This window comes from Melospiza georgiana, unplaced genomic scaffold (assembly GCF_028018845.1).
Source record: "Melospiza georgiana isolate bMelGeo1 unplaced genomic scaffold, bMelGeo1.pri scaffold_29, whole genome shotgun sequence".
Classification (NCBI taxonomy): Eukaryota; Metazoa; Chordata; class Aves; order Passeriformes; family Passerellidae; genus Melospiza; species Melospiza georgiana.
In genome coordinates, this window is record NW_026652215.1 from 3,639,053 (window position 1) to 3,711,141 (window position 72,089).

A 72,089-nucleotide genomic window follows, 5' to 3' on the forward strand; every position below is an offset into this window, starting at 1 on the left:
CAAACATCTCAGAATCTCATGCCCAAGAGTGAAGTTACCCAGTCAGCCTCCACAGATGATGTTTTACCACTCAGACCAAAGTGGCTGAAGTGAAAAAATTGTTCCCCCTCAGAGAAGTTCCCATGGGTGGGGTGGCCAGTGAGATTGGATTTGTAAACGCTCCTTTGACTGCGTCCGAAGTTGGAAACTTTAAGAAAGAATTGGGAAATTTAGTGGAAGACCCAGTAGGAATAGCAAATCAAATTGATCCATTTTTAGCCCCTAATATTTAGACAAGAGGAGAATTGTACATCTTAAACATCCTATTTTCCCCAGAAGAGACTCGAATAATAAGAAATACAGGAATAAAAATTTGTGAGCGAGAAAACCAACCCGGGCCCCAAGGTAACAAAAAATGCCTTCAGTGGAGCCTGACTGGGACCCTAATCAAGAAGAGGCGAGAAGGAATATGAGAGATCACAGGTCCCTGATGACCAGAGGGATAAAAGAATCAGTCCCTAGAGGGAGTAATACCAGGTTAGCGTCTGACAGCACCCAGGAAAAAGACAAGACCCCAGCACCATGGCTTAATAGGCTAAAGCAAAACTTCCAGATTTACTCTGGTGTTGACCCAGACAGCCCAGAAGGTCAAGTCCTTCTCAAGGTACAATTTATAAGTAAATCCTGGCATGCTATCACATGAAAGTTAGAAAGAATAGAGGACTGGCAGGAAAAAAGTATAATGAACTGCTGAGAGAAGCCATAAGAGTATATCTGAGAAGAGAAGAAAAAAAGAAAAAAACAAAAGCTAAAATTATGGTAGCCATAGTCAGAGAAAGTGGAGGAGCCAACAAGGATGGGCCAGTAGAACCACTTAGAAGAGACAAAGGTTTCATTGGACCAAAAGGGACTAGGGCTCTACCCAGTGACAAATATTGTTATTACTGTGGAGAGAAAGGACACCTAAAGAGAAATTGTAAGAAATGCCAATTAGATGAAGCCATAGCCTGGGAGCAAGAAGCTCTAGAGAACATCTTAAGAAGAGACGAGAAGTATGCAGAATAGGGGTGTCAAGGGTTCTATGCCCTGGGGAATTTAATGAACCATCCAGAAAAGCCCTTTGTAAATTTCGAGATTGGTCCCCAGAATGATGAATTTGAAGTTTTAGTTGATACCGGAGCAGATAAGTCATGTGTGACTAAAATATCAACAGGAATCACAGTTGGTAAAAAGGTCTGCAAAGTACAAGGGGCCAAAGGAGAACCATTGGAGGCCCAGATTATAGAGGATGTAGAAATTAGAGGAAATTCAAGAGAGTGTTGAGCTAATTTCATTTACATCCCCAAGTTAGGTTGTTATTTATTAGGACATGATTTACAAATCAAATTGAGAACTGGAGTAATGCCAAAAGAAGGAAAAATGGTAGTACAAGTAATGGTCTTAACAAAGGGAGACATAGATGAAATCAACCCAAATGTGTGGGCAGAGGAGGGAAAATTGGTTGTTTGAATAGTTCACCAGTAGAAGTGGAGCTGCAGAAAGACATCTCCCCCATTCGGGTAAGGCAGTATCCAATTTCCCCAGAGGGAAAGCAAGGACCAGCCCCAGTAACTGACCAGCTATTAAAGGAAGGATTCTAGCACCATGCATGTCTCCACATAATACTCCCATACTAGCATTGAGAAAAGCTGATGGAAGGTATCAATTACTACAAGATTCAAGAGAAGTTAATAAAAGAATGGTTGCGAGGCACCCGGTAGTACAAAACCCGTATACATCGTTTGAAGCCAAGTACCTGAGGAGCATCCATGGGTCTCTGTCATGGATTTAAAGGATGACTTCTGGGCATGTCCCCTGGCTGAAGAGTGCCAGAACTGGTTTGCCTTTGAATGGGAGGACATTTAAAAGAAAAGAAAACAGCAACGAAGGTGGACACATTTTCCCTAGGGGTTTAAAGAACCCCCCACCTCTTTGGCAAGCTTTAGAAGAAGTCCTAGAACACTTTAAACCTGAGAATGGGGTGCCTATTTTACAATATATTGATTATTTACTTGTATCTAGGTGAGAACAAGACAAAGTTAGAAGTTCTAACATACTAGAATCTAAATTTCTTAGGGCAAAAAAGGCCTAAAAGTATCACAAAATAAACTGCAATTTGTGGAACAAGAAGTAACATATCTAGGACATATAATGGGCCAAGGGTATAAAAGGTCAAGCCCTAAGAGAATTTTGGGAATTCCGTCCATCCCTGCCCCAAAGACCAAAAGAGACGTTAGAAAATTACTAGGTTTGTTTGGGTATTGCAGATTATGGCTTGATCAATATAGTAAAAGTGTTAAATTTCCATATGACAAATTGAATGAATCAGAGCCTGCAACCTGGACCTCAAATGACGAGGAACAGCTTCGGAATCTGAAAACTAAATTGTCTTCTACCCCTGTACTGAGCCTACCAGACCTTATAAAGAACTTTGACCTATTGGTAAACAGGGAAGAGGGTACAGCTTGTGGAGTCCTTACACAGGACTGGGGAGGATTCAGGAAGCGGTCGCATCTCTCTCCAAGTTACCAGATCCAGTAGCCAGAGGGTGGCCAGCCTGTGTGCAAGTGATAGAGGCAACAGCCACCCCAACAGAAGACACACAGAAACTAACCTGAAAGGGGAAGATCCGGGTTCATACCCCACACAATGTGAAAGATGTTTTAAGTCACAAGGCCCCTCAGTGGCTAACCGATGCCCAAATACTAAACCATGAAGTCATCCTAATAAGTACCAAGGGCCTCGAATTAGTCACTTCAAAATGTTTAAATCCAGCCCAGTTCCTCATGGGAGAGCTGTAAACAGACCTGGATCATGATTGTTTAGAAATTATTGAAATGCAGACTAAAGTGAGAGAAGATTTAGAAGATGAGCCCTTCCCATATGGGAGAATTTTATTTACAGGTGGATCATCACAAATGGTAGCCAGTAAACAGGTCTCAGGGTGTTCAATCATAAATGGGCAGAACATGCAAGTTGAGGAAATGGGAAAGCTACCCTCAAATTGGTGTGCCCGGTGCTGTGAAATCTGTGCCCTGAAGAGAGGGCTAGATTTACTAGAAAAAGATAAAGGAACAATCTATACCGATTCCCAGTACGCATTCAGCATTGTCCATACATTTGGAAAAATATGGGAAGAATGGGAGTACATAAATTCTAAAGGCAAAAATTTAATACATTAAGAGATAAGAAAATTAGTACTAGAGTTCCTAAGGAAACCAATAGAGATAGCCAAAGGTCACATAGAAGGACATCAAAAAGGGGACACCCTTGAAATAAAGGGAAATCATTTAGCTGATCAAGTAGCAAAAGAAGTAGCCTTGGACCAAGGTAGACCAATTAAAATTCTTAAGATAGAGGGAACACCTAGTAGAGAAAGAAAAGAGGAAAGACCCATCTTTGACGAGAACGAATTAAGAGAGTTAGAAAAGATGAGAGGACAGCAAAAAGAAAATGGAGAATGGTGGACCCCTGATGGACGGCAAATTTTAAATAAAGTTCTAGCCGGAAAGGTGATGACGGAGTTACACGAGTTGACCCATTGGGGAATACAAGGATTATGTGACCCCTTTCCAAGGGATCAAATGTGCATGGGAGTACGTAACATAGCAAAGGCAGTTACCAAGGGATGTTTAACTTCCCAACAAATTAATCAGAAATTAATGAGAAGAGTACTGTCTGATCTGGGGGAAGAGAGTTGTCCTTGCGGCCGTTCCAAAGCGTGCAGGTAGACTTCACAGAAATGTCCCCTGTCCAGGGACACAGAAACTTATTAGTGACTGTGGATCACCTCACCCATTGGGTAGAGGCGTTCCTGACCAAAGCAGAGACAGCCAAAGCAGCCACAAAAGCAATCCTAGAAAACATCATTCCCCAATATGGGTTGATAAATAATGTCGATTCTGACCGAGGTCCACAATTTGCTGCCCAAGTCTTACAACAAGTTTTTGAAGCCCTGGGAATGAAATAGAGGTTGCACAGCCCATTGGCATCCCCGGAGCTCCAGAGGAGCAGAAAGAATGAATAAAACCATCAAAAACGTGTTAACTTATTTAGTTACAGAAACCCAGATGAATTGGCTTAAATGTCTACCCTTAGCACTGTTACAATTTAGAACAAGGCCTCAAACAGGCATAAGAGTCTCACCTTATGAAATGATGTTAGGACTCCCCTTCTTGACAACCCCGTATAGCACGGGAATTTATCCAGAAGGAGAGACAGCCTCCCAAAAATAGGTAAAGGCCATAGGAAGGAGTTCAAAGATCTGAGGAAAAAGGGTTTTCTCCCTCAAACCTCTCCCTTCGACACTAAGGGACATAACATCAATCCAGGGGACTGGGTGTTAGTTAAATCATGGAACTCTGCACCTTTAACCTCTAAGTTTGAAAGCCCTTTTCAGGTCCTACTCACCACCAATACAGCCATACAGACCCAAGAGAGGGGGTGGACACATATAACCCAGACTAAAGGACCTGTACCACCTCCCACTGAAGAGTCAAAACCAGCCACATCCCCTACTAAGTCTTCTAATCAAAGGATTTGACTAATCACTCAGACAATCTAAAGCTAACCCTCCAGAGGAGACCTAAAGACTATTAGAGTGTTTATAGTCAAAAACTTGTTAAGAACTGTTTAAATAATCAAAACTTGTTAAGAACTGTTAAAAATTGCAGTTAATGTTATTTATACTTTAGAGTTTGAAAAGTAGATACTTTCCTGTTGCATTTATTATTAGTTAGTGTTTATTAATGAATGTACAGTTTTTAGTTTGTGTTGGAGCCTTTGTTTGTTTTGGTGTCTATTGTGATTTTGTAGGATTAGAGATAAGAGTAAATACCTCGTTATTTGTTTGGAGTATTTATTCTATAATTTTGGATACCGATAATTCTTAAAGTCATCTGACCATTGAGTTCAAGGTTTTTAGATGAATGTTTTTGTGTTAAAAAGTTTAAATACCCCAGTTAACTCCAATCTTAGTGTACAAAGTAATCTCCTATAGAACATCCCTCAGGGCAAAAATAAATTAGTAAAGAAAAGTCAAATGTGTTGACACTGAGAGAATAAAAACTCTGTGCTAAAACCAACGAGCTCTTCTGTAGGAGAAAAGCATAACCAGGAGGCAAGGCTGGGTGAGTCTACAGTCCGCCTAAAAACAGCCACTCCAATCACTGGGTGCAGCTCAGTAGTTGTAGAGTTTAGGGGAATGCCTCATACCAGACTCCTGGGAATGCTCTTACTGATCTTACTGGTTAACATCACGCTGGGAAGTCAGAAGAGCCCATGTGCTAAATGTTACTACCTCCTTTACAGAGGGGAAGAAACCGGATCTTTAATACAAGTACATACAAATTTAAATTGAAACTGTGCCAACCTCTTTCTGTTAGGAACCTGTCTAGGGGAAGGGAAGACTTACTGGATTTCACAAAATATAGCCACTTAGCAGCAAGGACTGCCTGGGGAGTGTCCTATAGGAGATGCTTGGCTTTGCTTGGAACATAAGTCCAGTCAAAGAGGCACAGCAGACTTAATAAAAGAGAAAGAAGTAACAACATCAGTAAATGAGAAAGAAGACCTAGAAACATCTCGTGGGAAAAACTTGTTCATAGATTTAGTGGAAAAGATCAGGGAAGAGTTACATTTAACTAATTGCTGGATCTGTGGAAATACACAAATGGCCAAAGTCTGGCCTTGGGAAAGGAATCAGCTTAAGACCAATAGAAATCTTAAAATGGACAAAAACAAGACAAAAAGTACCACCTATTGGACAAAGAGGAAAAGAATGCTGGGAATTAAAGTCTAAAATAATTGGAGAAGAGCAGTGTATATCAAGGAAAGGGAAAATGTATAAATTTATAAAACCCCAGTAGGAGAAATGTCATGTAAGAGATATTTAAAAATAAAACATCCAGTAGCGGGGAAGGTTCCTAGAGAACCCAATAAACACTGGAAGTATTATTAATTATTTATATACTGGAAGTATTATTTATTATTTATATACTGGAAGTAGTATTTACTAAATTAGAAATAATGAAATTATTTGTTTATTAGAATATTATTTATTAAATAATAATAAGTAATATTACCTTATTAAAACAATGACTATTTTAATTGTAAAAAATAATATTATATATTACACATATATATTAATAAAATATATTATCAATAATTAATATAATATATTATATAATTTATATAATATCTATTAATTAATATTATATTAACGTATATTATAATATTATTATAATATCTATTATTATAATATTGAAATAATAATTAATAGTATAAAATTAAAATATATAATTATTAATAATGAATGTAATATATATTATATGCTATATAATATTTTATAGTGTAATATAATACAACAAATAATAAATAATATAAAATATAAAATATAAAACATAAAATATATATTATATATTATATATTATATATTATATATTATATATTATATATTATATATTATATACTATATATTATATATTATATATTATATATTATATATTATATATTATATATTATATATTATATATTACATATTACATATTACATATTATGTATTATATATTATGTTATATATTATTTATTATAAATTATTTATCATGGTAATATAATATATTATATATAATATAATATTTAGAAATATAGTATATATGATATTGTAATTTATTTTCTATATTATGTTATTATTTTATATATTATTATTATTATTATTATTATTATTATTATTATTATTATTATTATTATTATTATTATTATTATTATTATTATTATTATTTTAAAAAGAATAGATACTGAAAATCCATTGGGAAGAAAGAAACGGTGTGTCCCTACCAAGAAGGAAAAGGAATAAATCAAGGAATAAATCAAGGAACAAATCAAGGAATAAATCAAGGAATAAACCCATTCTGGGAAGTGAGAGAAATATCCAAATACTGGGAATTTCCAATGACTCTCAGTGATGCTTCCTGGAAAGCTCCAGAAAACCTGGTTTGGATATGTGGGAATGTGGCTTACACTGAATTACCCAGGGAGTGGAGCAGCACTTGCACTATCAGAATTATTAAACTGTCATTTTTCTTACTCCCAAAAGAGTCTGGATTGAACCAAGGGGTCCCAGTATGTGATGATTTGAACAAATCTAGCTGAGCAAAAAGAAACTTAATTGAAATTGGAGGAACACAGACACGGAAAAACACAGTATGGAACACCCAGGAAATAATTTGCACTCATGGATCGGTGACCTGGGCTCAAGATGGGTCCTGGGGACACCGGACCCCAATTTATACAGGGTTAAATCGGATTCTGAGATTACAGGCAGTACTTGAGATGGTATCGAACTGAGCCTCTCTAGCTTTAGACCACATAAATGACCAACTCTCCCAGACTAGAACTGTGGTGTATCAAATCAGACTAGCAGTAGATTATTTATTAGTTATGGAAAATTTAACTCCCCCAGTGCTGCTTAGAAATGGATGACTGCAGTGAAGTCATTAGAAATATCTCAAAGGAACTCTGGAAGTTAGCTTATGTTGGAACTCAAGAGTGGACCCCTACATTCGATACCAGCAGGTGGGACAATTTCTGGTCATTAAAAGGAAACTGGTGGGAAAAACCAGCCTTTTTCATCTTATGTGAAATTGCTAGTTTGATCCTCCTACCTTGCATGCTCCCCTGTATAATCCGAGTTGTAGCATCTGCTGTACAAGCAAGTTTAATGATACCAAAAGAGCTTAATAAAAAAGAAGTAAAAGTAATCATGAAGATGAATGATCAAGAACGTGAAGATGCCAAGCAAATTTACAACCAATATTAAAAATTGTACTTTCAAGAAGAAGTAATTGCTAAATGATGCAGGCTTGAGCCCAATCGAACAATTAGAGGGGGAAATGGTAGAGAATCAATTGTTAAAGGAGTTGATATAAAGTTCATTGTTAAAGGAGTTAATATAAAGTTCCAATGTTATTTATAGATTGTTTGTTGAATGTTTAATAGTTATGTCAAGTTCCAATGCTAGTTAAAGGATTTATAATTATGTAAATCTCCTCACTGTCAGGTGTTCCCCCCACTGCTTCTGTTAGCATTCAGAAGCACATAATCACGACAATGATTCTATGCAGGTGCTTTTATTGAAGAGCTCTGGGTGTCAGGGGTACAAACACAAATCTGTCTCCGACATGTGTTCAGGATGAACATGTTTTTATATTCAATCGTTATATAACTTTCATGTTAATTATTAAACTTATATTGTTCTATTGTATACATAGATTTCATCCAAGCATGGGCTCCTCGTGGCTCCCCTTTAAATTTCTGAAATAGTTTCTCATGATTCTTTGTATGATTATACAATAATTATATTTAATTACTAAACAATCATCACATCTATCAATTACATCATTTATCATATACTGCTTACGCAGGTGCAATTTCACATGATCTGGCAAACACAAATTCTAACATTTTCAGAGTCTATTTTAAACATTTTCCAGGGCCGCACTAAGTCTAGTTTCTTTCTAATTCCCCAAATTTCATGATTTTAAAACCTTGTACTGTCACTCCCACTCATCTAAGATGGCGAACCACCCGACACCATAAAGAAGAGGATTATGTCATAATAACCAAATATGAAAATGCCATAAGACCTAGCAGAAAAGAATGACCTAATGAAAACCCCTAGAACAATAAGCCACCATGCAAATGAAGAATTAAAATAACACCTCTAACCAAAGAAAACATAACCACGGTCAGAGCTTTTTGCCTTCATCACCTGAGGTAGATAGGGTCAGGCGCTCGGAAAATCTCGCGATGTCACGGAAAGCAGCAGGATTCCTCTCCCCCTAACGCCTAGTGATAAGGGATCACCCAAGAATGTAGTCCCCCTAAATTTAGTAACTTTCTGCTCCTTACTAACCAATTACAGTAAGGTAAGACCCCCTGACGTAGAGAAAAACTTTCCCGAGTATAAAACCCAACGAGAAAGGACAATAAACGCCTTTGGACCGTCCACCATACTGGTTCCTGCGTGTGTTCTTGGCCCGAGTGACCCTGGAGAGTTTGGGTCGCCGTGCCGTTTCCTCAGAACCAGGTCGCCTTGCCTTGCATCAGAAGGCAACAGTCACCCTAACCAGAACAGGCCAAGAGCAGTACAGGGACCATGGACCTGAAACCAGCAGTGCCTACCCAGAGACTCTTGAAAGGAGAGAAAACCCAGCCAAGCCAGGCCTTGCTCAGCATTGCAGTTCCCTGCTCAGAGCCTTGGGCTCCCTGCAATCCTGCCCTCAAGGATCTGCTCTCACCAGGCCCTGGGCAGCCCTTGGCACTCCCTGCCCTCCCTGGGGCCCAGCCATGCTCCAAGGCACTTGGAGTTTTGCTGCTGACTCCTTGAGCAGCTTCTCCATCCTTCTCTGCGTGCCTGAGGCTCCTGGACCCAGCCCCAAATCCAGCGTGGGGCTGATTAAAATACAGAAAGCCCTCAGGAGCTCTTTGTCTCCCTTCCATTGTCATCCAGTCTCCAGGGCTTGTGCAGGGATTGGAGTCGGTTTGGAGTTCTCTTCAGGAGGGAGATTCCAAAGTGCACATCAGGATTTTTGGTTTTAGTCAAGGAAATATTTTTTTATTTTTATTTCAGAGAAGAGGGGACAGAAGCATTCCTCAGGTGATCTTGATGCTGAATGTCTCCTTAGGAGGTCTGGGCAGGGAGAAGAATGAGCCCCTTGCGGGCTGAGCCTGTTTGGACAAGATGTTCCTCACCCCAAACCTCACCATATCTCACATCACAAAACATGAAAAAAATTTAAGCATTTTTCCTTCTAAATAAAATATAAATTATTAACAAAATCATATTTATATTATTCTAATTGTGATAGTATTAATCAATATTTTACTACCTAATTTTTATATTTATATTTAAAAATCAATACTATTTTAGCAACCAAAAAAATTATTTCCCATTAGTTCAAAGTAAACACAATACGGTTCTTTAATTAATTAAGTTTTATTGGCTATTTATTTCTTCCTCTTTATGGTAACTAATAATATTTGTAGTCCTTTTGGCACCATTTTTATAAACTTTTTCTCTAAAAGGGTCAAGGGGCGGCACTTTGGGGTCCATGGAGACATTTCTGGGGCACATTTGGGGCAGTTTTGGGTCTGGGGAGGGAATTCAGACAGAACTTGAGGGTCTGGAGGACACTTGGGGAAGCCTAGTGGGCACTTGGAGGGGCATTCAGGGATTCTGAAGGACAGTTCAGGGTCCGGGGCAGCACTGGGGGTCCAGGGGGCCCTTGGAGGTCAGGGAGGGTAATTTGGGGCCCTTCGGTGTCCAGGCGGGCCCTTGAGGGCCTGTGACGGGGCTCTCTGGGGCGCGGGGGGTAATGGGAGTTGTATGCGCAGGTATCATACAATTTATTGAGGCTGCGGGGCATGATGGGAGATGAAGTCCCGGCTGGAAGAGCACCAGAGTTGCGCCGCGGAGCATGATGGGAGCTGTAGTCCCGGAAGTGGCTTCATCACGATGTTTGTGGGTCCGGGACGGCTGTTGGGGGCCACTTTTGCGTCCGAGCCGCGACTTGAAACACTCACGGGAACTTAAAAAATTCAGGAGTCCTTGCGGGGAGCTCGGAGAGCTCTAACCGTGGTCTTTAGGGCGCGAGTCACGGCAGGAGTTTTAGGCGCGGGACTGTTCTGAGGGGATCTGGGGCCGCAGGGAATAAGAGGAGATGAATTTCCACAAGTGGCTGTACCGAGCATCTGAAGGGTTGGGAGCACTCAGGGAGTCCGGGGCGCTTTCGGGGGATCCCGAATGTGCGATGAGGGGGCACTGAGGGATCGTGGAGGGTCTGGGAAACGCTGAAGGGGGGTGGGGCGGGGTGGGGTACTGTGGAGCGCGGGGCATGACGGGCGTTGTAGTCCCGGCTCCATTGGGGCTTAATGGGGCTGCGGGGTGTGATGGGAGTTGTATGCAAAGAGAAAATATGGCGCCTTTTTGGGCACCGCCCCTAGGCCCGAATTCCTAGTGATGATTGGCTGCGAACGGTGATGGGTGGGAGCCTCGGCAAATGGCATGTGGCGGAGGCGGGAACAGCCAAATCACCCTCCTACAGTCCTTCCAGGGACAGTCCTGTCCATTCCCAGTACAGACCAGTTCAACCCCACTAAAGCCCATTTAATTCCAAGTAGAACCCAGTTCAACCCCAGTGGCCCTCCAGTCCCTCCCAGTGCAGCCCTGTCCGTCCCAATACACCTGAGTTCATTCCCAGTCCTTCCCAGTTCCTCCCAATGTGATCCACATGATGCTCCAGTGTCCCCAGTTTTCTCTGCAATGCCCCCAGTGTCCTCAGGTTGTCCCAGTCCTCCCCAGTGACACTCCCAGTATGTCTCAGTGTCTCCCACAGCGTTCCCAGTGTTCCCAGTATGTCCCAGTCATTCCCCAGTGTTTCCAAGGACAGTTTCATTTCTCTCGGTGGCCGTGGCAGCCAATCCCAGCAGTGGAGTCAGTGCAGTGCCCATGGCCACAGCCCCTTGCAGGGGCCCAGTGCAGCTTGGGCTGATGATCCACCCTCACAGCTGGCCCAGGGCAGCTCTGCAGTGCCTTTGGTGGCACCTGGGGCTGGGACACACCTGAGCAGTGTGTCTGTTTGCAGTGGGAAACTCAGCAGTTTGAGATTGCTTTAAAAAAACTCCAAAAAGTGAAAACCCCTCTTAGGCTGAGTGCAGCCAGCTCTGCAAGCACAGCAGGGCCCAGGGCAGTGAGGACAGACAGGATGGGGCTGGGCAATGTGGAGCAAGGTTGTCCACACTGGGTCAGAGCTCCAGGCACAGCTTCTGTGAGCAGGCCAAAGCTGCTGAGGAGAGAGACCCTGGGTCAATATCAATCACAGAATGCTGCAATCACCTCTGCTCTAAAGAGTAATTTAATAAAAGACACCCTTTAAAATAGGAATGTATATTTTATTACTGCTCTTTGAAATCTTTCTCCATGATTGGACTAGGAAAACTTTAATGACCCTCTCAGGGCTTTGTTGTTGTTTACATCAGACTCAGTCTTTGAGAGTCAATAACACAAAGTTAAACTCCAAATTTTCTTGAAGTTTTAATGTGTCCCACAGAGGGACACCACTGGGAAAGTGTCCCCAGGTTCCAGTTAGAGCAGAACACTGGAGGCAGTGATGACAGCTGGGGACAAACAAGGCAAATGTGTCTCTGGTGCTGAGCAAGGCTGGATGTGTTTGAGGAATGCAAAGGGCCAAGGCCTGAGCCCCAGCCCCTGGCCAGGCAGATCCTGTCCCTCCCTCCTTGCTCAGGGCTCTTCCCGGGATGGGCACTGGCATGTGGGGATGTGCAATGGCAAGGGCAGGAGCATGGGGCGGCCCCTGCCAGGCTGCTGAGCAGGGACAAGGAGGCAATGAGGCCCCAGGCCTGCAAGGGTCACTTGTCTCCTGCTCCTGCCTCAGGCCCAGGGCCAGCAGCCATGGCCAAAGTGCTGCCCAAGTTGGCTCTGGCAGGGCTGTCTTGCAGCTGCTGCCCATCCCTGTGCCCTGTGCAGCCCAGGCTGTCCCACGGTGTCCCTGCCCTGCGCCTCTGTCCCTGCAGGTTGTGGGCATCCCCCGGCTGCCCCACCTGGCTGGGCCCTTCCTTTGCTGACAGCTCTGCCTCCTGCCTGCCTCTGCCTGCCCACACAAAGCCTTTGGCCTACCCAGGCTCCTTCTGGGGGATGTGCTGTGCCACAGCCCTGCCCTGGGAAGGAAATTCCTTTCCATAGCAAGGCCTGGTGGAACCATGGGTCCATTGTGACACTGCAGAACAACACGGAACCAAGGGGATCGTGTTCTACTGCGGAACCTCATGGAACCAAGCGTCCATGGTGACACTGCAGAACCAAGGAGACTGCTGCTGGCAGTGTGAGAGCTCATGGAACCAGAAGTCCATTGTGACACAGCAAGGCCTGATGGAACCAAGGGTCCCTTGTTAAACTTTGTGGCCTCATGGAACCATGAGCCATTGTGACCCAGCAGGGCCTCATGGAACCACGGAGGCCATTTTTACACTTGGAGGCCTTGAGAAACCAAAAGGCCATTGTAGCACTTCAGAACCTTGTGGAGCCAAGGGGACCACAGTGACACTGTGGGGCTCCATGTAACCAATGGTCTGTTGTGACACTGCAAGCCTTATGGGATCATGCAGACCATTGTGACACTAGAAGGCCTCATGGAAGCTAGGAACCATTGTGACATTGTGTGGGCTTGGCAGGCCAAGGGGCAGTTGTCACACTGTGTGGCACCATGGAACCAAAGAGGCCATTGTGACACTCCAGGGCCCCATGGAACTAAGGATCCATGGAACAGTGGAGGACCCCATGGAACCAAAGGTCCATTGGGACATTGCGGGGCCTCATGGAATCCTGGAGGCCATGATGACACTTGGAGGCCTCGTTGAATCAAGGGGCTCTGCAGGGCCTCATGGAACCAGGGAGACCCTTCTGACATTGTGAGTCCCTATGGAACCAAGGGTTCATTGTGACACTGCAGCACCAAGGAGACCCCTGTGACACTGCCAGGCCTCATGGAAGCAAGGGACCATTGTGACACTGTGAAGACCCATGAAAACAAGAGGCCAGTGGGTCACATCTGGGCCTGATGGAACCAAGGATCCAATATGACACCACCACTGTGACACGCAGGGCCCCATGGAAACAAGGGAACAGGGAACAGGTCTGGTTGGCTTGGCCTGACTGGTCCAACTGCCCTTGGCATGTCGAGGGTCTCTTCTCATGTACCCCTGAAACCCTGGGGCTCTGGGCTTTCCTTCAAATGGAAAAGAACTGCCTTTCTCATTCAAGCATCAATGGCCAAAATGGGATTCCCCCTCCAAAATTCCCAACATCCAGGGATTGCTTCCAGACAAAAGCTGCCATTACAGACAGGTCTGGCTGCCCTTGTCTTCTTTAGAGCTGACTCTCCCCTGCCTTCAAACACTGGGGCTCAGTGCTTTCCTTCCTATGGAAAAGAACCGTCTCTCCTGCCCAGGTGGCCATATCTGAATTTTGTATTTTTCCTCCAAAATTCCTATGTTCAAGGGGTTTTCCTCCCAGACAAAAGCTCCCAGGACAGACAGCTCTGGCTGGCCTTGGCCTCTGGTGGTTGCCTGAATTCTGCCCTGAAACACTGGGGCTCTGCCCTTTCCATCCTAAGGGAAAAGATGGCACCTTCTTCTCCAGGTGCCCATGGCTGAAACTGGGATTCCACCTTCAAAAGTCCGATATCCAATTATTGCTCCTACACAAAAGCTGACATTACAGACAGGTCTGGCTGGCCTTGGTCTCTGATGCCTGCAGTTCATCAGCCCCTGAAGCACTGGGGTTCTGTGCTTTCCTTCCTATGGAAAAGAATCTTCTTATTCCTCAATGGCCAAAATTGCTACTCCTCCTAAAATATTAACTACATGAAAGGTTTCTCCCAGACAAAACCTGCCAGCTCTCCCTGGTGTAATGGGCTCTGATGGCCACCTGTCATCTACCCCTGAAACACTGGGGCTCTCTGCCTTCCTTCCCATGGAAATAGAACAGTCTCCTCGTCCAGGGGCCGTGGCCAAATTTGAGATCTGGCCCCTAAATTTCATATATCCAAGGAGAGCTCCCAAGCAAAAGCTGCCAGGAGAGACGAGTCTGGCTGGCTTGGCCTCCCAGGGGCTGCTTCTCATCTACCATCAAACCGTGGGGCTCTCTGCTTTCCTTCAGATGCAAAAGAAAGGGCCTTTTCATCAAGGGACCAGTGGCCAAAACTTGTATTCTACCTCCCAAATTCTGTGTATCCAAGGATTTCTCTCAGGTACAAGCTGCAATTCCAGCAAGGTCTGGCTCACCTTGGCCCTTGGTGGCTGCTGCTCATCTGCCTCTGAAACACTGGGCCTCTGCTTTCCTTCCAATGGAAAAGAATCGTTGTTCACATCAAAGTGCCCATGGGCAAAACTGAAATTCGGCCTAAAAAATTCCATCTATACAAGGATTGCTCCAAGGAAAAAGTAGCCAGGACACAAAGGTCTGACTGGTCTTGTCCTGAGGTGATTTTCTTAGACTATGAGCAGAATGTTTTCATTTGCCAATATCTTGGAGAGGGCTGAGAGATCTCCCAAGGTGGGGTTTGGAGGCCTCAAGCACATGAGCACAATATAGGGACAAAGCATCACTGTGCTCAGTGGGGTGGAGACTGAGGACAGCAGAGGAGAGCCCTGGGAGGGACTGGACAGTGGTTTCAGAGATGGTGGCTCCTTTTGACATAGTAGAGAACAGACAAAGAAAGAATTAATGCAAAGGGCAGATAGGGAGGGCCAGACAGGACCCAAAGAGAAAGGAATTTCCCTCCCAGAGCAGGGCTGTGGTGCAGCACATCCCCCAGAAGGAGCCTGGGTCAGCCCCAGGCTCTGTGTGGGCAGGCAGAGGCAGGCAGGAGGCAGAGCTGTCAGCACAGGAAGGGCCCAGCCAGGTGGGGCAGCCGGGGGATGCCGACAGCCTGCAGGGACAGAGGCACAGGGCAGGGACACCGTGGGACAGCCTGGGCTGCACAGGGCACAGGGATGGGCAGCAGCTGCAAGACAGCCCTGCCAGAGCCAACTTGGGCAGCACTTTGGCCATGGCTGCTGGGCCTGGGCCTGAGGCAGGAGCAGGAGACAAGTGACCCTTGCAGGGCTGGGGCCTCATTGCCTCCTTGTCCCTGCTCAGCAGCCTGGCAGGGGCCGCCCCATGCTCCTGCCCTTGCCATTGCACATCCCCACATGCCAGTGCCCATCCCGGGAAGAGCCCTGAGCAAGGAGGGAGGGACAGGATCTGCCTGGCCAGGGGCTGGGGCTCAGGCCTGGGCTCTTTGCATTCCTCAAACACATCCAGGTGTGCTCAGCACCACAGACACCTTTGCCTTGCTTGTCCCCAGCTGCCATCACTGCCTCCAGTGTTCTGCTCTAACTGGAACCTGGGGACACTTTGTGAGTTGTGTTCCTCAGTGGGACCCATAACAACTTCAAGAAACTTTGGAGTTTAAATTAAACTTTGATTTATTGAGAAGTTTTCTGAACACTCTCTCAGGGACTGAGTCTGATGTAAACAACAGCAAAGCCCCGAGAGGGTCATTAAAATCCTTGTTCTGTGTCTGTGCTGCTGAGCTGGGCTGGGCTTCTGGCCCAGATGCAGCTCCTTGAAAACCAAGAAGAGCTTCAAAAAGACATTTCTGCTGAGGAGCAGCTCCTCTCCTAACCCAGCAGGGCTGGGGCACTGCCTGCAGCCACCCAGGGCACAGCACAGAGGCACAGAGAGCTTCAATCAGGCAGGGCTGGGAAGGGGCTGAGAAGTGTCTGGGGCAGAATCACTGCCAGCCATTGGCACAGGAACCTCTGGCTGAAGGACAATGCAGCTGCAGCTCCTCCAGTGATCTCCTAAAGCTGGAACATCCTAATGCCTACAGACTCTGTGAGTAAAACTCTGAATATTCCTGGTGCAGGGGAGGTGAAATGCCCATGAAGCTTTGACATGCTGAGGAATGCTGGTCATCATAAAATATTTCCAATACAAAGATTTCATTAAAAATTAGGACATTTCCAAAGACTTTGTATTCAGTTTCCTAATATTGGAGAACAGCAGGGACCAGGGGGATTAATAATAAAGATTGATTATGAATTATTAATTACGAAATTTTAAAAGTTCACAAGACATTGGACCTGTTATTTTTGTGTTCTGTAGATTCACAGGAGATCCCTAATGTACTTTCAGCCATTCTGCCCATGGGCAGCACCAGCATCCCCTCTGCTGGACGCATCAGGCTCAGTCTGAGCTGTCCTTTGTCCCACGTGCAAACAGAACCTGCCCCAGCCAGTGCCCTGCAAACAGGCAGGATTCTGTCAGGCCAAGGAGAGTGCACAGAGATTTGGGGTCTGTGAGTGCTGGCAGGGAGAGATCAGGCACAGGGAAACACCTGCAGGAGGGAAATCTCCAGGAAGCAGAGAGAAGATTGGGCAAGGAGAGAAAACAATACCCAGAGATGCTGTGGCAGGGAGAGTTTAGAGATGCCCACAGGATCCCCTGCAGTGCAGCCCCTCCCTCTGAACAAGCCCCCTCCCTCCTGTGCCCCAGCCAAGCCTCTGCCCTCAGGGCCGGGGCTCCAAGGCGTGCAGCCCCTCCTGTGCAGGCAGAGCTGCAGCAGAGCCGTGGGGCAGCTCTGCAGCCCCGGGCCCAGTTCCCTCTGCAGAGCACAGGGCTGGGAGCAGCTGCCCGGCACTGGGGGCTTTGGCAGGGGGCACAGCTGGCTCAGGGTGACGCTGTCCCCAGTGCCCGGCTCTGGGCAATGCTGTCAGTGCAGCCAGGGAAGGACCTGCATCTTCCTCCATCCAATGCCAGCATAAGGACACTTGGAAGTGTCCCTGAGATTTCAGTCCAGGCTGGGAGCTCCAATCCAGGGCTCAAACCTGTCCTAAAACATCTCTTAGTTGTAAGATTGGTGGGGAAAGACAGAGGTGTTGTGACACTGAAAATGCTGCTGGGTTTGTGAAATGAGCAAAGAGAGCCCTTGGCCACAAATGTGGAGCTGGGCTGTGGGGGATCCATCTGCTCTCAGCAGTACTTAAGGCATTTTTGGGAAAAAACATGGGAAGTTGATCACCCTCCACTTGCTAAAGTTTAAACCCCTGAGAAAATCTGAACAGATCAGAATGACAGACCACCTCCCCTTAGTCTCCATTAATCACTTTGTCTCAGAGAAATCACTGTATTTTCCCTGGGGGCAGCAAAAATGCTGAGGGTTTATGATATCCAAGAATACCAGGACAGAATGGAGGGAGCATAAAAAGAAAAGTGCAGAACTCTTGAACACAAAAGGAGGCCTGTGTCTGTTACAGGGGACAGTGTACTGGAAATTGCTTTGATTATGCTTACAGGTGTCTCCTCTATCTCTACAATGTCTTTTTCTCCATGAATAGGTCCTTATGCCAAGGATCAGCAAATGTCCAACAGCAGCTCCATCAGCCACTTCCTCCTGCTGGCATTGGCAGACACGCGGCAGCTGCAGCTCCTGCACTTCTGCCTCTTGCTGGGCATCTCCCTGGCTGCCCTCCTGGGCAACGGCCTCATCATCAGTGCCATAGCCTGCGGCCACCACCTGCACATGCCCATGTTCTTCTTCCTGCTCAACCTGGCCCTCACGGACCTGGGCATGATCTGCACCATTGTCCCCAAAGCCATGCACAATTCCCTCTGGGACACCACGACCATCTCCTACACTGGATGTGCTGCTCAGGTCTTCTTCTTTGCCTTTTTCATGTCAGCAGAGCTTTCCCTCCTGACCATCATGTGCTACGACCGCTATGTATCCATCTGCAAACCCCTGCACTACGGGACCCTCCTGGGCAGCAGAGCTTGTGCCCACATGGCAGCAGCTGCCTGGGCCACTGGCTTTCTCTATTCACTGATGCACACAGCCAATACATTTTCCCTGCCCCTGTGCCATGGCAATGCCCTCGGCCAGTTCTTCTGTGAAATCCCACAGATCCTCAAGCTCTCCTGCTCCAAATCCTACCTCAGGGAATTTGGGCTCATTGTGTTTTCCATTTCTTTACTATTTGGTTGTTTTCTGTTCATTGTTGTTACCTATGTGCAGATCTTCAGGGCTGTGCTGAGGATCCCCTCTGAGCAGGGACGGCACAAAGCCTTTTCCACCTGCCTCCCTCACCTGGCTGTGCTCTCCCTGTTTCTCAGCACTGGTTTTTTTGCCTACCTGAAGCCCCCCTCCATGACCTCCCCATCCCTGGATCTGACCCTGTCAGTTCTGTACTCGGTGGTGCCTCCAGCCCTGAACCCCCTCATCTACAGCCTAAGGAACCAGGAGCTCAAGGCTGCAGTGAGGAGACTGATGACTGGATGGTTTTGGAAATATTAAGGGCTGGCCTATTTCTGCCAATCATTTGTAATAAAAGTAATTTTTGATAGTTCTTGTTCATTTGGTTGTGGGTTTTTTCTTTTATTTACTTTTTTAATGTTGTCCACAAAGAAAAGTCACTTTTTATGCCATTTCCCATTTTGTTTCTCTCTACCATTCCTATGGTCACAGACTGTGTCAATGAGGGGCTATGCCCTTGCTGCCTTTAAATGAACTAAAGGATGTCCCAGCAAAGTTTTCTGCAGAGATGCCCTTTTGTTGCCTTCTCTGGAGCTGCAGCAGCAATATCTGTGTGCAGAGCTGGGGGCAGATCAGTGCTGGCACAGCAGCTGTGTGCAGCCACAGCAGCACTTGGTGTTGCCCGTGCTGCTGCCGTGGCCCTGCCCCGCTGCCCTGGTGGCCCTGGTGTTGCTGCAGGGCCTGAGTGCTCTCGGGGCTGGGCACAGTACTGGGAGTGGCAGTGCCGGGGCTGCAGCAGGGACAGGCCATGGGCACTGCTGGGGCAGCACTGACGCCTCAGCCCAGGGCCTGGGGGCTCCAGGCTCCTTGCCCAGGCTCTCTCAAGAACACACCCAGGCCAATGCTCAGCACAGAAAAGCCCTGTGAGCAGCCCCAGGCTGGCCGTGGGCAGGCTGGGGGCAAACAGCATGGCTGGGGCTCTGCAAGGGCCCTGGGGGAGACGGGAAGGAGCAGCAGAGCAGGGGCTGATCCATCCCCGGTGCGCTGCACAGCCCAGGGCAGCTTCCCAGAGCGCCCTGATGGAGCTGCCAACAACATCCCCCCCTCTGCAGCCCTGGCCTCTCCCCCAGCTCACACAGGTGCCCATCCTTGCAGGCACAGACACGGCAGCACTGGCTCAGCAGCCCCTGTTTGCATTGCACACAGCAGGGGGAGCATGCCCATGCTGTTGCTGTGGGGACATGAACCTGAGGGAGCACAAATGCCATCAGCCCCTGGGGCCAGCAAGGGCTGGGGGACCCCAGGGAAACCACTCAGCTTTGTCCTGGCCTCTGCACTCAGCCAGAAAGTTTGTTCCCATCATCCGGGAGTTTCCTGTGCCACTGCAGATGCTGTTGTTCAGAGCCAGGGCTGCCTGGCAGCCACCCCCAAAGTGCCCTGAGCATTTCCTTTGCTTCACCTTTGCTTTCTGTACTCTTTGCTTGTACAAATTTCTTCCTCTTGCCCATTCCTGTCCCCTGCCTGGCAAACAGCCAATCCCTGTTTGCCCTTTCCTCTCTGGCCCCACTCCCCATTGCAGTTCCTGACTTGGCACCATGGGAACGTCCCTTGGGGAGCAGGATCATCCTACAAGTGCTGCAGGAATTGTCTGCAGGCTCCTGCAGTGCCTGGTGCTGCTCCCTTGCCAGAGGCACCCCAGGCCAGGGGGGCACATCTGGGCTGCTGTGTCTGGCTCTGGGGCTCCCTGTTCTGGGCAGTGAGGAGGAGCTGCAGAGGCTCTGCAGGACTGACAGGATGGGCTTTGGGGCTGGCAGGAGAAGCTGAGGGACCTGGGCTGCTGGAGCTTCTGAAGAGGAGGCTCAGGACTCATCATGCAACTGCTCCAAGGGTGGTTTCAGAGAATCCCAGAATCATCAAAGTTGGATAAGGCCTTGGAGATTCTCAAGTCCACGCTGTGCCCTGACACTGCCTTGTGTCCTCTGATCCTCCTCTTCTCCAGGATAAACAACCCCAGCTGCTCCCTCAGCCACTCCTCACAGGAGTTGTGTTCCAGACCCCTCCCCAGCCCTGTTGTCCTTCTCTGGACACACTCCAGCCCCTCCATGGCCTTCCTAAATTGGGGGCCCCAGAACTGCAAAGAGCACTTGAGGTGCTGCCCAAGCAGTGCTGAGTGCAGGGGAAGAATCCCTGCCCTGCTCCTGCTGGCCACACCATTCCTGATCCAGGCCAGGAGCCATTGGCATTCTTGCCCACCTGGGCACTCTGCTGGCTCATGTCCAGCCTGCTGTCCATCAGTCCCTGCAGGTCCCTTTCTGCCTGGCTGCTGTCCAGCCACTCTGTCCCCAGCCTGTAGCGCTGCAGGGGTTGCTGTGGCCAAAGTGCACGACCTGGCACTTGGAGTTATTAAACCTCACCTTGTTGGGTTTGGCCCCTGCCTCTATCCTGTCCAGGAGCCCTTCTCCCAGCATGAGCCCAGTTGCTGCCCCTGTGTCCTTCCAGTTTCCTTGTCACTCCCAGGATGATCCTGGTCACTTCCCCTCACTCCTGGCAGGGTCCCTCCTCTTCCCAGTATGAGCCCAGGCACTCACAGTCGTTCCCCTTTATGCAACTTGTCCCCAACATGGTCCCAGTTGCTCCCAGTTGCTCCCACTTTCATCCAGTGTGTTCCCAGTTCCACCAGTTGCCCATAGTATAGTACCTCCCAGTATGATGCCAGTCTCTCCCAGCAGGGCCCCAGTCACTCACACTTGCCCCCAGTTGCCCCCAGCATGGTCCCAGTTCCCCCAGCACATTCCCAGTGGCTCCCAGTGTGGTCCCAGTCACCACCTGCATGGTCTCAGCCACTCCCAGTACATCCCAGTTGCCTGAACATTCTCATAGTCATTGCCAGGCACTCCCAGTTACCTCAGTGTGGTTCAGCTGGCCTCAGTTTTATCCCAGTCACTGCCAGGAAATCCCAGTTGTCACCAGCATGCATCCTGTCATTCCCAGTTGTTCCCAGTTCCTCCCAGTGTGTGCACAGGCAGCTCCCAACATGGGCCTGGTAGCTCCCAGTAACCCCAGTCAGGGTCTATTGACACCCACTATAGTCCCAGTAGGATCCCAGTCACTCCCAGTATGATGCCAGTGGCCCCCAGTGGGATCCCAGTTGCTCCCTGTCAATGCCAGCAGGACCCCAGTAGTGTCCAGTATGATCCTCATGCCTCCCAGTCTCTCCCAGTATATCCCAGTTGCCCCCAGCATGCTCCCAGTCACTCCCACTTCCTCCCAGTTCCTTTCAGCATGATTCCAGTTGCTCACAGCCCCTCCCAGTCAATCCCAGTATGATTCCAGTCACCCACAGTGTGATCCCAGTCTCAGCCAGCATGGACCCAGCTGCTCCCACTGTGATCCCAGTATGATCCCAGCTGCTGCCAGAATAGTCCCAGTTCTTCCCAGTTCCTCCCAGTATGATCCCAGTTGTCCCTCGAATAGTCCCAGTCCCTCTCAGCATGGTCCCACTCACTCCCAGTTGCTGCTGGCATGGTCCCAGCTGTTTGCAGTGTGATTCCAGTGCCCCCAGTATGGTCACAGACACTCCCAGTATATCCCAGTGTGCCCAGTAATGTTATGGTTAGCTCAGAATGATCCCAGTCTTTCCCAGTTCCTCCCAGTTGCCTCCAGCATGATTTCAGTTTCTGGCAGTTGCCTGAAGTAATGTCTTAGTTGCTCCCAATATAATCCCAGTTATAGTCTCAGTCCCCTCAGCATGGTTCCAGTACCTTCCAGTTGATCCCAGTTGCTCCCAATGTGTCCACATTTTCCTCCCAGCATGGGCCCAGTAGCTCCCAGTAACCCCCAGTCAGGATCCATTCTCATCTGCTGTAATCCCAGTGGCTCCCAGGATGATCCCAGTTGCACCCAGTCCACACCAGTATGGTTACAACCACCCCCGGTATGATCCCAGTCACTCCCAGATCCTCCCAGTATGATTCCAGTCATGCTCAGAGTGACTCCCTGTCACTCCCAGTGTGGGCCCAGTTGCTCCCAGTCACCTCCAGCATAGTTCCAGTCAGAGCCAGCACCTTTCCAGTCACTCCCAGTCTGGTTCCAGTAGGATCCCAGTCACTCTCAGATACTCCTAATACTTTTCCAGTCACTCCCAGTATGATGCCTGTCAGTATGACCCCAGCATGGGCCCAGCTGCTCCCATTATCATCCAGTGGGGTTCCAGTTGCTCCCATTTACCCCCACTGTGGTTTCAATCAGTCCCAGCATATTCCAATTACTCCCAGCATGTTCCCAGTTAGTCCCAGTTGTCCTCAGTTGCTTCCAGCCTGATCCCAGTTGCTCACAGCCACTCCCAGTCACCCTCAGTGCAGTCCCAGTTGCTCCAAGTATGACCCAGTATGATCCCAGTTGCCCCCAGCATGGTTCCAGTTGCTCCCTGTTCCTCCCAGTGTGATCCCAGTTGAACCCTGTAACCCTTCTATAGTCCCAGTCACTCCCCATGTGATCCCAGTCCCTGCCAGCATGATCCCAGTCATGCCCAGTTGCCCCCAGTGTAGACCCACTCACTCCCACTCACTCCCAGTTGCCCCTACCATGGTCCCAGTTCTCCCTAGCATGGTCCCTCTTGTTCCCAGTCATTCCCAGTAGGATTACAAACACTCCCAGTACATCCCAGTTTCCCTCAGCATGTCCATGGTTCTTCCCAGACACTCACAGTGATCCCAGTAAGGTGCTTGTTATCCCAGTATGTTCTCAGTCATGCCCAGCATATCCCAGTTGCCTCCAGCCTGCATCCAGTAATTCCCAGTTCCTCCAGTTTGCTTGCAGCATGATGCCAGTTTCTCTCAGTTGCTCCCAGTGGCCCAAAGTGTGATCCCAGTTGCTCCCTTTCAATACCAATAGGAGCCTAGGAAGCTCCAGTATGATCCTTGTCACATGCCAGCACTCCCAGTATGGTCCCAGTATAATCCCAGTAACTTCCAATCACTCCCAGTATGGTCCCAGTTGCCTCCAGCTAGATCAATCCAGTCAGTCCCAGTATGATGCCATTTGCTCCCAGTTGCTCCCAGTTGCTCCCAGTATGGGGGATGATGTGCATGGTGTGTTCCCAGTCACTCTCAGACACTCCCAGTATTAGTCCAGTCCCTCCCAGTATGACCCAAAGATGAGCCCAGTGTGCTCCCAGTCCCTGCCAGTATGAACCAGTTGTGCCCCACATGGTTCCAGTTGTTCCCTTTCACCCTCACTTTTGTTCCAGTCCCTTCCAGTCTCTCCCAGTGTACCCCAGTTCCTTCCAGCACATTCCCAGTCACTCCCAGTTCCTTCCAGCATGATCCTATTTGCTCACAACCACTCCCAATCAGCCTCAGTGTAGTGGCACTCACTGCCAGTATGATCCCAGTCACCTCCAGCATGACCCCAGTTCATCCCAGTATAAACCCAGTGGCTTCCAATCACCCCAGCACGCACCCAGTCACTACCAGTTCCTCCCAGTTGCTCCTTGCATGATCCCAGTTGCTCGGAGCTTCTCCTGGTCACCCTCAGAATGATCCCAGTCACTCCCAGTATATCCCATCTGTCCCCAATATGGTCTCAATTGCACCCTGCAGGCTCCTACTCCATCCCAGTGTGATCCCAGTATACCAGTCTCCCTCAGTGTGATCGCAGTCTGCCCCAGCATGGGCCCAGCTGCTCCCAGTATGATCCCCGTAGTATCCCAGTACAATCCCAGTCATTGGAGATGTTGATCTTTGACATCCCTGAATGATCCCTTTTGGTCCTGAAAGAGACTTGCAGAATCCTGAAACAAAGAACTGCTAAAGAAAAATCGCTAATAACTATTTTAAAAAATCCATTGATAATTATCAAACAATATTGAGAAAATTTCTGGAATGCTCTAGCCACTATCCTTAATTGAATCACTTGGGCTGAGTCTGACTTGTGGCTTTCCAGTACTTTGAGCTGGTAGCTCTGGCCACCATTTTTTTTTTTTTTTTTACCTGCACCACTGGGTGGGACAGAGTCCCTGGCCCCAGTCCGAGTGGGCGGACCAAGGACCCCAGACCAGGCCCACAGAACAGAGCCCCAGGCCTGAGTAGGGGGATCAAAGCCCACAAACCTGGTGGTGGGCAGGCCAAACAGCCCAGACCTGGCCTGCAGGGCAGGGTCTTTGTTCTCACAGCCCACCCCCACCGTGCTGCCAGTGCCTCGGCAGCAGGAGTGACCGAACGCTTTTTCCCTCTCCCCCCAGAACCACCAGTGCACACTGGCAGCTGGGAAGGAGAAGCTTTCCCAGGGATCTCCATCCCAGATCTGCAGGTCTTCTTTCCCCAGAAAAAGTGAGCGATGCTCGCTATCCACCCCCCCACCGAACCCCACGATTCACATTCCAGTGTTCCTGTTTTCTGCTCCTCAACATCATCCCCATCCCCTCCGGGCTTGTGGCCAGAGGCAGCGCCTCTGGGAGACACATCCCCCACGCCGCTGGTGCATGTGAGGGGAGTCAGGCACCCCAAATCCCAGCGAGAAGCCGCTGACCAAATGTGAATCAGCCTGTGAAAAATGTTGTGTCCCAGAAAAACACTGAGTTTGAAAGTTTTCAGCTGGGAGGCACGGGCAGTTAGCAAATGAGCCCTGCCTCCCCTGAGGGACAAGCCAGCGTCCCCTTCTTCTCTCCCAGCTTCCACCACAGGGGTGTTATGAGAAGCTTGACTAGGCCAATATTCAAGCAGCAATTAATTAATTAATTTATTAATATGGTAAAGTAAGAGCAATACAGCGCTGGGTACAGTGGGGGATGTTTTCCCTCCAACTGCACACTGGTAGTTGATGCTTACAGGTATTTATAGGGGTACTCAGCTTTCTCAGCAGTTTCTATTCCCAATTTTTATGTCACAATTCTATACCTATTGTGATGTATTTTTTCTCAGGATGTATCCCAGAAAGGAATATCACCAGATGGTGATGGTCCAGTTTCCGAAAGAAGGAACAAATCTCCCAGATGGTGAGGTCCAGCTCTCCAGATGTGGGCCCACCTTTTAATTGCAGAGACTATAAATCTCATAACAGTGATGTCCAGCTTCCCTTGGTTGAAACTATTATTCCTTGAGTTGATGTTCATCATCCTTTCTCAAGCTGCTTTTCTCTGTTTTGTTAAGATGTGAGATAAGCATGTTTCCTTTCATATATTCTAAAGCTATAGTTTCAAAGACTCTTAGTAAAAGCAATATTCTAAAATTATACTTCAGAAGGTTATTATTGCAAAACTCTTTAAGGCTTAACTACAAGCAGAAAGTTCCTGTCAAAAAGCAACATTCTTAAAGCTTTGATTCAAATGCTCCTAAATCAACTTAAGACTTATAAAGGTTAATTACGAACAAAAGATAGGCTCAAAGGCCTTCTTCCATGCTTTACTTTCCTCAGTAATTATTAGAATTCATCTTTATAACTGTCCCATGGTCGGTTTCCACCCATATTACAATCACAAATACCATGTTGCCTGTATGTACCTGACACGAAACACAGCTTTCTATTTCACAGGAGGCACAGGGACGGCTCCTGTGAGAAGCTGCTGGAAGCTTCCACCGTGTCTGGCACAGCCAATTCCTGGTGGCTTCAAAGATGGACCTGCTGCTGGCAAAAGCTGGGCCAGTTACAAATTGTGGCAATGCCTCTGTGATAACAGATTTAAAAAGAAATCAAAATAGAGATTGTGGCGCAGTTTTAACTCCAGCCAGAGGAGAGCAGAGGGAGAACATGTGAGAAGAACAACTCTGAAGGCATCCAGGTCAGTGCAGAAGGAGGGGCAGGAGGTGCTCCAGGCCCTGGAGACCCCTGCAGGAGAGCCATGGAGAGAGGGGCCCTGCTCCCAGGCTGGAGCAGCCTGTCCCTGGAGGAATGCACCCCCTGGAAGAGTGACCCATGCTGCAGCAGTTTGGGAAGGACTGTTGTCCCTGGCATGGACTCACACTGCAGCAGTTTGCAGAGGGCTGTTCCCCTGAAATGGACTCACATGGGAGAAGCTCCTGCAGAACTGTCTCCCATGGGAGGGACCCACGGTGCATCAGGGGAACCACTCCTCTCCCTGAGCAGGGGCAGAAGCCATGGGTGATGAACTGACCATAACCCCCCTTCCTTGTCTCCCTGCACTGCTGGGGTGGGAGGCAGAGCTGGGAAGGAGGGAAGTGAGGAGCTTATTGTATTTCCCCTTTTGCTGCTCTGACTTTGTTAGTAATAAATGAATTTCATATCTGTAAGCTAAGCTCATTTTTCCAGGACAGTATTTGATGAGTGATCTCGCCCAGTCCTTATCTCAACCCACAAACCCTTTACTAAATTTTCTTTGTCCAGCTGCAGAGGGGAGTGAGTGAGCAGCCCACATGGATGCCTGGCATTTGGCCTGGGTCAACTTACGACACCTTGGTACCACAGGGTCACAATGGACCCTTGGTTCTATGGGATCTCATTGGTTCCATCAGGCCCTGCAGGGCCACTTCATTCAACAAGGCCCCAAAGTTTCACAGTGGTCTCCAGGATTCCATGAGGCCCTGCAATGTCAAAATGGACCTTTAGATCCATGGGGGCACAGTGTCACAATGGGCTCTTTTGGTTCCACAGCTTCACAATGGCCCCTCGGTTCCATGTGTCCTGCACTGTTCCATGAATCCTTAGGTCCACGGGGTCCTGTAGGGTCACAATGGTCTCCTTGGTTTCATGGTGACACAGTTGCCATAATTTCCATGATATCACAACTGCCCATGGATCCCAAGAGGCCCCAGAGTGTGACAATGGCCCCTTTCTTCCATGTCACCCTGTAGTGTCACAATGGTGTCCATGATTCCATCAGGCCCTGCAGTGTCACCATGGGCAGTTGGTTCAATGACACTCCACAATGTCACCACGGCCCCATGGTTCCACAGAGCCCCACTGTGTCACTGTGGTCCCTTTGCCTCCAAGGCTCAGGAGTGCCAGAGTGACCCTTTGGTTCCACCAAGCCTTGAAGTTTCAAAATGGTCTCCATGGTTTCATGAGTACCCCCTGTGTCACAAGAGACCTTTGGTTCCCTGAAGTTCTTCAGTGTCACAATGTGCCCTTGGTTGCATGAGGTTTGGTAGAATCCCAATTGACTCCTTGGTTCCATGAATCCCTGCTGTGTCCATGTCCATGGTTCCATGAGTGCCCATGGTGTCACCACGGTCTCCTTGGATCCCCAGTATCACCATGGTCTCCTTGGCACCATCCAGGCCTTGTAACAAGAGACAGTGAGCCATTTTGTGCCTTAGATGAAAGGCTGCAGAACCCATGGTAGTGAGGCTGTGTCACTGATACGAAACAAAAACCACCTGAATCTGAACGCCAAATATCGTCTCAAGTACCTTGAATCCCATCCTCGACAGAGGTAGAAAATTCAAACAGAGATCCCACAGTAAATCAAAAACAGGGACCATATTTGGAATGCAGGCAAAATGCATTCAAGTGCATTCGAATGGACTCACTATGATGGGGAGGTGATCATCCCCTATTCCAAGAGTGAACTTAGGAAGGGCTGACTATTGAAGGAACTGCAGGGAACCACAATATATGAAAATTTCGCAGGTGGCATAGGTGATTCTGGGATAGGGACACCAGAAAGCAAGAGCAGATGAACCAGCGCATTCGCCACCAAGAAGATCACATTCACATGCTGTGGGCTGCAACCCCATCAGGCCGTGCCACCATCCCCTGGTACAAGGGGGGTCACGATGGTTCGTTTCACTGATCTCAGGGTGCAAAGACACACAGCAGGGGACTTTCAGTATTAACCAAAACAAATGCACTTTTTATTGAGTGCCCACAGCAGATGCAACACAAGGATTAGAAAGGAGATAAGGATAGAGAGATGGAGAAAAGGAGGGGGGGAATAGCTGCCAACAGAGAGATGAAATCCTCATGGTCTGGCCAATAGATCTGTCTGGTCATGTCGGGGAGAGTCTCAAAGCCTTTTGTTAACTCAGGGCTCTTTTATAATCTACCGCCGGGAGGGGAACAGGACGGCACATGGACGGAACAGTGGAGAATAAATCCATTGGGAACAGTGTGGTAGATAGGGACAGGCGATCGGAAGATCACGTGATGTGACAGACAGCGGCAAGATTCCTTTTCCCCTAATCCCCTGAGATAAGAGATCACCCTGGGAATGTAACTAGGAATGTAGCCCCCCTAATGACAGTAATGCTGGTAACTTTCCACTCCTTACTAACCATAGATAGTACTGCAGACCCCCTCTGACGTAGAGAAGCCCCTTAGACTATAAAACCCCGCGAGATGAGACTAAAAAGGCCTTTGAACGTCTACCACATTGGTATCTGCATGCTCTTTGGCCTGAGCGACCCTGGTGAGTTTGGGTCGCCGTGCTGCTCCTTGAAACCAGGTCGCTTTGCTTTATATCAGAAGGCAACAACTGGTGCCGGACCCAGGAGGCAGCTCGGGTAACGGGATTCGCCTGGACGAGAGACAGCGGCTGCAGTGCCGGAACCATCTGCAGTGGGGGGGATGCCCCTGGACCCGTGTGGACCTTGGAAGCCATAGCGAAGGTCGTAAGTCAGATGCATGCGCAATGGGGTATTGAGTGTCAGCTTAAAGATCTATGTCTTGCATTACCGAGCCTGATTAAGCTTGGGGCCATAGAAAGCCCAATAGACATCCTCCATCCAGAGGCTTGGGATAATTGTACAAAGGCTCTGGCCGAGGAAACCATGTCCTCAGGCTCAGAGAAAGCCCTAAAATCGTGGGGCAGAGTTATCCAGGCTCTGCAAAAAGCTCGACAAGAGCAAGAAACCTGGAAAGCTGCGCAAACTTGTTTATTAGCCACGCCGCAGCTGGGGGTAGGCGTGGCAACGCAGACCGTGGAGGATTTTGATCAGATCGGCGGCGCGGAACTGTGAACGCCGGATTCCCCCGAGCAGACCGACTTACCATCAGAGGGGGGGGAACACGCGTGGGCATTTTGGCAGGGGCTTGTGGAGGAGGCACGAGAAGCGTCCGGACTGTCGGACCCTGTAAGGATCGATAAAAAAGCCCCCCCACCCTATGCGTTTGAAAATGGCACCAAACCACGCGTTCAGGGCGGAAAGGAAGATGCGGAGGGCGGAAATGCAGTCAGCCTGCTTAACAACGCATGCGTGGGCGAGCAGGGAGAAGGGGCGGCCCTCGCAGAGGAGCGTAAGACCAATCAGAGTGCTCAGTTCACATTAGGTCCTTATAAGGCAAGGACCTCCCCCAGCAGGAGGTGGTGGGACCCCAGGGGGAGGGAACGGCCAGACCCCCGCAAGAAGGGGCGGGGTCGGAGCCCAAGAAAACGGCAGAGCAGCCCGGAAATGTCCGGCCAGTCGACTTCCGGCTCGGACTCAGACTCGAGCTCCGAGCTTGAGAGGGGATCGGGGGGTTCTGACTCGGATTCTAGTTTTAACAGAAAGAGAGCAGAGGCATATAAGGTCACTAGCCACAGCGCTCCTACATGGGTGAAGGGGTTATCAGAGAAAGACCGAACCCCGCTTACAGACTGGTGGAAAATAAAAATAGCGTGTGCAGAATGGGCTCCGTCGGCGACGCTGGTGTTTCCGGTCTGGGTGGGGGGAGCAGGCGGAAACCAAAGGACCTATTCCCCGGTAAACCCGAAAGACGTACAGGCAATTATTAAAGCGATTGCAGACACGGGAATTAATTCTGCCATGGTTTCCACACTCATTGACAGCGTTTTTTGGAGGGGATGACATGCTACCTTTTGATATTAAGCAGACTTGCAGGATGATTTTCGATGGGGCAGGGATGATTGTTTTTAAACAGGAATGGGAGGACAACTGTATAAAGCAGCTAGCCTTGGTAATGGGAGCAGACTTGCACCGCAGCAGCAGTATGGCAGTCAGGAGAACAGTGGCAATGTGTCAAGGCAACCGACCCCATGCTTTCAGTCCAACAGCTTGAAGCAGCAGCCATAGTGCTAGCGTGCAGACTGTTCCCAGAAGAACACCCTAACATTGTGACTGACTCCATATTTGTGGCCAAGCTCTGCCTAGCCATGTCTGGACCAGGTGTGTCAGTGTCTACAGTGGCAACGATGCTGGAGGAAGCAGTCTATTCACGGAAAGGCACCATATCAGTCATCCATGTCAACAGCCATGACCTAATCAAAGGATTCTACCAAATAGGCAATGACAAGGCTGCCACCACCGCAAAGGGTGTATGGACACTGAAAGAAGCTTTTCAGTTGCACGAATCCCTTCACATCGGAGCTAAAGCACTTGAGAAAAGGTATGGGATTTCTACCACGGACGCAAAGCACGTCGTCGCCAAGTGCCCCCACTGCCAGAAGTCGCCACTGTGGTCGAGTGGCATCAACCCCAGAGGCCTCAAAGCCTCAGAAATATGGCAAACAGACTTTACACAATGCCAGCTGTTGAAACCCCGAGCGTGGCTTGCAGTTACCGTAGATACGTACAGCGGCATGATCGTGGCCACACAGCATCTCAAGACCAATTCCAAAGCGACCATCCAACATTGGCTAACAGCCATGGCATGCCTTGGAGTTCCAAAACAAATTAAAACAGACAATGGCACAAACTTCATCTCAAAGATGGTCCAAGCATTTGTCTCAAAATGGAACATTGCCTTGGTACATGGCATCCCATACAACAGCACCGGACAAGCCATCGTCGAAAGAGCAAACCAGACTCTGAAAACTAAGCTGGAAGTACTAGCAAAGACAGAAGGCTTGCTTCACCAATGCCATTCCCCCAAGTGACCAGGTGCGCACACTAGCAACCGCGCTGCTAGCGTTAAATCAATTCCCTAGGGGGGATGAAACAAACAGTCCAGCCCAGAGACACTGGGCCACTCGAGCACTAGAGGAAGGCCCACGGGCTGTGATCAAGAACGAACTAGGGGAGTGGGAACAGGGCTGGAGACTAGTGCTCACAGGGCGGGGGTATGCGGCCGTTAAAAAGGATGTGGACGTTAAATGGTGTCCGCTCAAATCTAATAAACCAAACCTTCAAAGAGAAACTCATGAGAATTGTGAGACTTTGTTTGCAGGACTGGATCTTTGGACGCCCCCGCAACCCATATGCCCCGCCCCACTACTGGGAAAGAGAGAGGCCATCGAGCGACCAGACATCCCCTGAGAAGCACGCACCATCAAAATCAAAGCAGTAACGGTATCTCTGTGTGATCTTGTTTCTAGGGTTAGTAGGCGGAGGACAGGCAGACACAAAATATTACCCTCACCGGCCTTTCAGGTGGGTCCTACGCCATCTTTCAGGTGAGGGGACCATCAAAGAAACTGTTACAGCCGACCGGGAACCCCAGATTTCAGGTCAATCAATCCACACCAATGCAGATGGGACACCCCCCAGAGAGGCATTACCCTAAGTCAGGTTACGGGCCAGGGCAGATGCTTTGGCAATGCAACCCTAGCTAGGTGGAAAGGCAACATCTTCACCAAAGTTGTCAAGCCTGACAGGAAAAACAATAAGTGGGTAGTCCCATCCGCATCTGGGATGTGGGTTTGCCAGCAATCTGGAGTGAGTCCCTGTGTGTTCCTTGCCAAATTCAATGACTCTAACGACTTTTGTGTCCAAGTTCTCATTGTTCCTAGGGTCCTGTACCACTCAGACGAAGAAGTGTACCAACTTTTTGAGGAACCCAGCCAGCTCCACCAAAAAGAAATAATAACAGGTATAACTATCGCAATGCTACTCGGCCTAGGAGCAGCCGGAACGGCCACGGGTGTCTCAGCCCTAGCGACCCAACACCAAGGACTGTCCCAGCTGCAAATGACCATCGATGAGGACCTGCAAAGGATCAAGAAATTCATTTCCTTTCTAGAGAAGTCAGTCTCCTCACTCTCAGATGTGGTCTTGCAGAACCAGCGAGGACTGGACCTCCTGTTCGTGCAGCAAGGGGGCCTGTGTGCTGCCTTGAAAGAGGAATGCTGCTTTTATGTGGACCACACGGAAGTCGTTGAAGACTCCATGGCCGAACTGAGAAATCGGCTAAACCTAAGAAAAGTGGATAGAGAAGCTCAACAGGGCCGGTTCGAGTCGTGGTTCAACCGGTCCCCATGGCTCACCACCCTGATTTCTACCTAATAGGCCCACTCACTATAATCTTCGGGTCTTGCATATAAAACAAACTGGTGCTATTCGTTAAAAGGCATGTAGAAACGGCTAACATTTTGTTTCTCGAGCGCCGACAATTACTTTAAGGTGTGCCAGTTACTAACACATGTCGGCGGAAGGGAACCAGGACATCAGTTTGATCATCACAGGCTCAATTTTATTGATCAGTACGGCGGGTTAAATACAGTTAATAATGAGCTTCATACATATTGCAAAAGTTGAGCTCAGGATTGGTCAGCTTACATATCAGCACCTACGCCTACTTCTACATTCCTATGGTTCTACTTTTGATACTTTCTACATATTCTTAGGATATATTCAGGACTAATCTCAACTCCCTATCCTCATGTTGCAGCAAGGTCACTGCTGACTCTTCCTTTCAGCTTGCTGACTGCTGACTTTTCTCCTTCAGCTTAACCAGTGGCATTATATCAGCGTGGCCTTTCTCAGCTAACCAATTATTAATAATGCTCTCCACATTTTCCCCATTTTCTTCTTGTGCAAGGAGATTAGTTTGCCATGTTTTTGCTATTGTACGGCTGACCATGTTTTGGATACAGTTAAAGATACAAGGCAAAATAAGCAAAAACAGTAAAATTACACCCAGCAGTCCTATAGCATAGATCACAAGGTTCCTCAGCCACGGTCCGAGTCCCAGGCCTTTAAGCCATTCATCAATTCCTAAACCGTCTTCTTCCTTAAGTTTGTGAAGTCCCTGTTGTAATTCTTTTATCTTAGTGTGAATGGACACCGAATGATCAGACAGATTCATGCAACACATTCCCTCGAACTCTTCACATCCATGTCCTTGTGCTAAGAGCAAAAAATCTACAGCAGCTCTATTTTGCAAAACAGCATGGTTAACACTTTGCACATCTGCAGTTAACATGTCTAGAATTTGTGATGTCTTGTTCAGCTCATCCCTTGCCCAGCATCCTAATTGTTTTGCTAAATTCATGGCTTTATTGGCAGATCCTCCTGGTAAGATAGTTGAAACCACCACCTGTTTGAATGTGCCCCAAAACCGTGGATCTCCTATCTTGCTGCAGTCTAAGTCATGTATGCTACGTTTTCTCCTGTTTGAATTTTGACTCAGCTGCATTAGCAAGGACACATTAGGATGAAACAATGACAATTTTCCCAAAAAACAGGGTCCACCCTGTGGTTTAGCTGGTATACCATTCCATGCCCTGTCTCCACAAATCAAAAATATTCCTGTGGGTAATTTCATTGGTGCTGTGATATTTGTGCCGTTACATTGACTGTAATGCTGTGGAGAGAATTCACTCACATTCAGGGATGAATCTAGGATGGCCCATGTTTCTTTAGGTTGGTTTAAATTCTGAGCACCCGAAAGTTTTAAGCTAAACCATCCACCAGCTGTAGTGTTAGATATGCTGGCATTTGTACTTCCAAAAAGATCCAATTCTTCAGGAGGAGAATGCAAAGAGGTGTTAAGTGATAGGATTAGTAAGCATTGACGATAGCCATCACTCTGACCTGCAGTATACCCTTGTTGCACCGGCAATGTGATGTTTGACATGTTAGACATACATAAGGTTTGATTGTTTATCAAACTGCAAAATTCTCCAGGAGACCACACCGGAAGTCCCACCAGGCATGTTCGAAATGGGTTAGTGACTCCTCCAAGACTAAGACAAAGTGATGATTGGTTAGTTTGATTAGCAAGTGTTACCCATAAATTTTCCCTTGGTTGACTAAAGTGTGTTCCTCCTACTGCTTCACTTGCTACAGCATTGAGCAGTATTACAAAAACAAACCTCATTTTTCTTTCTGCTTGCTTTGCTTCTCCTTTTCTTCCTTCTGCTTACGTTGTTTTTCCTTTCTTCGCTGTCTTTTCCCTGGTTTGCTAGATTGTCTATTGTAAGGCTGAGTCAATTCTTGAATATACTGATCTAATTCTAAATCAGCATCCTTGCTCACAAGTATAGCACGAGGTAAGTTTGAAGGCAAATCAGCTTTGCAGCGAGCTGCTATGATGCGTGAGGCTCTAGTAATTTCAAATATTCTAAGGTTTTCCTGTAACTTCCACCTAAGATATGCTATAACCACTTGTTCTGCACTCTCAAAGAGCTGTAATCCTGTCCGTCCTGGCAGGCCAGTACTTTGTTCAAGAGCTCTAACCCAGATATGATTTCGAATCCACTTTCCAAAACAAGATGTACACCATAAATATCCCAATGACTTCTGTGAATACCAATAAACCTGATTACAATCTGCACAATGCAAAGCTACCCATGCGTAGCATTTATCTTTATCCTTTTTGCAAACATAACAAGGAAGCGAATGTAAGTAAGGACCAGTATAAAATTGTGTTTCTTCAACCCAATGCAACCAATTCAATGGTGGTGATCGCAAAGCCTCTTCAGCCTCTTTACTATATGAGGCTAACAGCTCAAGGTCTTTCTTTAACACAAGGTGTATCTTATTTCGTAATCGTAGTTCTTGTTCGTTATCCTCCTCAACAACTATATCCTCCCGAGGGTCCCACAACAGTAAAATTGTTCTAATCATAGAAAATTAATTAGCAATCACTGATACCCCTGTTCAAATGAGACCGTTCCCTTTTTTGCCTTCTTTTTCTTATCAGTCTTCAATCTTGCTGCTCCTAATTTCACTGGTCCTGCCACTTTCAAACTTAATTTTTTCAACTTATCAATGCAGCAATCTAATGCTCTATCAGGATCCCCTTGGAAGGGTCCTACAACTGAATGCTGTGTTAAAGGCACTAATTTCCTACACCTTATAGAAACTATACGTGATTTACTTTGAACCTTAATTCTATTTACAATACATTGTATTTCCCATCGATAATAAGCAAGAACCTTCTGTTCAGGAGACTCATAAAGATTTAAAGCTATATATGCGTTTTGCCCCGTTTGTCTCCTTAATTCATCTTGTCAGCTTTTTCCCCACGTATGCTCGTGTTCACAAGTATGACACCACAAATCCCGTAATAATGATTGTTCTATCCAAAAGTTCTTTGACAACCCCCACAACGTAGAGCTATCCAGGCAGCACAATGTGGATTGTGACAGTCAAGGCAATGTAGTTTCGCTGGATCTGTTAAATGAAAAGTTGATAATGAGTCAATGAAACCAATCAACTCCTGGGCCGTCCGGTAGTGACGTGTCAGTGCTCTGTCCACCACTTCCGAGTACCCCTTCAATTGAAACAGTAGTGGTTGTAGGACTAGAAGCAGTTTCTTCCCCAGTCGCTCCTTGTCCTCCTCCGTAAGGCGATCCACCAGAGGCTGCATCAAAAACAGGTTTAGTCCACTTAGCAGGCACCCACAAAGGCCCTGTAGGTGAGGAAACACAAAGATACCCCCGACCCCAATATAATACTTTTGCAGGTTTTTCCCATAATCCTGTACTTGGGTTCTTATACTTAACCCAGACCTCTGTTTCCTTAGTATTTTCCTGACCTGACCTGGGATGATGTTTCATTGCAGGAGGGGTATCATCTTCCCCAAAAATGCATAAATGATTAATCACATACAAAACCTTAGCCAAACATGCTTGTGGATCTGTCAAATCTTGATGTTTTTCAATATACTGCTTAAGGGGACCGTTTGCTCTTTCCACTATTGCCTGTCCAGTAGAAGAGTATGGAATACCTGTCACATGCTTAACAGACCACTGATTCAAAAATTTCCGGACCCTAGCACTTACATAACCTCGACCATTATCCGTTTTGATACTCTTTGGAACTCCCATAACAGCGAAACAACAGATGTCTGATAACCTGTATAGCTTTCTGTCCTGCCTGAGCCGTAGCCCATATGTAATGACTATATGTACCTATGGTGATGTGCACATGCTTGACTTTACCGAATCTAGCTATGTGTGTAACATCCATTTGCCATATCTCATTTATTTTTAAACCTCGAGGATTAACTCCAATGCCTAGACCTATCCCACCATTATGATAACTACATGTTGGACATGCTCTGACAATGGCCTTGGCTTCTGACAAACTCAGCTCAAAGTGTTTTGCCAAACCTCTTGCATTTTGATGATATCTACTATGTGCTTCTCTGGCCAATGTGTGCTTGTCAATAGGACAAGAATTATCAATGGGTAGGGTAACCAATTTATCTGCACGTTCATTCCCTTCTCCTAAACCTTCAGACCATTTATGGCTCCTAATATGAATCACAGAATATGCTGCCTTTCTTTCTCGTAAAGCCTTCCTTAACTGTATCAGTAACTCATACAATCGTTTATTATTCACTTCCTTAATTGCTGCTTCCTCTATTCGTTTGACTACTCCTGCAACATACATAGAGTCTGTGACCACATTTAAAGGCTCCTGTAAGTTGGACACCGCCCATACTACTGCTAACAATTCCAAAGTTTGTAAGCTATCTGCAGGGTCTGCTGTGAGGAGTTGATGCTTCCATTGTCCTTTTTCTTGCCAGGTAACAGCAGCACGCCTTGATTTCTTTCCTGCATCTGTAAAAACTGTAATAGCTCCTTCTATGGGGTTTTCTTCTCTCAAAGGTCGAGTAATCCAGTTCCATTCTGTCATCCATTGCAAAACTCTAGGTACTAATTTACTAGTCTCTACTTTAGCAGGTGAAATCAATAATGCTTCTTGTAAATTCTTTGAATTTATCAAGTACCAGTCCAAGGTTTCTTTTTCCATAGGCAATCTAATAGTAGCAGGTTCTCTACCATCCACTTCAAGAATTCTGAGACGCCCCCTTTTGATTAATGCAGCCAATTGTTCAATTTTTGAAGATATTGTTTTCTTATGCTGTAGTGGTGGTGATAACCATTCCAACACCCGTATCTCCCCCGTTTTCTTTTGCAACTGAGAGAGAGCACCAAGCAAGTGGCAAGGGCTATTCCAAATAGTAAGGTCAATGGGGTGGTCGAGTTGTCGACGAGACACATACCCTTGCTGTACACAGTTACTAATTTGCTGCAAGGCAAGATGATGCTCCTTTGTCAGGTGTACAGGAGTAGTAGGGTCCACACCTTTTAACAAAGGCTGTAGGGCTTCTAATAAGTGATTTGGTATTCCCACACTAGGCTTCAGCCACTGTAAGTCTCCCAGCAACTTCTGTGCATCATGTAGAGTTTTAATGTCCAATTGTAATTCCAATTTTTGTGGTATCACTATTTGATCCATCAAAGTCCATCCCAAATATTTCCAGGGCTTTGTAGTCTGAATTTTCTCTGCAGCAATAACAAGTGAATATGCAGCAAGAGTATTTATAATGGTGTTAATCTGTAAAGAGGAGAACGGCTGTTGCTGTGCAAACAAAATATCGTCCATGTAATGATATATTATAGTTGCTGGCCATTTACGACGTAGTGGCTGTAATGCAGCATCAACATAAAGCTGACATAAAGTGGGAGAGTTGCGCATGCCCTGCGGAAGAGATGTCCATGCAAATCTTTTATCTGGTTCCCCACGATTTATTGCTGGTAAAGTAAAAGCAAATCTCTTCATGTCATCAGGATGCAGGCCAATAGTGAAAAAACAATCCTTTAGGTCAATAATTAAAAGTGGCCAGTGTTCTGGAATCATAGCTGGATTTGGAAGACCAGGCTGTAAGGCCCCCATTGGTTCCATTTGGTCATTTACAGCCCTCAAATCATGTATCAAACGATATTTCCCTGATTTCTTTTTGATTACAAAAATAGGTGTATTCCAAGGGCTTGTGGACAGTCTTAGGTGCCCTTTTGCATATTGTTCCTGTACCAATTCATGGGCATGCATAAGACTCTCCCCTTTTAATGGCCATTGCTTAACCATCACCGGTGTATCCGTTTTCCAGGTGAGTGGAATGGGGAAAGTCCAAGCAATGGCAATTACCCCAAAAGGGTGTTGATTAGTTAACACCACTCCCAATTGTGTTAAAATGTCCCTTCCAATTAAGCAGGAAACTGTAGGAGGCAGTTGAACAATTGAAAACACAGCAGATATTTGTTGATTCTTAAAGCACACAGACAAAGATGGCGACCTGCTTGCCAATGTAAATCCTCCCACTCCTGTGAGCATGTTTGATGAGGGAAATAGAGGCCAATGTTGTGGCCATGCTTCTGGAGAAATGATGCTAGTATCTGCTCCTGTATCCAATAATCCATAAAGGGTTATGCTTTGATGCCCATAGGTAATTTCAACCTTTTGTTTTTGTCTATTTTGTAAATCCACAGTTAAAAGTGTAACACCAGTAGAGCCAAAACCTTTTTCATCCCGTGCTTGCCCAGTAAATGATTGTATTCCTGATGTCATTTGTGACAGTGGTACCAATTGTGCAATGCGTTGTCCTTTTGTAATTTTAATCGGAGGATAAAGGGTGTAAGCCATAATTTGTATTTCCCCTGTAAAGTCCGCATCGATAACACCAGGCAAAACAAATAATCCCAACATAGTTATAGAGGAACGTCCCAGCAATAATGCCCCACATGTTTGTCCATTTAGTATAAGAGGACCCTTTATTCCAGTGGGTATCCTCTCAGGCTGGTTTGTCATTAGTGTGACGTCTACTGCTGCTGATAAGTCCAAGCCGAGGCTCCCGGTTGTTGCGGGTTGCAGACAGGAGGTGGCAGCGATGTCACGGCAGCTGCTGGTGTCTCCGATGTCACGGCGGCAACTTGTGTCTGGGCGCGGCCCCCGAGATGCGCGCTCTGCGGATGGTTTCCCGACCGGCGCCTACAAGCCGTAGTGTTGTGGGAGCTGGATCGGCAGTGTTGACACCATACGCCAGTTGCTCGGCACGTTCGGCGTGTATGTCCTTCTTTGCTGCATCAGTAACACTTGAGGAATGGCTTCGAACCTCCTTGAGTGAATGCCAGAGAGCCGTTTCGGAGAGGAGCAAGAGCAGCTAGCACCTGATTTTGAGTGGACTCTGCTTGCTTTTGCAACCCCAATCCTAATTCCTTTAAGGCTTCTGCTATAAATGCCTGTGAAGCTGTTGGCATTAATGCCATTCGCTCTAATGCTTCCTCAATAGTCCAATTTGCCCCTAAAGTAGCTAACACTCTCTGGGTTGCTGGATTGCTATTTTGCAAGGCACACTGCTTCAATAGCGCCCCCTTCATGTAATCTGCCACACCAGCCCGATCTATAGCAGTAGCTGCTCTATCAATAAAATTTCCAAATGATTCTTCCCTTCCTTGCTTAATACCCATATAAGCCGGTAACCCTCCTGGCTCTTTAACCATATCTATTGCAGCACGCACTAACCTCATAGACTCTCTAAGTTCATCAGCTCCCGATATCAACTGTGCCTCTGTACGCAAATATGCCCCTAAGCCCATCAGCTCCTCTACTGTCACCCCATGTAATGGGTCTCCCTGGGCTCGTTGTACAGCAACCGATTCATTTACCAACGCGTGCCAATGGGCATTAAATAATAACTGCTGATGCTGAGTGAATATCAACCGAACTATTCCTCTTAAATCATTAGGACATAAAACCTGAGTATTAAAAAGATAATCTAACATTTGCTTAACAGGTTCACTTTTTACTCCAAACTGACTAACTGTAGAACGTAGCTGAGTTAACAGCTTCCAATCTAAGGGAGTATATTCTGCTATATTATGCGTAAGGTTCCCCTGTGCATCATACTGTGGTGTGTATGTGACCGGACATGCAAGACTAGAAGCTATTTCCACCGCCTCACCATCCCCCATTTGCATTACTTCTTTCGCCAAAGCAGCCCAAGCTTCCCTCCTCTGTTTAGCCATCTCCCCCCATGGATCAAGGTGCGCCCCTGGGATAGGATCTGGCTCTTTAAGGGTGCTATGCTGCTGGCGCTTCGGTGCAGACACCGAGGTTTCGCGCGGCGGGGGGCAGTGAAGCAGAGGCTGGCTCGTGCGGGGGAAGTGGGGGCCCCCCCCTCCCCCGCTGGAGCTGACAGTGAAACCGGAGCCGACTCACGCGGAGCCGGCCTGCAGGGGGCAATCCGCCCCCCCGCTGGAGCCGGCTCTGGCGGAGAAATGGGCCCTTCCCCCACCAAAGCTGTAACCTGAGCCGGCTCACTGAGGGGTAGCGGCGGAGGCAAGGCTGGCGGCGGAGGCGAAGCTGGCTTGCTCCCACCCCCACCATCCGACCCGCCTGAAGCTGGTAGCGGAGGCAAAGCTGGCTTGCTCTTACCCCCACCATCCGACTCGCCCTCCCCCTCTGACAGGAAAGGTGCAGACGGTTCCACTGCGCCTATAGAGAAATCCTCCACACCACTTTGCTGGGGACTCTTAGGCATATGTACCTTAGTTACAGAAGGTGCCAGGGGATCATCTTCACGACCATACCCTATATTCCTCTTATGAGCTTCTGTCGCCCTTTCTGCTGCCTTTCTATCAGAGACCTGCTAAAGTAACGTGTTATACACCACCCGCCATAACTTCCCGAATTTCTTTGCTGACTTATCATCGTCTAACACTGTATCCCACAATATTTCCCCAAACTTTCTCCACTCTGATAACTCATGAACTTTATGAGGATTAGAAAAGATACCCTTAGCATGGCCATAAGCTAATAACCCTGGTAACTCCTTTTTTAAATCTATCCCTTTTATCCCACGCCGCTCTAAATAGGCGGTAAATAAATCATATGCCGCTTGCCTATCCATACCTATTAATCAGCGCGCGCTGTTGCAGCTCTCCAGGCTCCGGTGGACACGTATTGGCTTAAGTCACCGTTGTGAACCTTAAGGGTGCTTCAAATTCCGGCACCATCCCAGCTGCAAGGATCCAAACCCAACTTCCTCGACCGTGGCGTAATCCCTTTTTCTTTTAATCCGAGAAAAAGGGCAGAGATTCGGTTATGCCCGCATTCTCCACCATTTCTCGGCGGAAGGGAACCAGGACATCAGTTTGATCATCACAGGCTCAATTTTATTGATCAGTACGGCGGGTTAAATACAGTTAATAATGAGCTTCATACATATTGCAAAAGTTGAGCTCAGGATTGGTCAGCTTACATATCAGCACCTACGCCTACTTCCACATACCTATGGTTCTACTTTTGATACTTTCTACATATTCTTAGGATATATTCAGGACTAATCTCAACTCCCTATCCTCATGTTGCAGCAAGGTCACTGCTGACTCTTCCTTTCAGCTTGCTGACTGCTGACTTTTCTCCTTCAGCTTAACCAGTGGCATTATATCAGTGTGGCCTTTCTCAGCTAACCAATTATTAATAATTCTCTCCACAAACACACTTGCAATTTTACACTAATTCTACTAACACATGAAATTTTGTAGCCTCTACATTTAATAACTTTATACGATTTTTACTAATCATAGGGGGGTGGGGGGGGGGGGAATGTGGAGAGTCAGGGACAAGCGTGCGGAAGAATTCGGGCTGTACGGTTAGATAGGACATCCCCCACCCTGAAGTCAGACCCTTGCTCCGTACCTGGCCGCACCCAGCCGGACGTGAGCAGAAGGAAATGACACTGACTGCCCAAGCTATAAAAACCCTTGTGACCCCTCAATAAACGCCATTTGCTGTCCACCACATGAACATTCACATACTGAAGGAAGGTTTCAAGAATCTTCAAGTGGAAAACAAAGGCTGGTTCAATAAACTCTTCCAATCCAAGGGACTAAAGGGTTGGATGATGTTGAGCTAAAACAGGACTATGAATTCCCTTACTGGTTGTTGTTGTATTGTTAATATTTCCATGTTTGTTTGGATGCTTTTAGAAAATCTTACAAAATTCTTTCGGTTCCATCTTTGTTGTAAAACAGAAGGGGGAAGACACCCAACACAGGCTCCTCATGGACTCCTTGGAGGAGAGAATTGGAGGCTGGGATGGCACAAAATCCTCTCAGAGACACAGTGTGGGAAGGAAAATCCTTAAAAGTACCTAAAAGTATACTTAAATCCATAAAGTACATTAAAAACCTTGAGTAGCTCAAGGTGTTAATGAGCCCTACTGAGTGTCAGTACAAAGTTCTCCAGGGATTCATTAAAGCAGATAATTCGGGCAATGATTGCACAAACTTCTCACAGAGTCTCTATCAAAAGGGAAACACGAAGTACCTTAAAATAACTGAAGTACCTTGAAGTAGTAATGAGCCTACTGAGTGTTGTTACTGACAAAGCCTCTCCAGGGAATAATTACTGCAGATAATTGGAGGCCATCATTGCAGAAAGCTCTCAGAGACTCCAAGGCCAAAGCCAAACCCAAAGTCCTTTCAAAAACCTGCAGTCCCTGGGAGAATGAAGGAGCCCCCAGGGCCATTCCTGAGCAATGTTCCCCAGGGACTCCTTCCAGCACATCCTGGAGGCCACTGGGATGTGGGCTAGGGGGGAATGCTGAGGGCAGGACAAGGGGCTGACAGTGCCCAGCCTGGCTGGGGCTGTGCCAGGAGGCCCCAGTGCCTCAGGACAAGGTGTCTCCTCACAGCCCTTGGTGGCACAGACCCTGCTGTGCCCCAGGGCACCAAGACTTGGCTTCTCCTTGTCCCAACCTGTCATCACTGCCTCCAGTTCTCTGCTCTGCCTGGGGCCTGGGGACACTTTCTCAGTTTTGCTCCTCAGTGGGACCCATTAAAAGTCCAAGAAACTTTGGAGTTGGATTCTGACTTGGATTTCTGGAGAGGTTTCTTCAGCTTCCTCTCAGGGACTGATATTCAGGGCCTTAGCACAAAGCCCCAAAGGCTCATTCAAGTCCTTGTGCTGTGTGTGTGCTGCTGAGCTGGGCTGGGCTCCTGGCACAGAGGCAGCTCCTGGTAACCAAGAAGAGCTTCAAAAGCACATTTCTCTTGATGAGCAGCTCTTCTGCCAGCCCAGCAGGGCTGGGGCACTGCCTGCAGCCACCCTGGGCACAGCACAGAGGCACAGAGAGCTTCAATCAGTCAGGGCTGGGAAGGTGCTGAGAAGTGCCTGGGGCAGAATCACTGCCAGCCCTTGGCACAGGAACCTCTGGCTGCAGGACAATGCAGCTGCAGCTCCTGGAATGATCTCCTAAAGCTGGAATATCCCAACGCCTACAGATTCTGTGAGTACAACTGAGTATTTCTGGTGCAGCGGAGGTGAAATGCTTATTAAGGTCTGGCATGCCGAGGGGTTCTGATCAGTCATAGAATATTTCCAAAATAATGAATGTAACAAAAATGAGGATCTTTACAATGACTAAGTAGGTATTCAGTTTCCTACTATTGCAGAATGGTAGCCAAGAGGAGATAAATATTAAAGCTTGCTTATGAATATTATTACTAAATTTGACAAATGCCAGAAATATCTGAAGTGTTACTTTTACTGATCAATAGGTTCACAGGAGATCCCTAATGTGCTTTCAGCCACTGTGCCCGTGGACAGCACCAGCATCACCTTTGATGCATCCATCCGGCTCAGTCTGAGCTGTCCTTTCTCCAAGCTGCAAACAGAACCTGCCCCAGCAGTGCCCTGCGAACAGGCAGGGTTCTGTACGGCCAAGGAGAGGGCACAGAGATTTGGGGTCTGTGAGTGCTGGCAAGGAGAGGTCAGGCACTGGGAAACACCTGCAGGAGGAAAATCTGCAGGAGGCAGACAGATGATCAGGCAATGAGGGAGGCAAAAGAAAGCCCAGAGATGCTGTGGCAGGGAGAGTTTAGAGATGCCCACAGGATCCCCTCCAGTGCAGCCCCTCCCTCTGAACAAGCCCCCTCCCTCCTGTGCCCCCAGCCCAGCCTCTGCCCTCAGGGCTGGGGCTCCAAGGCGTGCAGCCCCTCCTGTGCAGGCAGAGCTGCAGCAGAGCCATGGGGCAGCTCTGCAGCCCTGGGCCCAGTTCCCTCTGCAGAGCACAGGGCTGGGAGAAGCTGCCCAGCACTGGGGGCTCTGGCAGGGGGCACAGCTGGCTCAGGGTGACGCTGTCCCCAGTGCCTGGCTCTGGGCAATGCTGTCAGTGCAGCCAGGGAAGGAGCTGCATCTCCCTTCATCCAAAGCCATCATAAGGACACTTGGGAGTCTCCCTGAGATTTCAGTCCAAGCCGGGAGATTCAATCCTGGGTGCAAACCTGTCCTAGAGCATCTCTGAGTTATAAGATTGATGGGGAAAGGCAGAGGTGCTCTGACAGTGAAAATGTTGCTGGGTTGGTGAAATGAGCAAAGTGAGCAAAATGAGCAAAATTTGGCTACAGATGTAGAGGTGGGCTGTGGTGGATCCATCTGCTCTCAGTACCTGGGGCTTTCTAAGGAAAATATGGGAGGGTGAACATCCTACATTTGAGAAAAGAGAAAGCCCAGAGAAACTCCAAACCAAATGAAGGGACAAACCATCTCCCCTCAGTCACCACTCATCATCTTGCCTCAGGGAACTCACTAAATTCTACCAGAGGGCAAGAAAAATTCTGTGGGTTTCTGATATCCAGCAGCAACAGCTGAGATAAGGGGGGACTTTATAAAGAAAACCTCAAAACCCAAAAAAACTGAAGACCATGTACCATGTCTGTGTGTTACAGAGGAGGGTGTATGGGAAATGTTTTTGGTTACAGGTCTAACACTTCACTGTCCTTTCCTCGATGAACAGGGCCCCATGCCCAGATGCAGCAAATGTCCAACAGCAGCTCCATCAGCCACTTCCTCCTGCTGCCATTGGCAGACACGCGGCAGCTGCAGCTCCTGCACTTCTGCCTCTTGTTGGGCATCTCCCTGGCTGCCCTCCGGGGCAACGGCCTCATCATCAGCGCTGTAGCCTGCAGCCACCACCTGCACACGCCCATGTTCTTCTTCCTGCTCAACCTGGCCCTCACTGACCTGGGCTCCATCTGCACCACTGTCCCCAAAGCCATGCACAATTCCCTCTGGGACACCAGAACAATCTCCTACTCAGGATGTGCAGCCCAAGTCTTTCTGATTTTCTTCTTTCTTACAACAGAGATTTATCTCCTGACCATCATGTGCTACGACCGCTACGTGTCCATCTGCAAACCCCTGCACTACGGGACCCTCCTGGGCAGCAGAGCTTGTGCCCACATGGCAGCAGCTGCCTGGGCCAGTGCCTTTCTCCATGCTCTCATGCACACGGCCAATACATTTTCCCTGCCCCTGTGCCATGGCAATGCCCTGGGCCAGTTCTTCTGTGATGTGCCCCCAGATCCTCAAGCTCTCCTGCTCACACTTAAGCCTCAGGGAACTTGGGCTTATTGTTATTAGTGCCTTTTTAGCATTTGGCTGTTTTGTGTTCATTGTTTTCTCCTATGTGCAGATCTTCAGGGCCGTGCTGAGGATCCCCTCTGAGCAGGGACGGCACAAAGCCTTTTCCACCTGCCTCCCTCACCTGGCTGTGGTCTCTCTATTCCTCAGCACCTCATTTTTTACCTACCTGAAGCCCCCTTCCATGTCTTTCCCATCCCTGGATCTGGCCCTGTCAGTTCTGTACTCGGTGGTGCCTCCAGCCCTGAACCCCCTCATCTACAGCCTGAGGAACCAGGAGCTCAAGGCTGCAGTTTGGAGACTGACAACTGGATGCTTTCAGGAACATTAAACTGATTGCCAGTTTCTGAAAATTTATTGTAATAAAAGTAATCTTTGTTACTTATTCCTGGTTTCATTGATGAGGTTTTATGCCTTTGTTTTACGTTGTTCATATTTTCCACAAAGAAATGTCATTGTTTGTGCCATTTCTCATTTTGATTCTCTCTACCTTCCTTGTGACCACAGACTGTGTCAATGAGAGGCTGCGCACTTGGTGGCTTTAAAGGAACTAAAGGATCACTTAGAAAAGTTTTCTGCAGAGATGCCCTTTTGTTGCCTTCTCTGGAGCTGCAACAGCAATGTCTGTGTGCAGAGATGGGGCAGATCAGGGCTGGCCCAGCAGCTGTGCCCAGCAGCATCAGCACTTGGTGTTACCAGTGCTGCTGCCGTGGCCCTGCCCCACTGCCCTGGTGGCCCTGGTGTTGCTGCAGGGCCTGAGTGCTCTCAGGGCCGGGCACAGCCCTGGGGGTGGCAGTGCCAGGGCTGCAGCAGGGACAGGCCATGGGCACTGCTGGGGCAGCGCTGACGCCTCAGCCCAGGGCCTGGGGGCTCCAGGCTCCTTGCCCAGGCTCTCTCAAGAACACACCCAGGCCAATGCTCAGCACAGAAAACCCCTGTGAGCAGCCCCAGGCTGGCTGTGGGCAGGCTGGGGGCAAACAGCATGGCTGGGGCTCTGCAAGGGCCCTGGGGCAGATGGGAAGGAGCAGCAGAGCAGGGGCTGATCCATCCCCAGTGTGCTGCACAGCCCAGGGCAGCGTCCCAGAGCGTCCTGATGGAGCTGACAACAACATCCCCCCTCTGCAGCCCTGGCCTCTCCCCCAGCTCACACAGGTGCCCCATCCTTGCAGGCACAGACATGGCAGCACTGGCTCAGCAGCCCCTGTTTGCATTGCACACAGCAGGGGGAGCACCCCCATGCTGTTGGTGTGGGGATATGAACCTGAGGGAGCACAAATCCCATCAGCCCCTGGGGCCAGCAAGGCCTGGGGGACACTAGGGAAACCACTCAGCTTTGTCCTGGCCTCTGCAGTCAGCCAGAAAGTTTGTTCCTATCAGCAGGGAACTTCCTGTCCCACTGCAGATGCTGTTGCTCAGAACCAGGGCTGCCTGGCAGCCACCCCCAAACATCTCCTTGGCTTCATCTTTGCTTTATTTCCTCTTTCTTGTTCCACATTTCTTCCTCTTGCCCCTCCCTGTTTGCCCTTTCCTCTCTGGCCCCACTCCCCATTGCAGTTCCTGACTTGGCACCATTGGAACGTCCCTTGGGCAGCAGGATCATCCTAAAAGTGCTGCAGGAATTGTCTGCAGGCTCCTGCCGTGCCTCCTGGTGCTCCCTTGCCAGAGGCACCCCAGGCCAGGGAGGTACATCTGGGCTGCTGTGTCTGGTTCTGGGGCTCCCTGTTCTGGGCAGTGAGGAGGAGCTGCAGAGGCTCTGCAGGACTGACAGGATGGGCTTTGGGGCTGGCAGGAGAAGCTGAGGGACCTGGGCTGCTGGAGCTTCTGAAGAGGAGGCCCAGGGCTCATCCTGCAACTGCTCCAAGGGTGGTTTCAGAGAATCCCAGAATCAGCAAGGCTGGAAAAGACCTTGGAAATCAACAAGTCCAACCTGTGTCCCGACACTGCTTGTCTTCCCTGAGCCTCTTCTTCTCCAGGAAAAACAACCCCAGCTGCCTCAGCCACTCCTCAAAGCTCTTGTGTTCCAGACCCCTCCACAACCTTGTTGCCCTTCCCTGGAAATGCTGCAGCCCCTCCATGTCCTTCCTAAATTGGGGAGCCCAGAACTGGACACAGCACTCAAGGTGCTGCCCAAGCAGTGCTGAGTGCAGGGGAAGAACTCCTGCCCTGCTCTTCTGGCCACACCATTCCTGAACCAGGCCAGGAGCCATTGGCCTTCTTGCCCACCTGGGCACATTGCTGCCTCATGTCCAGCCTGCTGTCCATCACTCCCTGAAGGTCCCTTTCTGCCTGGCTGCTCTCCAGCCACTCTGTGCCCTGCCTGTAGCCCTACAGGGGTTGTTGTGGCCAAAGTGCAGGACCCAGGTTTAACAACTTGGACTTGTTAAACCTCCCCTTGTTGGATTTGGGCCCTGGATCCAGCCTGTCCAGGCCCCTGTGCAGAGCCCTCCTACCCTCCAGCAGATCCACATTCCCAGCCAACTGGGTGTCACCATGGTTCCATGAGGCCCGAGAGTGGCCCAATGCTCTCCATGATTCCATGAGGCCTCCCAGTGTCACAATGTTCCTTTTGGTTCCCTGGCATCCCTTGGTGTCACAATCTCACCATGTCCCCCAAGGCCCTGCAGTGTCACAGTGGACCCTTGGTACCACGACGTCTGGCAGTGCAGCAATGCTCTCCTTCGTTCCACAGTCTCACAATGGCCTCTTGGTCCCAAGGGCCACCACGGTGTCAAACATGTTTCCTTCATTGCAGGAGTCCCTGAGGATCTGCACTGGCCCCTTGGTTCCATGGGGCCCTGCAGTTTCACAATGGCCCCATCATGACACCAGGTCCTGCTCTGTCACAAAGCTCTGCATGGTTCCACAAGGCCCTGCAGGGTCACAGTGGCCTCTTGGTTCCATGAGGCCTCAGAGTGCCACAATGAATTCCTTAGTGCTGAAGTGTCAAGATGGAGCCCTAGTGACACAAGATCCTGCAGTATCATCAGGGACACTTTCATTCCACGGGGCACCACAGTGTCACAATTGTTCCCTCAGTTCCCAGAGTCCTTGCAATGCTGCAATGCCCACTTGATTCCATTGTCCCCACGCTCTCCCAAGGGTCTCCTTGGTTCCACAGTGGCACAATGGCCCATTGGTTCCACAAGGCCCCGCAGGATCACGATGGTCTCTGTGGTTCCAGCAGGACCCAGACTATCACCATGGACTCCTTGCTTCCATTCAGCCCCACAGTGTCACAGTGGCCCCTTGGCTCTGTGCTGCCATGTCACACACAGTGTCACCATTGTTCCCATAGTGCGACCAGGCCCCTTGCTTAGTGTCACAATGGCCCCTTGCTTCCCCAGGGCCTTGCTTAGTGTCACAATCATCAGAGAATCAACCAGGCTGCAAAAGACCTTGGAGAGCATCAAGTCCAACCTGGAACCCAACATCATCTTGTCACCCAGACCATGGCACTGAGTGCCACATCCAGTCTTTCCTTATACACTTCGAGGGATGGTGTCTTACCTGTTTCTGATCCATAGGGTTCCCAGGGTTTGGATGAGGGAAATGGTGGGTAAGTGGTGGGGACAAAGCGTTACTGATCATCAGCTTTAAAGCTCTTGATTTTAATATTTTTTCAGACTGCATTAGAAGGTGCTGGGGTCAATATCAATTGGACATTGCTGATATCAGTCCATAAACAGGAAAAGAAAACTTAACAGGATAAATCAATTCTCTCTTCATTGTTTTCAATACAGTATGTTCAGTTTGAATACACTTCAGAAATGTGTCTAATTAACCATAAAAGAATTGAAAACCTAGAGTATTCCCTGTGGCTTTTCTTTTTCAGGCGTTGTGAAAAAATGTTTATGAGCCTTTTCCCGTGAATTCCTGAACTGAAGAGCTCAAGAAAGAAGAGGCCTCTGCAGGAGGAAAATTCATCATCAAATGCCAAGAAGCTGAGAACCAATCCCCATCAGAGCAGCAATGAACAGAAATGGGCACAGCTTTGTGGCTGCCCCAGCTTTGGCATGAGCCCTGGGCCTGGAGCAGGAGCAGCTCTTGGGGGCCCCAAGGCCGCGGCTCTTGTGCTGCCCTGGGCAGATGGGATGGCAGCAGGGGCTGCAGAGCCCTCAGCACCTCAGCCCGAGGGGAGCAGGGCAGCCAGGGAGCCTCCTTTGGGCTTGGCCAAGCTCCTTCCCCCATGGCTGGGGCTGAGTCCTGTGGCAGCTGCAGCTGCTGCTGTGCCCTTGCCAGGGGCTGAGGCTGTAGGGCAGTGCCCAGAGCAGCCTGGCCTGAGCAGAGCTGTGGGGCCAGAGCCGGCTGGGATGGGCTGGGGAGAGGCCCTTGGTGCTGCCCAGAGCTCAGGGCAGCTGGCAGAGCTTGCAGGGAGCTGGGCTGGGCTCAGAGAGCCTGGCCCAGAAACCGTCAGTGTCCATCTCAGCCTGGCTTAGCGTGCAGGGCCCAAGAAGAGCAGCCCAGGGTCTGCAAGTTCTCTGGGTGGGAGCTGAGCTTGGGAGCCCTTGAGCCCTGCCAAGGGCTGGGGCTGCACCTCCAGCTCCAGAGGAGATGGGACAGATGGGAACAGACACAAATCATTCCTGCTGGATTCCTTCTTATGTCTGCTTAAACAGGTTACCTGGATGCATATGTAGAGGAGTTGTTTTGTGTCAGATAACACTGGTAGAACTAGAAGATTAATGTTATTTACCTGAAAATAATATTTCATGCATAATACACAATAAGTAATAAAAGACACATGATCAGAAGAGCATCTGAGTTTTTCAGAGGAGGAGAAACTCATTGATATTTCAGAGGTCAAACCTGTTCAAATACTTTCCTCAGGGCTTCCTTGAGATGAGGGGTGACCAGCAGAGGACAAGGCCAGCCAGAGCTCTCTGTCCTGGCAGGTTTTGTCTAGGAGAACCCTTGCACATAGGGAATTTTTCAGGGGGGTATCAGTTTTGTCCATGGACACCTGGAAAGAGGGATGGTTCTTTTCCATAGGAAGGAAAGCACAGAGCCCCAGTGCTCCAGGGGCTGATGAGAGGCAGCCCTCAACATTCCAAGATCGGCTGGACCTGTCAGGCAGACCCTGGGAGGCCAAACCAGCCAAACCTGTTTCATCTACCCTTGGTTCCAGGAGGCCCTGCAGTATCACAATGTTCTCCTTGCTTCTACAGTGTCACAATGGCTCCGTGATTCCATGAGGCCCTGCAGTGGCCTTTTGATTCCATGGGGCCCCACAGTATCACAATGGTCTCCATGATTCCATGGGGCCTTGCAATTCCATAATGCTCTCCATGGATCCACATTGCCCTGCAGGATCACAACGGCCCTTTGGTTCCACGAGACCCTGAAATGTAGCAATGGCCTCTTGGTTCCAAAAAGCCCTGCTGCTTCACACTGGGCCCTCAGTGTCACAATGGTCTCTTGGATCCATGGTACCTTGCAGTGTCACAATGGCTACTTCATTTCTGAAGGCCCAGAAGTGTCACAATGGTCTGCATTGTTCCATTAGGCACGTGAGGAAGCTCTCAGGAAGTCAAAGGCAGGCAGGCTTGTTGGGAAAGACAGCTTTTGTCTGGGAGCAACCCTGGATATTGGGAATTTTGGAGGGGGAAGCCCATTCTGGCCATGAATGCTTGAATGAGAAGGGCAGTTCTTTTCCATTTGAAGGAAAGCCCAGAGCTCCAGGGTTTCAGGGGTATGTGAGAAGAGACCCTCGACATGCCAAGGCCAGTTGGACCAGTCAGGCCAAGCCAACCAGACCTGTTCCCTGTTCCCTGGGATCCATGGGGCCCTGCAGTGTCACAGAGGTGGTGTCATATTGGATCCTTGGTTCCATCAGGCCCAGATGTGTCACACTGGCCTCTTGTGTCCTTGGGTATCCAGAGTGTCACAATGGTCCCTTGCTTCAATGAGGCTTTGCAGTGTCATAGGGGTCTCCTTGGTGCTGCAGTGTCACAATGGCCCCTTGGTTCCATGGGGACTCACAATGTCAGAAGGGTCTCCTTGGTTCCATGAGGCCCTGTAGAGCCCCTTGATTCAACAAGGCCTCCAAGTGTCATCATGGCCTCCATGAGGCCTCACAATGTCCCAATGGACCTTTAATTCCATGGGGTCCTGCATTGTTCCATGAATCCTTAGTTCCATGGCGCCCTGGAGTGTCACAATGGACTCCTTGGTTCCATGGTGCCGCACAGTGTGACAACTGCCCCTTGGCCTGCCAAGACTCCACAGTGTCACAATGGTTCCTTGCTTCCATGACGCCTGGAGTGTCACAATGGTCTCCATGATCCCACAAGGCCTTGCAGTGTCACAACAGACCATTGGTTTCACGGAGCCCCATGGTGTCACTGTGGTCCCCTTGGCTCCACAAGGCCCTAAAGTGCCACAATGGCCCTTTGGTTCCACAAGGCCTCCAAGTGTAAAAATGGCCTCCATGGTTCCATGAGGCCCTGCTGTGTCACAATGGACCTTTGGTTCCATGATGCCCCAGAGTGTCACAATGGAGTTGTTGCTTCCACGGTTTTAGAATGGACACTTCATCCCATGGCCACCAACAGTGTTCACTGTTGTCCCCTTGATTCCACCAGGCCCTGCCATGCTCTAATGGCCCCTTGGTTGCAGTGGATCCCAAAGTGTCAGAACAGTCTCCATTGTTACATGAGGCCCCACAATGTCACTGTGCTCCCCTTGGTCCCACAGGTCCCCACAGTGGAACAATGGATTCTTAGTTCAATCAGGTTCCTCAGTCCCAATGGTCTCCTTGGATCCGCAGTGTCACAGTCGCGCCTTGCCTCCATGTGGCCACGCTGTGTCACAATGGCTCATGGTTCCTTGAGGCCACACAGTTTAACAAGGGACCCTTGGTTCCACGAGGCCTATCTGTGTCACAATGGACTTGTGGTTCCATGAGCTCTCACACTGCCAGCAGCAGTCTCCTTGGTTCTGCAGTGTCACCATGGACCCTTTGTTCCATGAGGTTCTGCAGTAGAACACGGTCACCTTGGTTCTGTGACGTTCGGCAGTGTCACAATGGACCTATGCTTCCACCAGGCCTTGCTGTGTCACAATGGCCCCTTGGTTCCAAGAGATTTCTCAGGGTCACAATCGTCTCCTTGGATCCGCAGTATCACAACAGGCCATTGGTTCAATGTGGCCCCAATGTGCTCAAATGGATTTTGGTTCCATGGGGTTCTGCTGTGTCACCATGGACCCTTTGTTCCATGAGTTTGCACAGTGTCACAGCTGACTCCTTGGTTCTATGAGGCCCCGCTGTCAGCAAATCTCTTAAATATCAGAATAAGGCTCCTTAACACTCATTTGCTATTTCAGAGGGTATCGTTTATTCAGGCCTGAGGTCTAGGAGGCATAACCCTCAATCTCACATTGACATGTAATTCTACCAGTTGGCCCTGCCAGAGCCAACTTGGGCAGCACTTTGGCCATGGCTGCTGGGCCTGGGCCTGAGGCAGGAGCAGGAGACAAGTGACCCTTGCAGGCCTGGGGCCTCATTGCCTCCTTGTCCCTGCTCAGCAGCCTGGCAGGGGCTGCCCCATGCTCCTGCCCTTGCCTTTGCACATCCCCACATGCCAGTGCCCATCCCGGGAAGAGCCCTGAGCAAGGAGGGAGGGACAGGATCTGCCTGGCCAGGGGCTGGGGCTCAGGCCTTGGCCCTTTGCATTCCTCAAACACATCCAGCCTTGCTCAGCACCAGAGACACCTTTGCCTTCTTTGTCCCCAGCTGTCATCACTGCCTCCAGTGTTCTGCTCTAACTGGAACCTGGGGACACTTTCCAGTCGTGTCCCTCAGTGGGAGCCATTAAAACTTCAAGAAACTTTTGAGTTTAAATTTAACTTTGAGTTCTTGAGAAGTTTTTTGAAAACACTCCCAGGGACTGAGTCTGAGGTAAACAACAGCAAAGCCCTGAGAGGGTCATTAAAGATTTCCAAGTCCTGTTATGGAGAAAGATTTCAAACACCTTGTAAAAAAATACACATTCCTATTTTAAAGGAAGTATTTTATTTTATTTCTCTTTAGAGCAGATCTGGTTGCAGCATTCTGTGATTGATATTGACCCAGGGTCTATCCTCAGCAGCTCTGGCCTGCTCACAGAAGCTGTGCCTGGAGCTCTGACCCAGTATGGACAACCTTGCTCCCCATTGCCCAGCCCCATCCTGTCTGTCCTCACTGCCCTGGGCTCTGCTGTGCTTGCAGAGCTAGCTGCACCCAGCCTAAGAGGGGTTTCCACTTTTTGGGTTTTTTTGAAGCAATCTGAAACTGCTGACTTTCCCCACTGCAAACAGACACACTGCTCAGGTGTGTGCCAGCCCCAGGTGCCACCAAAGGCACTGCAGAGCTGCCCTGGGCCAGCTGTGAGGGTGGATCATCAGCCCAAGCTGCACTGGGCCCCTCCAAGGGGCTGTGGCCACGGGCACTGTACTGACCCCACTGCTGGGTTTGGCTGCCACGGCCACTGAGAGAAATGAAACTGTGCTTGGAAACACTGGGGAGGACTGGGACATACTGGGGACACTGGGAACACTGTGGGAGACACTGGGATGTACTGGGAGTGACACTGGAGAGGACTGGGGCAAACTGGGGACTCAAGGAATGCTGAGGGGGAATCTGGGTGGATTGGGAGGGACACTGAGGGTACACTGGGACGTACTCGAAGGTACCAGGATATACTGGGAGTGATACTTAGCGATACTGGGGACACTAGGGACATTGTGGGGAAGGCTGGGGACACTGGTGCATCCTGTGCATGACATTGGGGGGAAATTGAAAGGGACAGGGAAGAAACTCAGGTGTATTGGAAGGGACTGGGTTGTACTGGGAGGAATTGGAGGGGTACTGGGTTTGTACTGGGCTCTGCTTGGGTTGAAATGGGCTGTACTGGGATGGAGTGGAGGCTGGTGCATGGGCTCTTCCCGCCTCCTCCCCAAATCATTTGCCGAGACTCCTGCCCATCACTTCCAGCAGCCTATCAGCGCCAGAGATCTGGGCCTGGGGGCGGTACCTCGATGGACGCCATATTTTATTTTTGACTACAACTCCCATCATGCAACGCGGCCGGGTATAGCACCATTGCAGCCGGGACTACAAACCCGTCAGGCCCCGCGCTCCACAGAACCCCGGGATCCGCCCCCATCTGTTCCCTAAGTGTCCGCCAGACCCTCCAGTATCCTTCAGTGCCCCCTCAGCGCCCATTCCGGACAAAAGCGTCCCCCGATCCCCTGAGTGCTCCCAACCCCACAGATGCCCGGTACAGCCACTTCTGGGAATTCATCTCCTCTCATCTCCCGCGGACTCAGAGCCCCTCAGAACAGTCCCGCGCCAAAACTACTGCCGTGTCCCGAGCTCTAAGGAGCCCGGTTGGAACACCCAGAGATCCTTGCAAGTGCTCCCAAACCATTTAAGTTCCCCCGAGGTCGTCAAGTCGCGGCTTGGACACTAAAGTGTCCCCCAAGAGCCTTCCCGGACCTCCAAACATCGTGTTTTAATCACTTTCGGGACTACAGCTCCCATGATGCTCCGCGCCTCACCGAGAGCCATTGCAGCTGCGCCTAGAACTCCCGTGATGCTCCGCGACCCCGTTTAACCCTTCGATACCCGCGCTTACAATTCCCATCACCCCCTGCTCCCTTGAGCGCCCCGTTGGAGTCCCCCAAGGGCCCGCCCGGATCCCGAGGAGCCCCAAATTCCCCTCCCTGACCTCCAAGGGCCCTCCTGGACCCCCAAGTGCTGCCCCGCGCCCCGGACTGTCCCTCAGAATCCCTCAGTGCCCCTCCAAGTGCCCACCCGGCTCCCCCAAGTGTCCTCCAGACCCTCAAGTTCTCCCTGAATTCCCTCTCTAGAACCAAAACTGCCCCAAATGTGCCCCAGAAATGTCTCCATGGACTCCAAAGTGCCGCCCCTTGACCCTATTGGAGAAAAAGTTTATAAAAATGGTGCCAAAAGGACTACAAATATTAGTTACTGTAAAGAGGAAGAAATAAATAGCCAATAAAGCTTAATTAATTAATGAACCGTATTGTGTTTACTTTGAACTAATGAGAAATAATTTTTTTGGTTGCTAAAATAGTATTGATTTTTAAATATAAATATAAAAATTAGGTAGCAAAATATTGAATAATACTATCATAACTAGAATAATATAAATATAATTTTGTTACTTAATTAAATTTTATTTAGGAGGAAAAATGCTTACATTTTTTTCATGTTTTGTGATGTGAGATATGGTGAGGTTTGGGGTGAGGAACAGCTTGTCCAAACAGGCTCAGCCTGCAAGGGGCTCATTCTTCTCCCTGCCCAGACCTCCTAAGGAGACATTCAGCATCAAGATCACCTGAGGTATGCTTCTGTCCCCCTCTTCTCTGAAATAAAAATAAAAAAATATTTCCTTGACTAAAACCAAAAATCCTTATGTGCACTTTGGAATCTCCCTCCTGAAGAGAACTCCAAACTGAGTCAATCCCTGCACAAGCCCTGGAGACTGGATGACAATGGAAGGGAGACAAAGAGCTCCTGAGGGCTTTCTGTATTTTAATCAGCCCCACGCTGGATTTGGGGCTGGCTCCAGGAGCCTCAGGCACACAGAGAAGGGTGGAGAAGCTGCTCAAGGAGTCAGCAGCAAAACTCCAAGTGCCTTGGAGCACGGCTGGGCCCCAGTGAGGGCAGGGAGTGCCAAAGGCTGCCCAGGGCCTGGTGAGAGCAGATCCTTGAGGCCAGGATTGCAGGGAGCCCAAGGCTCTGAGCAGGAAACTGCAATGCTGAGCAAGGCCTGGCTTGGCTGGGTTTTCTCTCCTTTCAAGAGTCTCTGGGTAGGCACTGTTGGTTTCAGGTCCATGGTCCCTCCACTGCTCTTGGCCCGTTCTGGTTAGGGTGACGAAGGCAAAAAGCTCTGACCATGGTTATGTTTTCTTTGGTTAGAGGTGTTATTTTAGTTCTTCATTTGCATGGTGGCTTGTTGTTCTAGGGGTTTTCGTTAGGTCATTCTTTTCTGCTAGGTCTTATGGCATTTTCATATTTGGTTATTATGACATAATCCTTTTCTTTATGGTGGTTCGGTCGGGTGGTTTGCCATCTTAGATGAGTGGGAGTGACAGTAAAAGGTTTTAAAATCATGAAATTTGGGTAATTAGAAAGAAGCTAGACTTAGTGGAGCACTGGAAAATGTTTAAAATAGACTCTGAAAATGTTAGAATTTGTGTTTGCCAGATCATGTGAAATTGCACCTGCATAAGCAGTATATGATAAATGATGTAATTGATAGATGTGATGATTGTTTAGTAATTAAATATAATTATTGTATAATCATACAAAGAATCGTGAGAAACTATTTCAGAAATTGAAAGGGGGGTCATGAGGAGCCCATGCTTGGATCAAATCTATGTATACAATAGAACAATATAAGTTTAATAATAAACATGAAAGTTATATAAGGATTGACTATAAAAACATGTTTGTCCTGAATGCATGTCAGAGACAGATTTGTGTTTGTACCCCTGACACCCAGAGCTCTTCAATAAAAGCACCTGCATAGAATCATTGTCGTGATTATGTGCTTCTGAAGGCTGACAGGAGCAGTGGTGGGAACACCTGACAGTGAGGCGATTAACATAATTATAAATCCTTTACCTAGTATTGGAACTTGAGGTAACTATTAAACATTCAACAAACAATCTATAAATAACATTGGAACTTTATATTAACTCCTTTACCAATTGATTCTCAACAATTTCTCCCTCTAATTGTTCGATTGGGCTCAAACCTGCATCATTTAGCAATTACTTCTTCTTGAAAGTACAATTTTTAATATTGGTTGTAAATTTGCTTGGCATCTTCACGTTCTTGATCATTCATTATCATGATTACTTTTACTTCTTTTTTATTAAGCTCTTTTGGTATCATTACACTTGCTTGTACAGCAGATGCTACAACTCGGATTATACAGGGGAGCATGCAAGGTAGGAGGATCAAACCAGCAATTTCACATAAGATGAAAAAGGTTTTTTTTCCCCACCAGGTTTTTTAATGACCAGAAATTGTCCCACTAGCTGGTATCAAATGTAGGGGTCCACTCTCGTGTTCCAACATAAGCTAACTTCCAGATTTCCTTTGAGATATTTCTAATGACTTCACTGCGGTCATCTATTTCTAATCAGCACTCAGAGGAGTTAAATTTTCCACATATGCTTCCACCATCAGCTAATAAATAAACTACTGCTAGTCTGATTTGATACACTACAGTTCTAGTCTAGGATAGTTGGTCATTTATGTGGTCTAAAGCTAGAGAGGTTCGGTTCGATACCATCTCGAGTACTGCCTGTAATCTCAGAATCCGATTTAACCCCGTATAAATTGGGGTCCGGTGTCCCCAGGACCCATCTTGAGCCCGGGTCGCCGGTCCATGAGTGCAAATTATTTCCTGGGTGGTGCATACTGTGTTTTTCCATGTCTGTGTTCCTCCAATTTCATTTATATTACTTTTTGGTCAGCTAGATTTGTTCAAATCATCATATACTGGGACCCCTTGGTTCAATCCAGACTCTTTTGGGAGTAAGAAAAATGACGGTTTAATAATTCCAATAGTGGAAGTGCTGCTCCACTTCCTGGGTAATTCAGTGTAAGCCACATTCCCACATATCCAAACCAGGTTTTCTGGAGCTTTCCAAGAAGCATCACTGAGAGTCATTGGAAATTCCCAGCATTTGGATATTTCTCTCACTCCCCAGAATGGGTTTATTCCTTGATTTATTCCTTGATTTGTTCCTTGATTTATTCCTTGATTTATTCCTTTTCCTTCTTGGTAGGGACACACCATTTCTTTCTTCCCAATGGATTTTCAGTATCTATTATTTTTAAAAAATTACTAATACTAATACTAATACTACTACTACTAATAATAATAAAGAAAAAAATAACATAATATATATAATAAATTACAATATAATATATACTATTATATTACTATATATTATATAATATATAATATATTATATTAACATAATAAATAATTTATAATACATAACATATAACATATAATATATAATACATAATATATAATACATTATGTATAATAGATATTATATATTATATATTATATATTATATATTATATATTATATATTATATATTATATATTATATATTATGTTATTTATTATTTATTATTTATTACATTATATTACACTATATAATATTATATAGCATATAATATATATTATATTCATTATTAATAATTATATATTTTAATTTTATACTATTAATTTTTATTTCAATATTATAATAATATATATTATAATATTGTAATAATATACGGTAATATAATATTAAGTAATATATATATACTATAAATTATATAATATATTATATTAATTATTAATAATATATATTTTTATATATGATGTAATATATAATATTATTATTTTTACTATTAAAATAACTATTGTTTTAATAAGGTAATATTATTTATTATTATTTAATAAATAATATTCTAATAAACGAATAATTTTATTATTTCTAATTTAGTAAATTCTTCTTCCAGTATATAAATAATTAATAGTACTTCCAGTATTTATTGGGTTCTCTAGGGACCTACCCACCTACTGGATATTTTATTTTTAAATATCTCTTTCAGGACATTTCTCCTACTGGGGTTTTATAAATTTATACATTTTCCCTTTCCTTGATATACACTGCTCTTCTCCAATTATTTTAGACTTTAATTCCCACCATTCTGTTCCTATTTGTCCAATAGCTGGTACTTTTTGTCTTGTTTTTGTCCATTTTAAGATTTCTATTGGTCTTAAGCTGATCCCTTCCCAAGGCCAGACTTCGGCCATTTGTGTATTTCCACAGATCCAGCAATTAGTAACATTTAACTCTTTACTGATCTTTTCCACTAAATCTGTGGACAAGTTTTTCCCATGAGATGTTTCTAGGTCTTCTTTCTCATTTACTGATGTTGTTATTTCTTTCTCTTTTATTAAGTTTGCTGTGCCTTTTTGATTGGACTTATGTTCAAAGCAAAGCCAAGCATCTCCTATATGACGCTTCCCAAGCAGTCATTGCAGTCATTCTATATTTTGTGAAATCCAGTAAGTCTTCCCGTGCCCTTGACAGGTTGCTAACAGAGAGAGGTTGACACAGTTTAGGTTTAAATTTGTATGTCCTTGTATTAAAGATCTGGTTTCTTCCCCTCTGTAAAGGAGGTAGTAACATTTAGCACATGGGCTCTTCTGACTTCCCAGCGTGATGTTAACCAGTAAGATCAGTAAGAGCATTCCCAGGAGTCTGGTATGAGGCACTCCCCTAAACTCTACAACTACTGAGCTGCACCCAGTGATTGGAGTGGCTGTTTTTAGGCGGACTGTAGACTCACCCAGCCTTGCCTCCTGGTTATGCTTTTCTCCTACAGAAGAGCTCATTTGTTTTAGTACAGAGTTTTTATTCTCTCAGTGTCAACACATTTGACTTTTCTTTACTAATTTATTTTTGCCTTGAGGGATGTTTTATAGGAGATTGCTTTGTACACTAAGATTGGAGTTAACTGGTGTATTTTAACTTTTTAACACCAAAACATGCAGCTAAAAACCTTGAATTCAATGGTCAGATGACTTTAAGAATTTTCAGTATCCAAAATGAGACATAAACTACTCCAAACAAATAATGAAGTATTTACTCTTATGCCTAAACCTACAAAATCACAATATACACCAAAACAAACAAAGGCTCCAAACAAACTGAAAACTGTACATTCATTAATAAACATTAGCTAATAATAAATGCAACGGGAAAGTGTCTACTTTTAAAAATCAAAAGTAAAATATAAATAACATTAACTGCAATTTTTAACAGTTCTTAACAAGTTTTGATTATTTAAACAGTTCTTAACAAGTTTTTGACTTTAGACAGTCTCCAATAGTCTTTAGGTCTCCTCTGGAGGGTGAGCTTTAGATTGTCTGAGTGATTAGTCAAATCCAGTCATTAGAAGACTTAGTAGGGGATGTGGTTGCTTTTGACTCTTCAGTGGGAGGTGGTACAGGTCCTTTAGTCTGGGTTATATGTGTCCACCCCTTCTCTTGGGTTGTATGGCTGTATTGGTGGTGAGTAGGACCTGAAAATGGCCTTCAAACTTAGAGGTTAAAGGTGCAGAGTTCCATGATTTAACTAACACCCAGTCCCCTGGATTGGTGTTATGTCCCTTAGTGTCTAAGGGAGAGGTTTGATGGACCTTTTTCCCAAGATCTTTGAATCTCCTTCCTATGGCCTTTACCTATTTTTGGGTGGCTGTCTCTCCTTCTGGATAAATTGCCGTGCTATACGGGGTTGTCAAGAAGGGGAGTCCTAACATAATTTCATAAGGTGAGACTCTTTTACCTGTGCGAGGCCTTGTTCTAATTTTTAACAGTGCCAAGGGTAGACATTTAAGCCAATTCATCTGGGTTTCTGTAACTAATTTAGTTAACACGTTTTTGATGGTTTTATTCATTCTTTCTGCTCCTCTGGAGCTCCGGGGATGCCAATGGGCTGTGCAACCTCCATTTCATTCCTAGGGCTTCAACAACTTGTTGTAAGACTTGGGCAGCAAAATGTGGACCTCAGTCAGAATTGACATTATCAACCCATATTGGGGAATGATGTTTTCAAGGATTGCTTTTGTGGCTACTTGGGCTGTCTCTGTTTTGGTCGGGAACGCCTCTACCCAATGGCTGAGGTGATCCACGGTCACTGATAAGTGTCTGTATCCCTGAACAGGGGACATTTCTGTGATGTCTACCTGCACGCTTTGGAACGGCCGCAAGGCCAACTCTCTTCCCCCAGATCAGAAATTACTCTTCTCATTTTCTGATTAATTTGTTGGCAAGTTAAAAATCCCTTGGTAACTGCCTTTGCTATGGTACGTACTCCCATGCACATTTGATCACTTGGAAAGTGGTCACATAATCCTTGTATTCCCCAATGGGTCAACTCATATAACTCTGTCATCACCTTTTGGGCTGGTGATGCCGTCCATCAGGGGTCCACCATTCTCCATTTTCTTTTTGCTGTCCTTTCATCTTTTCTAACTCTCTTAATTCTTTCTCATCAAAGATGGGTCTTTCCTCTTTTCTTTCTCTACTAGGTGTTCCTTCTATCTTAAGAATTTTAACTGGACTTTCCTGTTCCAAAGCTTCTTCTTTCACTACTTGATCAGCTAATTGGCTTCCCTTTATTTCAAGGGTGTCCCCTTTTTGATGTCCTTTTATGTGAACTTTGGCTATCTCTATTGTTTTTTTCAGGCACTCTAGTACTCGTTTTCTTAGCTCTTCTTGTACTAAATTTTTGCCTTAAGAATTAGGTACCCCTGTTCTTCCCATATTTTTCAAATGTATGGGCAATCCCAAATGCATACCAGGAGTCAATATAGATTGTTTATCTTTTTCTAGTAAATCTAGTCCTCTCTTCAGGGCATGGATTTCGCAGCACTGGGCAGACCAATTTGAGGGTAGCTTTCCCATTTCCTCAACTTGCATGTTCTGCCCATCGATGGTTGCATACCCTGAGACCCGTTTACTGGCTACCATTCATGATGATCCATCTGTAAATAAAATTCTCCCATATGGGTGGGGCCCATCTTCTACATCTTCTCTCACTTTAGTCTGCATTTCAATAATTTCTAATCAGTCATGATCCAGGTCTGCTAACAGCTCTCCTATGAGGAACTGGGCTGGATTTAAACATTTTGAAGTGAGTAATTCGAGGCCCTTCTTAGGATGACTTCATAGTTTAGTGTTTGGGCATCGGTTAGCCACTGAGGGGCCTTGTGACTTAAAACATCTTTCACATTGTGTGGGGTGTGAACCGGGATCTTCCCCTTTCAGGTTAGTTTCTGTGTGTCTTCTATTGGGGCGGCTGTTGCTGATATCACTTGCACACAGGCTGGCCACCCTCTGGCTACTGGATCTGGTAACTTGGAGAGAGATGAGACCGGCTTCCTGCATCCTCCCCAGTCCTGTGTAAGGACTCCGCAAGCTGTCCCCTCTTCCACATTTACCAATAGGTCAAAGATCTTTATAAGGTCTGATAGGCTCAGTACAGGGGCAGGGAACAATTTAATTTTCAGATTCCGAAGCTTTTCCTTGTCATTTGAGGTCCAGGTTACAGCCTCTGTGTCTATCAATTTGCCATATGGAAATTTAACACTTTTAATATACTGATCAAGCCATAATCTGCAATACCCAAACAAACCTAGTAATTTTCTAACATCTCTTTTGGTCTTTGGGGCAGGGATGGACAGAATTCCCAAAATTCTCTTGGGGCTTCACCTGTTATACTCTTGGGTGATTATATGTCCTAGATATGTTACTTCTTGTTCCACAAATTGCAGTTTCTTTTGTGATACTTTTAGGCCTTTTTCCCCTAAGAAATTATGATGCTAGTACGCTGGAACTTCTAACTTGGTCTTGTTGTCCCCCGATACAAATAAATCATCAACATATTGTAAAATATTTACCCCATTCTCAGGTTTAAAGTGTTCTAGGACTTCTTCGAAAGCTTGCCAAAGAGGTTGGGGGTTCTTTAAACACCTAGGGAAGATGTCTCCACCTTCGTTGCTGTTTTCTTTTCTTTTCAATGTCCTCCAATTCAAAGGCAAACCAGTTCCAGCATTCTTCAGCCAGGGGACATGCCCAGAAGACGTCCTTTAAATCCATGACAGAGACCCATGCATGCTCCTTAGGTACTTGGCTTCAAACAATGTATATGAGTTTTGTACTACCGGGTGCCTCGCAACCGTTCTTTTATTAACTTCTCTTGAATCTTGTGCTAATCGATACCTTCCATCAGCTTTTCTCACTGCTAGTATGGGAGTATTATGTGGAGACATGCATGGTTCTAAAATCCTTCCTTTAATAGCTGGTCAGTTACTGGGGCTGGTCCTTTCTTTCCCTCTGGGGAAATTGGATACTGCCTATCCCGAATGGGGGAGATGTCTTTCTGCAGCTCTACTTCTATTGGTGGAATATTCAAACAACCAATTTTTCCCTCCTCTGCCCAAACATTTGGATTGATTTCATCTATGTCTCCCTTTGTTAAGACCATTTTTTGTACTACCATTTTTCCTTCTTTTGGCAATACTCCAATTCCCAATTTGATTTGTAAATCATGTCCTAATAAATCACAACCTAACTTGGGGATGTAAATGGAATTAGCTCAACACTCTTATGAATTTCCTCTAATTTCTATATCTTCTATAATCTGGGCGTCCAATGATTCTCCTTTGTCCTCTTGTACTTTGCAGACATTTTTACAAACTGTGATTCCTGTTGGTATTTTAGTCACACATGACTTGTCTGCTCTGGTATCCACTAAAACTTCAAATTCATCATTCTGGGGACCAATCTCGAAATTTACTGAGGGCTCTTCTAGATGATTCAATAAATTCCCCAGAGCATAGAACCCTTGACACACTTATTCCGCATATTTCTTGTCTCGTCTTAAGATGTTCTCTAGAGTTTCTTGCTCCCAGGCTATGGCTTCATCTAATTGGTGTTTCTTACAATTTCTCTTTAGGTGTCCTTTCTCTCCACAGTAATAACAATATTTGTCACTGAGTAGAGCCATAGCCCCTTTTGGTCCTATAAAAACTTTGTGGCTTCTAAGTGGTTCTACTGGCCCATTCTTGTTGGCGCCTACACTTTCTCTGGCTACGGCTACCATAATTTTAGCTTTTGTTTTTGTCTTTTTTTCTTCTCTTCTCAGATACACTCTTATGTGTGGAGAGTATTATTAATAATTGGTTAGCTGAGAAAGGCCACGCTGACATAATGCCACTGGTTAAGCTGAAGGAGAAAAGTCAGCAGTCAGCAAGCTGAAAGGAAGAGTCAGCAGTGACCTTGCTGCAACATGAGGATAGGGAGTTGAGATTAGTCCTGAATATATCCTAACAGCATATAGAAAGTATCAAAAGTAGAACCATAGGAATGTAGAAGTAGGCGTAGGTGCTGATATGTAAGCTGACCAATCCTGAGCTCAACTTTTGCAATATGTGTGAAGCTCATTATTAACTGTATTTAACCCGCCGTACTGATCAATAAAATCGAGCCTGTGATGATCATATTGATGTCCTGGTTCGCTTCCGTCGACAAATGGTGGAGAATGCGGGCATAACCGAATCTCTGGCCTTTTTCTCGGATTAAAAGAAAAAGGGATTACGCCACGGTCGAGGAAGTTGGGTTTGGGTCCCTGCAGCCGGGACGGTGCCAGAATGTGAAGCACCCTTAAGGTTCACAACTGTGACTTAAGCCAATACGTGTCCGCCGGAGCCTGGAGAGCTGCAACAGCGCGCGCTGATTAATAGGTATGGATAGGCAAGCGGCATATGATTTATTTACCGCCTATTTAGAGCAGCGTGGGATAAAAGGATAGATTTAAAAAAGGAGTTACCAGGGTTATTAGCTTATGGCCATGCTAAGGGTATCTTCTCTAATCCTCATACAGTTCATGAGTTATCAGAGTGGAGGAAATTTTGGGAAATATTGTGGGATACAGTGCTAGACGATGATAAGTCAGCAAAGAAATTCAGGAAGTTATGGCGGGTGGTGTATAACACGTTACTTCAGCAGGTCTCTGAGAGAAAGGCAGCAGAAAGGGCAACAGAAGCTCATAAGAGGAATATAGGGTATGGTTGTGAAGATGATCCCCTGGCACCTTCTGTAACTAAGGTACTTATGCCTAAGAGTCCCCAGCAAAGTGGTGTGGAGGATTTTTCTATAGGCGCAGTGGAACCGTCTGCACCTTTCCTGTCAGAGGGGGAGGGCGAGTCGGATGGTGGGGGTAAGAGCAAACCCGCTTTGCCTCCGCCACCAGCTTCAGGTGGGTCAGATGGTGGGGGTGGGAGCAAGCCAGCTTCGCCTCCGCCGCCAGCCTTGCCTCCGCCGCTACCCCTCAGTGAGCCGGCTCCAATTACAGCTTCGGCGGGGGAAGGGCCCATTTCTCCGCACGAGCCGGCTCCAGCCGGGGGGCTGGTTCCCCCTCGCAGGCCGGCTCCGCTTGAGTCGGCTCCGGTTTCACTGTCAGCTCCAGCGGGGGAGGGGGGGGCCCCTGCTTCCCCTGCGCGAGCTAGCCCCTGCTTCACTGCCCCCCCCCGCGCGAAAACTCGGTGTCTGCACCGAAGCGCCAGCAGCATAGCACCCTTAAAGGGCCAGATCCCATCCCAGGGGCGCACAGTGATCCATGGGGGGAGATGGCTAAACAGAGGAGGGAAGCTTGGGCTGCTTTGGCGAAAGAAATAATGCAAATGGGGGATGGTGAGGCGGTGGAAATAGCTTCTAGTCTTGCATGTCAAGTCACATACACACCACAGTATGATGCACAGGGGAACCTTACGCATAATATAGCAGAATATACTCCCTTAGATTGGAAGCTGTTAACTCAGCTACGTTCTACGGTTATTCAGTTTGGAGTAAAAAGTGAACCTGTTAGGCAAATGTTAGATTATCTTTTTAATACTCTGGTTTTATGTCCTAATGATTTAAGAGGAATAGTTCGGTTGATATTTACTCAGCATCAGCAGTTATTGTTTAACGCCCATTGGCACGCGTTGGTAAATGAATCGGTTGCTGTACAACGAGCCCAGGGAGACCCATTACATGGGGTAATGGGTCTCCCTGTAGAGGAGCTGATAGGCTTAGGGGCATATTTGCATACAGAGGCACAGATGATATCGGGAGCTGATAAACTTAGAGAGTCTATGCGGTTGGTGCGTGCTGCAATAGACATGGTTAAAGAGCCAGGAGGGTTACCAGCTTATATGGGTATTAAGCAAGGAAGGGAAGAATCATTTGGAAATTTTATTGATAGAGCAGCTACTGCTATAGATCGGGCTGGTGTGGCAGATTACATGAAGGGGGCGCTATTGAAGCAGTGTGCCTTGCAAAATAGCAATCCAGCAACCCAGAGAGTGTTAGCTAGCTTAGGAGCAAATTGGACTATTGAGGAAGCATTAGAGAGAATGGCATTAATGCCAACAGCTTCACAGGCATTTATAGCAGAAGCCTTAAAGGAATTAGGATTGGGGTTACAAAAGCAAGCAGAGTCCACTCAAAATCAGGTGTTAGCTGCTCTTGCTCCTCTCCGAAACGGCTCTTTGGCATTCACTCAAGGAGGTTCGAAGCCATTCCTCAAGTGTTACCGATGCGGCAACGAAGGACACACACGCCGAACGTGCCGAGCGACGGGCGTATGGTGTCAACACTGCCGATCCAGCTCCCACAACACTACGGCTTGTAGGCGCCGGTCGGGAAACCATTTGCAGAGCGCGAATCATGGGGGCCGCGCCCAGACACAAGTTGCCGCCGTGACATCGGAGACACCAGCAGCTGCCGTGACATCGCTGCCACCTCCTGTCTGCAACCCACAACAACAGGGAGCCTCGGCTTGGACTTGTCAGCAGCAGTAGACGTCACACTAATGACGAACCGGCCTGAGAAGATACCCACTGGAGTAAAGGGTCCTCTTATATTAAATGGACAAACATGTGGAGCATTATTGCTGGGACGTTCCTCTATAACTATGTTGGGATTATTTGTTTTGCCTGGTGTTATCGATGCGGACTTTACAGGGGAAATACAAATCATGGTTTACACCCCTTATCCTCTGATTAAAATTACAAAAGGACAACGCATTGCTCAATTGATACCACTGTCACAAATGACATCAGGAAAACAATCATTTACTGGGCAAACACGGGATTAAAAAGGTTTTGGCTCTACTGGTGTTACACTTTTAACTATGGATTTACAAAATAGACCAAAGCAAAAGGTTGAAATTACCTATGGGCATCAAAGCATAACCCTTTATGGATTATTGGATACAGGAGCAGATACTAGCATCATTTCTCCAGAAGCATGGCCACAACATTGGCCTCTATTTCCCTCATCAAACATGCTCACAGGAGTGGGAGGATTTACATTGGCAAGCAGGTCGCCGTCTTTGTCTGTGTGCATTGAGAATCAACAAATATCTGCTGTGTTTTCAATTGTTCAACTGCCTCCTACAGTTTCCTGCTTAATTGGAAGGGACATTTTAACACAATTGGGAGTGGTGTTAACTAATCAGCACCCTTTTGGGGTAATTGCCATTGCTTGGACTTTCCCCATTCCACTCACCTGGAAAACGGATACACCGGTGATGGTTAAGCAATGGCCATTAAAAGGGGAGAGTCTTATGCATGCCCATGAATTGGTACAGGAACAATATACAAAGGGACACCTACGACTGTCCACAAGCCCTTGGAATACACCTATTTTTGTAATCAAAAAGAAATCAGGGAAATATCGTTTGATACATGATTTGAGGGCTGTAAATGACCAAATGGAACCAATGGGGGCCTTACAGCCTGGTCTTCCAAATCCAGCTATGATTCCAGAACACTGGCCACTTTTAATTATTGACCTAAAGGATTGTTTTTTCACTATTGGCCTGCATCCTGATGACATGAAGAGATTTGCTTTTACTTTACCAGCAATAAATCGTGGGGAACCAGATAAAACATTTGAATGGACATCTCTTCCGCAGGGCATGCGCAACTCTCCCACTTTATGTCAGCTTTATGTTGATGCTGCATTACAGCCACTACGTCGTAAATGGCCAGCAACTATAATATATCATTACATGGACGATATTTTGTTTGCACAGCAACAGCCATTCTCCTCTTTACAGATTAACACCATTATAAATACTCTTGCTGCATATTCACTTGTTATTGCTGCAGAGAAAATTCAGACTACAAAGCCCTGGAAATATTTGGGATGGACTTTGATGGATCAAATAGTGATACCACAAAAATTGGAATTACAATTGGACAATAAAACTCTACATGATGCACAGAAGTTGCTGGGAGACTTACAGTGGCTGAAGCCTAGTGTGGGAATACCAAATCACTTATTAGAAGCCCTACGGCCTTTGTTAGGAGGCGTGGACCCTACTACTCCTGTACACCTGACAAAGGAGCATCGTCTTGCCTTGCAGCAAATTAGTAACTGTGTACAGCAAGGGTATGTGTCTCGTCGACAACTCGACTACCCCATTGACCTTACTATTTGGAATAGCCCTTGCCACTTGCTTGGTGCTCTCTCTCAGTTGCAAAAGAAAACGGGGGAGATACGGGTGTTGGAATGGTTATCACCACCACTACAGCATAAGAAAACAATATCTTCAAAAATTGAACAATTGGCTGCATTAATCAAAAAGGGGCGTCTCAGAATTCTTGAAGTGGATGGTAGAGAACCTGCTACTATTAGATTGCCTATGGAAAAAGAAACCTTGGACTGGTACTTGATAAATTCAAAGAATTTACAAGAAGCACTATTGATGTCAGCTGCAAAAGGAGAGACTAGTAAATTAGTGCCTAGAGTTTTGCAATGGATGACAGAACGGAACTGGATTACTCGACCTTTGAGAGAAGAAAACCCCATAGAAGGAGCTATTACAGTTTTTACAGATGCAGGAAAGAAATCAAGGCGTGCTGCTGTTAGCTGGCAAGAAAAAGGACAATGGAAGCATCAACTCCTCACAGCAGACCCTGCAGATAGCTTACAAACTTTGGAATTGTTAGCAGTAGTATGGGCGGTGTCCAACTTACAGGAGCCTTTAAATGTGGTCACAGACTCTATGTATGTTGCAGGAGTAGTCAAACGAATAGAGGAAGCAGCAATTAAGGAAGTGAATAATAAACGATTGTATGAGTTACTGATACAGTTGAGGAAGGCTTTACGAGAAAGAAATGCAGCATATTCTGTGATTCATATTAGGAGCCATAAGTGGTCTGAAGGTTTAGGAGAAGGGAATGAACATGCAGATAAATTGGTTACCCTACTCATTGATAATTCTTGTCCTATTGACAAGCACACATTGGCCAGAGAAGCACATAGTAGATATCATCAAAATGCAAGAGGTTTAGCAAAACACTTTGAGCTGAGTTTGTCAGAGGCCAAGGCCATTGTCAGAGCATGTCCAACATGTAGTTATCATAATGGTGGGATAGGTCTAGGCATCGGGGTTAATCCTCGAGGTTTAAAAATAAATGAGATATGGCAAATGGATGTTACATACATAGCTAGATTCGGTAAAGTTAAGCATGTGCACGTCACCATAGATACATATAGTCATTACATATGGGCTACGGCTCAGGCAGGAGAGAAAGCTATACAGGTTATCAGACATCTGTTAAGTTGTTTCGCTGTTATGGGAGTTCCAAAGAGTATCAAAACGAATAATGGTCGAGGTTATGTAAGTGCTAGGGGCCGGAAATTTTTGAATCAGTGGTCTGTTTAGCACGTGACAGGTATTCCATACTCTTCTACTGGACAGGCAATAGTGGAAAGAGCAAACGGTACCCTTAAGCAGTATATTGAAAAACATCAAGATTTGACAGATCCACAAGCATGTTTGGCTAAGGTTTTGTATGTGATTAATCATTTATGCATTTTTGGGGAAGATGATACCCCCCCTGCAATGAAACATCATCCCAGGTCAGGTCAGGAAAATACTAAGGAAACAGAGGTCTGGGTTAAGTATAAGAACCCAAGTACAGGATTATGGGAAAAACCTGCAAAAGTATTATATTGGGGTCGGGGGTATCTTTGTGTTTCCTCACCTACAGGGCCTTTGTGGGTGCCTGCTAAGTGGACTAAACCTGTTTTTGATGCAGCCTCTGGTGGATCGCCTTACGGAGGAGGACAAGGAGCGACTGGGGAAGAAACTGCTTCTAGTCCTACAACCACTACTGTTTCAATTGAAGGGGTACTCGGAAGCGGTGGACAGAGCACTGACACGTCACTATCGGACGGCTCAGGAGTTGATTGGTTTCATTGACTCATTATCAACTTTTCATTTAACAGATCCAGCGAAACTACATTGCCTTGACTGTCACAATCCACATTGTGCTGCCTGGATAGCTCTACGTTGTGGGGGTTGTAAAAGAACTTTTTGGATAGAACAATCATTATTACGGGATTTGTGGTGTCATACTTGTGAACACGAGCATACGTGGGGAAAAAGCTGGCAAGATGAATTAAGGAGACAAACGGGGCAAAACGCATATATAGCTTTAAATCTTTATGAGTCTCCTGAACAGAAGGTTCTTGCTTATTATCGATGGGAAATACAATGTATTGTAAATAGAATTAAGGTTCAAAGTAAATCACGTATAGTTTCTATAAGGTGTAGGAAACTAGTGCCTTTAACACAGCATTCAGTTGTAGGACCCTTCCAAGGGGATCCTGATAGAGCATTAGATTGCTGCATTGATAAGTTGCAAAAATTAAGTTTGAAAGTGGCAGGACCAGTGAAGTTAGGAGCAGCAAGATTGAAGACTGATAAGAAAAAGAAGGCTAAAAAGGGAACGGTCTCATTTGAATAGGGGTATCAGTGATTGCTAATTAATTTTCTATGATTAGAAGACTTTTACTGTTGTGGGACCCTCAGGAGGATATAGTTGTTGAGGAGGATAACGAACAAGAACTACGATTACGAAATAAGATACACCTTGTGTTAAAGAAAGACCTTGAGCTGTTAGCCTCATATAGTAAAAAGGCTGAAGAGGCTTTGCAATCACCACCATTGAATTGGTTGCTTTGGGTTGAAGATACACAATTTTATACTGGTCCTTACTTACATTCGCTTCCTTGTTATGTTTGCAAAAAGGATAAAGATAAATGCTATGCATGGGTAGCTTTGCATTGTGCAGATTGTAATCAGGTTTATTGGTATTCACAGAGGTCATTGGGATATTTATGGTGTACATCTTGTTTTGGAAAGTGGATTCAAAATCATATCTGGGTTAGAGCTCTTGAACAAAGTACTGGCCTGCCAGGACGGACAGGATTACAGCTCTTTGAGAGTGCAGAACAAGTGATTATAGCATATCTTAGGTGGAAGTTACAGGAAAACCTTAGAATATTTGAAATTACTAAAGCCTCACGCATCATAGCAGCTCGCTGTAAAGCTGATTTGCCTTCAAACTTACCTCATGCTATACCTGTGAGCAAGGATGCTGATTTAGAATTAGATCAGTATATTCAAGAATTGACTCAGCCTTACAATAGACAATCTAGCAAACCAGGGAAAAGACAGCGAAGAAAGGAAAAACAACGTAAGCAGAAGGAAGAAAAGGAGAAGCAAAGCAAGCAGAAATAAAAATGAGGTTTGTTTTTGTTATACTGCTCAAT

At 47.0% G+C, this 72,089-nt stretch overlaps 1 protein-coding gene and 1 pseudogene across 1 annotated transcript; both read left to right on the forward strand.

Annotated features, from left to right (window-relative positions):
• Positions 1–18,155: 18,155 nt before the first annotated feature.
• LOC131096365 (olfactory receptor 14J1-like) lies at positions 18,156–23,065 on the forward strand (the record flags this gene model as incomplete). Its single annotated transcript, XM_058044705.1, has 2 exons — positions 18,156–18,890; positions 23,051–23,065. Coding segments are annotated over 2 exons (750 nt in total), but the record flags the coding sequence as incomplete, so codon positions are not given.
• Positions 23,066–45,436: 22,371 nt separating this feature from the next.
• Positions 45,437–46,214, forward strand: LOC131096366 (olfactory receptor 14C36-like; annotated as a pseudogene).
• The last annotated feature ends 25,875 nt before the right edge of the window (positions 46,215–72,089 follow it).